Raw genomic sequence first — 72,089 nt, 5'->3', positions numbered from 1 at the left:
TAATTAGAATCTTTCGTCTTAATGAATCTCAGAGTGTGTGGGAAATTGTTTCGAAAATGGGAAAATTCCCACAACTGCTTTACACTTGCCAAGGAATTTGGGTCTTATGGGAATGTGAAGTGGTGGTGTAAAACAGTCTTTAATCGTGCAAAGGTGTGTCTTGCCTTTGGTTTGGATGAAGTGAGATACAAATTGGCATCAACTGCTTCAACACACACAGTGTAACGACCATTCTTCAAGCTCGAAGGTGACTTGTGTTAGTCATTTGTGCAAATTAATTGCTCAATTCGCAACACTATTCATGAAACGCGCCCGTCAGGCTTGGATGTTAGCTTGTCAGCCTGGTTTTGGAAACGATGGTTGAAATCTATTTGTATTTGCACTTTAATTAGTGTACAGTGTGTGTGTGTGTGTGTGTGTGTGTGTGTGTGTGTGTGTGTGTGTGTGTGTGTATGTGTGTGTGTGGATTTTGAAAACATGTGATTGGGACAAGTGTTGATGCGGATAAGAGCGCTTGTCATTTGTTCGGTATGGCTTAAGTTTCTTGCCTGGAAAGTGACTAGAGTTGTGCGTGGTCGAAATGTTTCATTTGATAGAAATGCTCAAGACACAGGCGAGGGTTGTGTGTTAAGGAATCAATTTAGAGGTCATTGAAAAATTTTCTCAGGTGGATGGGAGGGATTTGACGTCAGCGTGTTTTATTCTATTTTTTTCTCAGTATGCTTGTTAGTCCTCCTAACGGTTAGAATCTTCCAAAATTGAGAAACTTGAAAAGCGCAACACGATGCACCGACGAAACCCTTCCTAAAACCAGATAATCTTCGATGAAACAGCAATTATACTAAAAGGGCTCACAAGACATCACCTTTCCTTTCCAGCAGAGACATGCAAGAAACACAAGAAAAGGAGCAACTTGTGAGAGTCAGTGGGAGTGAAAGAGCCAGAGAAAGAGAAAACAACCAAAACCCGACTTTCGTGGGTTTAAACACAGTCCGACGAATTGACTACATTAATATTCCACGTGCAGATGGTTTCATCCTTCACCCGGGAGATACCGAAAATCACTTTCCCTTGTTCATCAATAGCCACCGGGATGGGATGGCCTCAAACGCGTTACGTTGATGGGTGGGTCGATTGTGAGCCATTTGTTAGTTGCTTCACCAACACTCCGTTACTTCTGAATGCAAGGATGGCAAAGGGAAGTCTCAAGGGATTCAAGGGAAAAGTTGTTTTGGATTTGAGCACGCAAAAACAACGTGTTTCCAGCGATCCATGGGGACTATCAAACAGTGTTTCCAGTCCATCTGTGAGCTGAATTGAGCTGTGGGAAAGGGATGTGCTAATCAAATACTAAGTGATACGATTGATGCTTCCAAAAATTGATCGTGTGTTTCTGCCTGCTTCTGAGGCGTCATTATCGGAAGAGCAACTGCCTCATTACCAGAGAAAGAAAGAAAAACCAATAATCCAAACCATTAACCAAACTGAGTAACTGTTGATTTGAGCTAGGAATTTGTAGGACGAAGAGTTATGAATTTTACGAATATGGAAAGCATTTGTAAATCAAGCCTTTAGTACTGTTCTAGAAAGAGACTACACTAGCTGTTATCTACGGTTTGTGTACCTGCTATCTTCTTCGTAAGGTATAACTTCAAACGAATAGGCTGGAATGCTTAAATAGTTATCAAAATTTCCACATATATAGCAGTTTGTGGAGAATGTCTGCATACACCGGAAATGGGACTATTTGCATCGTCTCTTAACTATTCACAATTCCGATGGGACTGTGGATACATCTACATCCGCAGTCGTTCAACTTAATTATTTCTTCTGAAATAGAATGGTTGTTTCTGCACCGGTAGGCACACGTTTTGCTCGTGCTCGAGCTGGCAAATATTCTACGACAATGTTCAATGCTCTTGTCCTCTCTCTCTTAATAACTGCCTGTGAGAGAACCGTTTGAGACGGGGAAATGGGATTACCTCATGCAGTGAACTGTCTGGTTTTCAGTTGAAGCATGGATGGCCAGGTAAGATGAGTGGTTATACATTTTGACGTGACGTAACTAATGACGTGACATTCAACCAACCGGAAAATGGTCATCGGTGATGTTATGCCAGATGTAATACTCAAACTGGGCACTCATTGATCAATAATATGGTAGAGGGTCCACGATTCAAGTCAGGTTTAACAAGGGAATTACTTCAAACTAGATGGATAAAAATCATCAATAAGGAAGCAGTAAAGGTTGCTAAATGTGGAGAAACTTTTTAAATTTTGAATCAAAAATATACAAGATAATTGTAAAATTTCTCAACCTGTATTGATTATAGGGCTGCTGGTTGATTAATAAAGGCTGGTCAAAATAATCCATTTGAATTTCTACACAGCAAATTTACAACCATCAAAGATTTATTGATAAACTTTTAAGTTATCTAATCTTTATATTTAATATAATTGGATGCTTTAATATACTATAGAATATACTAATCGGGTAATTGAACTGAATGAAAAACAAATTCCACCTGCAATCGAAAAGAATGGATTTCTTTACAAAACTTTAATATCAAAAGCTCTACAGTAAGCTTCAATAACTATTCATGTTTTGCCATTTTAATGTTCTCCTGCAGTAAGGTATGACATAATTATTAACTGTATTCAGTATGGCCAGTGTAGGACCCGTGGCCAATGGAAAACTTTATTGAATAGATAGCTTAAGAAGACGACTCTCGGCATGAAGTGGAGCTGAGAAACTCAAAAGGGCAATGATGACTCTTTTACATTTCACAGTATAAATGAAACTACCGCATTGAGTAAACTCACAACCCAGTAGGAACGGGCAATGTCACAACAGTCGGAGGAATTAAGTGGCCAGCTCAGTATACCGGAGCGGCAATGAGTGAGGTAATGAGTGGGGCTCTTTTAAATGTTTAACTATAATTGGTACACAGCACCACTTGACAATAGTGCTTCCTGGATGGGACTGGCTTGGCCGACATTTACGATCCACAGAACTTTGGAGCTCCAGATCCGTGGAGAATTTTCTGAGACCCTGTTGACGCCCATTAGTGCGTAATGAGGTTTCTACTTCCGATGGAGGGAAGGTGTGAAGCGAGTGAGTGATTTGGTACGGTGTAAGCTTTTGCTATGATAAGTGTTTTGAGCAACGGTTTCATTTAATAGAGATTTAAAATAGAGAAAAATGTTTATTAAAAATGTATGGTTAAATGATGGTTTAGATTTTTTTTAGTTTGCCTGCCTAGATTGCTATAATTTGTGCTATTGATTCCAGAAAAAAGAGCATAATGGTTCAATACTCTCAATAGAGCATAATGGTTCAATACAATGGTCTTTCTCTCAACAAAAGTATTCGTAAAGACCACACAACATACTTCCAAAATAACTCATCCCTTTCCTTTACCACCGCAAACAAGAAAACATGGTCACGCTTACGATGTTCTGCTTTTCATCTTCAACACAATACAATCCAAATGGGCTTCAGCGTTTCCTGCTTATCCAACACAATGGTCACGCTTGTGCTTCCGGGGTTTGGCGTGGGCTTTCTTTGGCTCCAGCGGAAAAACCAAATCACAATGGCTGGCATATGTTGAAGGCGAAACTTTCCGCAATCTCTTGTACGATTAAGACGGAAACGCACGCCACTATGTTTCTATTAAAGAAGAGAGGGGTAATGTGCCCCTACCATGCACAATTCCGGAAGTTGTGGCCAATTCTGGGCGAATGTTAACTGATTTCGGCGAATCTGATTATTTGCTATTCTTATTTTTATGTCTTTTCTTCCTGGTTCTATTGTGTGTTAGTTTTTAATGCCGGGGAACAGGGAGGTAGTTTGGCAGAGTTTCGAATGTAGCGTGCATTGGAATATATTTATTTCTCGGATAAAATAGTCACTACAACGCCCATTAAAGTAATCTTTTATGATAATATAAAAGCATTGTACTTTTGCTACAGATCACAAGTTGTTTTTTGACAGCAAACAAATGCCGTTGTTCGTTTCGCTTTGTTTTTGTATCTAATTTCCCTATCTTGTGTTTATTTTGCATCGCTGTTGCTAACTTCAGCAGAACGATGAAACAAACACAGTTTTTCCTCTTTTTCTGTTGCTTTTTTGTATTTACATCTTGGCTAGCTCAGCTTGGTAATCGTTTTGTGGCAATAAGCATGAACCGCAAAGAAAAACGTGGCCAAAGAACCAATTCGCAACCCGTGTATACGCGACACGGTACGCGCGGAAATTAATGCTGGAAAATGTGTGTAATGGTGTTGCTGCCGTTGCTGCTGCTGTTGCTTTTGCTCGACAGATGACGGAAGTGGTGCTGCCTCGTTTTGTAATGGTGTGCAGGAAGCGACCGACAATTCGGAAACAGGTTGCCGCAGAGCCGCAGCAGCAGCAAACGGGAAGTTTTGCGTCACCGTTGGATGACGTGTGATGAACGACGACAAAATTGCCCGTGTAAAGCGGAAGCAGTAACATCCCCGAGCACTGTTTCGGAGCTGGAAGTGTTGCGAAGCGAAATTAGATAAACCAACAATCTCCTACCGGCTGTTTGGTGTGTGTGGTGTGGTACTTAGATTAACCCAGAAAAGAGGGCATAGGGTGGTTTTCGAAGCCATAGAGCAAGAGAACATTTACAGTTTGCTTCAGAACATTTGCGGTTTGCTTCAGAAAATTTACGGCAAGATTCCTGTGAGCAAGCGACAGGAAGCATTTGAGGTTTAGCCTGGAGTTGAATAGTTTGATGGAAAAACAGTTGCGCAATCTACATTTCTGTTCAGATTCTCAGCACTTAATGTGCATAGCATCAATGATTCTTCAATTTGGTCGACACGTTTTCTATTGCCACTTGAACTGATCGAAACATTCGCTTTGATAATTCAATGTTTTCGGATAATTGTTCGAACGGAACTGAAACAACGTACTGTATTCTTGTTCGTCGATGTTACGTTCCAAGGTTCCAAGGAGAGAGGCTAAGTGCCGTTTGTAATCGTCAAGGCAAGCGCATTTTCTGAACGATTAAGCGAAATTAACCATTCGCCTAACGATACACAGCTACATTTACGCGGCTGCGTCTCGAGTGTCTTTGATGTGGGTGTGATTGCTTTCGAGAACAAGGAGGCCTTGCATTTTGGAAGGAATAGACCTTTTTTTTTTGTTGCTACGTGTTGGTATAGGAAACGTTCCTCCATAAACACAAAAGTGAAACGTGTTTTAAGGTTTTGAATTTAATAGAAAACAAAGTTGTGCTCTATTGAGCTTTATCTAGATTTGATTGTATTTGTAAAAAGTTTCTCCTAGAATATTAATATTTATGTACAGATCTTACAACATTAATCAATAAAGCTAGTTAATATACCAGAAATGAATACAATAACGAATCACATATGTTTTAATTCTACCAAAGTAACTCCATACCATTTATCGTATTTTTTCATATTTTACTCATCTGATTTTCACAATTTTTTAAAATTAAACATTTATTGAAATTCTCCCTCGTAAATCAATTACTAGACCCACTAACTTTCGACGACGTCTTTCCCTTGAATCTGCTACCATGTATCCTAGATAGTTTTTATTTTTTAAATCCCATGTATCGCATTGCCCATGTTTTTCTTGTTTTTATATTGTTTTAGTTGATACTTTTATTCTCAATGTTTTTAAATAATTTTGTTAACCTAAACTCATTCCTTACATCATTCTTAACAAGGAAAATATAAACCGATATCGGCTAAGCAATATAACCTTAAGAGTCTTTTATTGTTCATAATGAAATAAACTAATTTGAGAAAAGTTTGGTATTTCATTGTGTTTGTTAAAACGAAAGATAAAACTCTCCAAAGTAAGGAGAAAGAACTAAGAAAAGATTAAATATACTTATCATTTCATTCTCAAAATGTGTCTGAATTGAGAATCATTTTGCAAGACTCTATTGCAGTTCATTAATTATAAACCATGTTTGTTATGTCCAAACCCCTTTTTAAAAAATTGATAGTATATCTTCAATTAAGGAAATTGAAAAGTACAAAGATCATACCAATAGAGAGCAAATTTGATGACCACGCGGAAACGTTCAACGTTAACTTTTGTATCTAGACAATAATCGAACCTTACAAAAATCATCTTCTCTGGTTTATTTTTCGCACACGCCATCAATATTTGCAGTGTAATTGATACATTTCTGCTTCACAGCAAAATTGGCATGCCCGTGGGTGAAACAGAAAACAAATTGAATAATCAAGCCACTGATGGTGACCAATCAAATGTATTACATTACTGGCGGTGACCGTTTCCATTCACCCAAACCGGAGGAAGCGGCAAGGTAGGCTGGACATGTGAATATGACACATATCTTTTTCCACGGCACGAGAGATTCATGCGGAAAATCTGTGAATCTCATGGCAATGGGATAACGTTTATGTGCGTGTAAGAGTGTGAAATTGTCACATTGTGCGTTCATCAGTTCATAATTATAGTTTTTTGCATTGTTTATCGCCAGAGTGAAATTTATACCGGAAGAGCAACGATTGTTGTGGATGATTTTGTATCTGAATTTGAAAAAAGTAATCCATATACATCGTCCTGTTTTATTATTATTATTATTATTTATTTAATCTTCAACGGGCCGTATGGCCTAATTAAGATGTAACAGTTCAATTGAGAAAAAAAAAAATACATAGCAAAAATAAGATTTACATCGCAATTCACTGCGGCCACGGCAAAAGCCGGAGACGTTCCTTGAAGCACTGAGTTGAGATATCGAAGTCGAAGCAATCCGAGACAGTGTTGAAGACAGCCGACATGCGGAACATAGGGTCAGACCGACCAGCACTGGAACGGGGTTGAGCGAGCCGTAGAGTTTCTCTAGACCTAAGTGTTCGGGATGGTGCATAGATATCGACTCGATGCAACAAAGGCGATGAGTCGATAGAGCCATTTAGCAATCCAGCGATGAAAGAGCACTGTGCATTGCGTCTTCTAACCGAAAGAGGTTCAAGGCCTAGAAGACGGCACCGCGCAGCATACGGAGGAAGATTATTGCGATCCTGCCAGGGAAGTAGGCGTAGGGCATATCTCGTGAGCTTACGTTGAATCGCCTCAAGTCGAGCAATTGAAGAAGCGGTAGTCGGGCTCCAGACTACGCACGAATATTCCAGAACCGAACGAACGATGCAGTTGTACACAGCTTTAATGCACATGGGGTTACGGAATTCATTAGTTGTCCGGATAACCACGCCAAGTAATTGATTTCCTCTGGCTACAACGTCATCGATATGCTGTTTAAAGTTCAAACTAGAGTCAAGCAGAACGCCCAGGTCTTTGGCATGATTCTGTCGATTAACTGCAGTGCCGTCCATGAAGTAGGTCCCAGTCACTGGGCTCCTGCATCGACTAAAAGACACACAGTAGCATTTCTCGATGCAGATAGTCAGTCCATTACGCTTGCACCACGAACAGAAAATTTCGATGCAGTCTTGCAGGAATGTACAATCGCCTGTGTTGTGAATAGGCGAGAAAATTTTTGCGTCGTCGGCAAACAGACTGATACTGTCGGGAGGTAAAGCCAGGGTAACATCGTTGATAAACAATATGAAGAGAAGCGGGCCAATATTGCTTCCTTGTGGCACACCCGAGCTGCTGACTATTTCTTTGGACATGTGCTTATCAATTTTCACGGTGTATGTGCGATTAGTTAGGTAAGACTTAAGCCACTGTACGAGCGAGCTGGGAACTCCTAGCTTGTCGAGTTTAGCGAGAAGAATTGCGTGCGGAAGAGAGTCGAATGCTGCTTTCAGATCTGTATAAATTGCATCGACTTGAGCTCCGGCATCAATTTGATTAGTGCAATAGGTTACAAATTCAACCAGGTTCGTGGTAGTCGACTTTTTTGGCACGAATCCATGTTGATACGGGCTTAGGTAGCTGCGGCATGCATGTAGCAGATGTTTGTATATCACTAGTTCGAACACCTTGGCAATGGCACACAAAGATGTAATACCCCGGTAGTTGATGGCATCTGTCCTGTCGCCCTTTTTGTAAATAGGAACCATCCAAGATTTCCTCCATGTTTTGGGAAAGTAGCCATTGGCTAGCGATGCATTGAACAATTTTGCAAGGATAGGTGCTACTGTCGTTTGACAGCGTTTCAGCACGGTAGAAGGAATTCCGTCGGGTCCAGGAGCGAAGGAAGGCTTTAGTTGCGCTAGGGCAGATAAAACGATCTCACTGTCGATGAAAGGAGTGCTCATGTTAATTGCGCCAGCCGGAGTGTTGACGAGAGCAGCATCAATGGTATCGGTATCATTCATGGCCGGTGAAAAGCAATCTGCGAAGCGATCCGCGAAGAGATTGCACATTTCATTAGTGTTGGCACTTGTTGCTCCTTTATACGTAATGGATTTCGGTGTATGCGTAGATTTTGTTTTGCTGTGGTAGAAGCGCCAAAACGAGTCAGGCCACCTGCAGAGGTTACGTTGGATTTTACTCAAATATCTGCGATATCGAAACCTGTTATAGCTGCAGTATAAAGAGTGCGTGTCAAAGTAGATCGAGCGAGATCTTTGGCAGCGGCGCGTTTGGTAGTGACGATAAGCAGCTCTTTTTACACGTTTGAGTCGTTTGAGTGTGCGGTCCGCCCAGGGGGGGTTAGGTTTAGGACGCTGAACTGGGACGCATACAACAAAGGCTTGCAGCATGAAGGACGAGAATGAACATACTGCTTCGTCAAGTGAAATAAAATTGGAACAATGAAAGCTATTGTTAAACATTGAAATCATGTCGTTCAGTTTCACATAGTCAGCTTTAGCAAAGTTATAACGATAAAATGCGGTTGTCGTCGAGTTTTGTCGAGTCGTCGAATTGCGTCGGGTCGACGAGTTAATACGTATATTGAAGTCAAACGCCGGGTGATAGGAGTCAAGAGGTACAAGCGGAACAACGCTTGGAAAGACAGGCGAACACAATTTAGCTGCAGCATTGTTAGCGTAGAGCAGGTCAAGCATGCGTCCGTGCGAATTATTGATGTGATTAAGTTGCACTAATCCGTTAAATTTAAATCCATCCATAAAGGTGTTGTTGGCCAGTGAGCGCGCAGTTGGTTCATAGTGCGTGATTGATGAGTATGCTGGCGAGGACGAAGGATCAGCTGTGGACCAGCTTATGCTAGGCTGATTGAAATCGCCAATAACAAACAGCAGGTCCGAAGGCTTCAGTGTGAGAGTGAAGCCGCTGATACAATCATGTAGAGAGCGAAGAGTCGATATCTCGGAGCTAAGCTGCGGTGGAATGTATACTACCATGATGTACAGATGTGCGTTATTGCAGGTGACGCGCACACAAATATACTCGAGAGAACGATCACGGGAAGGTAATTCTATCGACTCGTATGCGTTAGAAACGGCTAGCAAAACACCACCACCGCGAGAGCTAGAGCCGCTGAGAGAGCGATCACAGCGGTAAACAGAGAAGTTGTTGTTGAAGAGAAGAGCAGATGGAATGTTGTCAACAAGCCAAGTTTCCGTAAGGGCGATAAGGTCGAAGTCAGCCTCCGATACAGCTAGGTGAAATTCTTTTGTTTTAGTGCGCAAACCTCTAACGTTTTGATAATAGCAGCTTAAATACTCAGCGGTAGCGTTGTCATTGTGGTGGTTGGATAAAGCGGGTATACGGTAAGTCAATTGAGCTGCGTTGTCAGAGCATGAGGCTTGGCGTGTTTGTTGCGTGCAATGAGCGGGACTGCGTCTAGTTGAGAAAAAAGCGATCGATTGTAGACTGGTGCAGGTGCGGAGATGAAGCGCGGTGGTTTTGGGGCGGTCCAGAAACAAGTGTTGAGTTGGGTGCTTCCAAGGTATCATTCACCGGGGGGTGACACTGTTGTGATGATGTTGTTTCAGGATCAGGTGGAGTAGACGTACGTGCTGCTAAACGGTGAGTCGTTGTTGGTGTGCGTGTGGTGTAGCGGTGATCAGTACTAGTAGCTGGTGTGCGTGTTGTAAAACGGTTTCGGGTGGCTATAGGAGATGAGGTTTGGTGGTCGTGTTGACGGGATGGAAAAAACTCACGTACACCGATACCGACTGGCCAAGTGGATGGTGTGAGTGCCGCATCTCGAAGGATAGCCGGGACTCTCACTTTGAATGAAAGCCAATTCATGCTGTCCACACTAACCCCTCTTCTCAGCAGGCAATACGCTATAACGTCATCGGTGGCTAAGCGACGCTTTACAGAAGCGACCACTTGTTCCACAGTGACGGCTGTTGATAAGCGGGATAGGCGGATCCAGATCCTATCTGTGAATGGCTCACGAGGTGCAGCTTGAAGCGGTGATGATAACGGATCGGTTCCCACCAGTTCATGAGGTTGTGTAGGTGCCGGCTGGACGGCAATCGTGGTATTGGTGTATGCGTTTGGCGATGACGCGGCACAAAGGATGTTACCGCGATTGTTTACAATTCTGTTTACACCAGGAGATGCCGAATCCTCGATTACGCGCCTCCGCTTTCTACCCGTAGCCGGTCGAGGATCAGGATTCCGAATGTGAGGCGTGGATGCAGTTTGAAGGAGGGTAAAACCACTGCGAACTTCGGCGACAATAGGCTCAACGAGCTTGCCGATAGCTGCTACAGCTGAGGTGAGGGCGGCTTGGAAACCGACCTGGGCGCCTATTTCTTTTACCGAACGGCAGCGCGGATTTTTAAGAATGTTAGTGCAGCCGATGCAGCTCCAGTGCAGGTCAACATTGGACAATACTGCGTCAATCAGCTCGGGGGGCAATTTGCAACAGCCGCGGTGGAACGTAGCGTCACAATATGCACAGCTGATGATGCAGCCGGTGGCCTCTAGCGGTTCAGCACACGAGAAGCAAATAGCCGCCATCGCGAAATCACGCGTAATCACAGCACAACACTGCTAAGCCGAGCAGGAAAAAACAGCAGGAAACCACAGTTGCGGTGCAACTAAACAATTCGCCAACACGCAACGATGATGTGAAGCAGTTTAATAGTCCGTAGAATAGGCAACAATGCGATGCGACGCAGAAAACACAAGAAATTTACTGAAAAATCACGGAGCGCGACGAAAGTGCGGCCGAACAGTTAAACGTCAAACGTCAAACGTATTCTATTTTATATTCTTCTTCTCAAAACTTTCCGTGTTTCCGTGTAACTCATCATGTATCAATGATCACCCAAAAGTGTGCCGATATTGTGCTAATTTTCCTTCCAATCACTTTGCACCCGGGGTTGGGGTTGTTATTTGAATAATTAATTGAAAGCCACCTGATGGCCACGCAACTCTCTTCGCTTGATGCAGTCACCGTTCTTGAGCACGAAGCACCTGCGAAGTTGGTTTAATTATTCGACGGCACATCATTTATGCATCGCCAGTCCTCGCCCTTGTTGCGGTATACGATGAAGTGCTTGTAAACTTCTTCAACACCGACCGGTTTTGAATGAAAATCAATTCTCGGGCACGGCGCGGGACATCGTTTGAACGCAAGTTGTTGAGAGGTTGATAGAAGTTATAGCGAGAAGCTTTCAATTTCCCTCTGAAACCGTCAATTGACATTCAAACCCATGATGTTATTGCCTTCTTATGCTTGCAGCCTATTACGAAACCAATAACCATGGAATGAGGTTGTTGGGCGTCCTTACATCGTTCCCATTGACGAGAATGAAATCAAAGTGAATCGCCCTGCATGTTGTTGTGGTTTTACGACTCAAGTCGGTTCAAGTTGTTGAGGTAGTTGTGGGAGAGTGACAAAGAAAAGGAAAACGACCTGTACAACGCAGTGGCGATGATTCCAGACATCCTTTGGCCAACGTTGTGTATCTCCTTATGAAATGTTTGCTTCTAGGGTTCGGTTTGTGGGTGGTTTGCACATTGCAATGCCGTTGACGTGATCGAAAATATTAATAAGGAAAAAAATTACCCTTTAAAATCTAAAAAAAAAATCACATCCGAATAGTTATTGATCGTTGTTCGATCGTTGTCGAACTCTAATGCATATCTGACCGGTGGCATTTGGAATTTGTTACCAACGTCATTCATTTTCACGAACTGAGCGTTGTACATCTCCGTGGGGGATCTACTGCCACCTACGAAACAATGGTTGCAATGGTATAAACAAGCTTAAGGTGCACTCTAGGCACTTGTTGGGGAAGATGAAAGAATGATAGATGAAATGAATAGATAAGCTGCCCTGCTGGGAAAAAAACGTTCCCTATCCTCGGGGTTTAGTCACATGAAAATGATTCCGCTGTAAGCTGTTGGGCGAGGCAAGCACCATCGTTGGAAGGATAAATGTCCGCGAAGACATGAAAGTAGTGTGCGAGCTGTGGCTACAGAGTTTAAACCAGCGGATGCCACTGTTCCCCGCTCACTCCACGGGGTGCATGTAGAGCGTTGCTGAACTGGTTGGTAAAGTTATTGGATAGGCATTATGCGTCAGCGTGTAGGAGGAGAATTTATTTCATGCTTATCATACTCAGTGGCACAACATAATCTGTATGTTTGGTGGGATATTATGTGCCACACTGGTGAGGGCTTTGTTGGACGTTGATGGTATTTTGCGCCAATGGCTTTTGGCCAATATGCATACGAGTTCATGATGCTGTTGGTACTTTTTCATGACACTATCGCTTATTTAATACGACCTCATGCAGGGAGACCATTACGAAGCGAGGGGAGATTGAATGACAGTTAGAAAGATCGCATCAGTAGTGGATTGGAAAAGTTTAACCGTAAGCCTTACTGTCCTCCAAACATTATTTACTCGATACATGACATGTTAGCAGAAGGATAAAAGCTCGTTATCGAACAGGAATGATAATAGGGCGACTGATACGTTGAAGTTTTAATAGTATTGGAAGTTGTTTTGCTTATTATTCTAAGCATGGAAGAGGTTTTGTTATTCATTTTCTAACGAGCTTTGTTATAACTGACTTATTCAATTAAACGACAATGAAAATCCTTGAAATAATGCTTTACTCAAATCGTTTGAATTATATATAATTTTTAGGGGTAAAATCAATTCATGCAAAGAATTAATACACACATATTCAGTTAAATATTTGGTGTAACCACTTGGAATTTCTAAGCAACAAGGCCGAACCGTGTCAAAGACTATCCTAAGGCAGCCTGCAGGCACAATCTGAGCTGTTGTCAAGATATTTCCCATATGGTGAAATAATAGCATACCCAGCGTTATTATCATAGCTTGAGATTTCATTCGCCTTATTTTCGCCTCATTTATCTTGTTTGTTTTAGATTATTTGAGCTAAACAGCTTTTACCTGTCAAAAAAATATCCATTTTCTCAATAAGATTATTTAGTTTAGTTTTCTCAAATTAATTCAAATAAATATTGATCAAGTGTCGCTTATTAAAAAAGATTCTTCTTTTAGTTTTCTGTCGATCATCCTTTCCCACAACGTACGTAACACTCAATTATCAAACTTATTAAAAAAGATTCTTCTTTTAGTTTTCTGTCAATCATCCTTTCCCACAACGTACGTAACACTCAATTAAACTAATCAAAACTCATCAGCTGATAATAGCCTGGGACATGACAGAGAGACAAGAACAGGAAAAAGTTCTACTCACACACAAAGAACAAAACAAAAAATCAAAGCAAAACACCCTAACCTCGAAACGTAAACATGTATTGTCCGTTTTGCTAGTTTTTCAATGAACCGTACGGTTGTGTTGGTGCAACTGTGAAAACTCTCCCCCCAGAAGGCTCAGTGAGTGTCCCGAAAGCTTCTTCGTTCGGTTAGGGGAAGTCACTCAGCTCAGCTTGAACCAACGAAGTCAACCCCATGGGCGAATGAAACGAAACAGCAACTCAGTAGCTTGGTGACTAGCGTTGAAGGTAGTTGACAGGAACCGGCTGTCCGTGCGTGCGTGCTGGCGTGTAGTAGCGGTGGGAGGTGATAAGAAAACGATTTTTCTCGTAGCGTCGAAAACCGTATCGAAGAGAGATACACAATCAGTACTTTCTTCTTCATCAGTTGGCGAAAAGATCATTGCAATCGTTGTTGGTGGATGGTGTAGCCTTCGTCGCTTGAATATTGGATTATTATTCCTTTGCCGGTGCGCTGATGACCATCCCAGGCAGACGTGTTTTAACGGCTCGAAGGTAGGAATGTGCGTGTGTGTTCCAAGAAAAGAGTTGAAGAAAAGAGGCTCTCCAACACTCTCGTTTTGCTTGCAGAGTGTCATTATGTCGTACGGGTTCTTCTTTTGTTGCCGGTGAAGCGGACGGAGTGAACCGACCGTGATGCAATATTAAACAGTCGTTGTGCTTTTTATTTTTAAGTTGCTCTCAACCATCGTGTGAAGAAAGATGTTTAATACATGAAGAAAGGCAAGATGAAATTAAAAGGAAAAGATTTAAAAATGAAGTGCCATTAAAAGCAATCTTACGACAGTGATGCTCTTGGATGGCAAAAGTGTTCGTTCACACCTGTACAAAGGCATTCCGAAAGGTCGCTCGGTAATGTAGATGATGATGATGATGGTGATGATGATGTACGCAACGCAGTGAAATAAAACGCATGCAGATCTGTACGTACGTCGACCCGGGTATGTGTGTTAGTGTGATCATTGAGAGATGCCATTGGAATGTGGAATATGTGAGACCGGTTGAATGGGATTAGAAAGCAATTTTCCGAGCAGTTCCGTTGTACTGCAGTGTTTGGTAAGCGGGGTTGTAGTGGTTGCCTGACGCATACGGTGTTGAGGTGCCTTGTGGATGGAGGCAAGTCCGGTCTGGTGTGATTTCTTTTTCTCGAGTGCTGTACGCTGAAGCTTTCGTAAAACGTGACCCGTACGTGGAGGGAAGCAAATGTGTCTGTGAAGTATAGAGTGTAGAAGAGTGTGTCGTTTTATTTCAGAATAAGTGTCTCGTTTGAGCTTTCTGCTGAACAGATGGGATCCGACGCATACAACTCGCATCTCCGGATACCTAGAGTGTAATGGAAAAAATCCCGTTTCCGATTATTTGGTTCATGCAGTCTGGCAACTGAAATGCGGTTCAGAAATGAAAAAAGATATGAGATTTAAAATAAAACGAAGCGATAAATAAATAAACAAGTGTACCCCGGAATTTTTTTCCAACTCGGCTGGAGACCATCCGTGTGTTGAAAATCGGTTTTCAGCTTATCGATGGATGATGCAGAATACTAAGTGTGTGTTTGTGTGACAGTATGCGTACACCGGATAATGTTTGCATGAGCCGCCGTCGTGCTTGAGCATGGCCAGGGAGGCGTAAAATTGTACCAACACTCTCTTCCCCATGCCTCGATTGTATGCTCAAACCATTTCCTTTCCTTTCGTTTTACAGTGTTTTTCACTACGTGGTGGTTTGGGGGAGATTGTGCTTTTTTGTATCTTGTTGGTGTTAAACCTTGGAGCTTTGGATGTATCAGTGTGTGGTGGCGTCTCACCGACAGTGTATGTTACGGTAATTGACAATTTCTGTTGCGGTCAGCAGGAGCAGAGCCTGTGAATTGCGATCGCAAAAACCACGCAACGGAACAAGCGTGAACAGCATGCGGTTTTGGTAAAATAACGTCAATTGTGTTGCGTTTTATTGGATGCATTTTTGAAAATGAATTTTTAATAAAGCGGCCAACACAAACACTGCCAGATTTGGATTAAAAAAAGGAAGTATATACTACAGGTACATAAATGGAGTATAGTATGAATGTATGGTTTATGGATCGTATGTTTATTCTTTTAAACGTTTATCATTTAAAAAATAAGCCAACAAGCTTCTCCGAGTATTTTTATAAATGATTTTTTTATTTTTAAAAACATTTGAGCTGTTTTTCCAATACAAAATAATCCAATACAGCTTTTGTTGCACTATCTGTGCATATAAAAGCAACCTTTTCAAATGAATAATTGTGTCAACAAGTTGAACAGATTGAAAAGGAAACAGGACTTTTGCATCGCTTGGTATGCTGAGTTTATTTTAATTGATAGCATCAATAATACAGAATACGAATGAGTGTGGCTTCCATTTTCCGGAGCAGCCGTTTCGTCCTGTTTATAATAATAATTTTCATGTGTGAAAAAAAAAATCAGACGTAAAAAAAGCCTCGCACCAGCAAAAGTGGTATTGTTGCTTCAACCAACCAGCTTAACATTTTTTCTTGTTTCCTGCTTTCCATAACAACACGCACAAGCTGCAGGACCTGTCCTAGCGGCAGTTTATGCACGAAATTATTTTTTCCCTGCCACCGTTTCAGGCGAAGCGTTAAAACCGCATTTCACCTCCGGTTTTCCGGTGATCTGTTGGGAGTCTGCTTTTCCGGCTCACGGCTTTGCAGGTTAACCTCGAACGGGTGGCGCACGGTTTCATAAATATTTATCAAAATGCTCGTACCTTTACGCGGTACTGCTGTGGCGCACGGTACAGTGTGAAACCATAAAACAGCATAAAAATTGTAAAATCGTCAAGCATCTCGTGGGACTGCAGCAGGGAACGGTAAAGTTATGAGCAGCTTAATGTTTGGTTATTTTTTTGGATGAGAAAGTGGCAAAGTTTTAACACAAGGGTACGTGTAGGGATTAGTTGATGAGTTTTAGACACTCAATGGATTTTTTTTAGTAAGCAAAGATGCATATATAGATTCATTAAAAATTTATATACCAAATTTGGTTTATGTTTATTTGATAGTGCTTGAGAAGTTTGGTTTTTCGTTACGGAGAGTTTTGGATATTTAACTGCAAATAAGCTTCTCTAAACAGGATGAGATACGTTCAAATATTCACCAAATTGATTTCTAACGTATAAGTGTTCGATTATTGTATTCTGTGAAATGAACTTTGATTATGAGTGACTTGTTGAATAAGCTTTTTTTCCCATTCTAAAATGATCCTTTGAAGGATCATTCACAAACCAAGCATTCGAAGGATTGACTGGCACAAAATATGTTATGTTTATAATACTTTTTATCCAGTTTTCCTTAGATGATAAATGTAAGTATGTTTTAACGAATGTTTGAGGAAATTGATGCGTTGTTTGCTACTTAATTTGCTGGATAAGAACAGATTCAACAACCGGGGACGAATGTGGACTAAGCAGATGTGTCAGATATCATTTTCTTCTTGATGGTGAGATGAGCTGGGTCTGATGTTCGTCTGCTTGTGTTAGCTATGCGTGTGGGTGTATTGACAATAAACGAGATAAAGAAAAAAATCCTTTATAAGTGAGATTGTTCGCTCGGGGAGCGAATGTCAGTAACATGTCGGGGGAATTGTTTGCGACTTTGATTTTTAAAGCAACCAGGCGTCTCCATTAAATGAGCTTTTTACACAAACGACTGGGCGGCTCCATTAGTAGTGCAGCATTTTCTCTCGTATACCGGTTTGGGACAAAAAAAGGTAGGACCAATATGAAGCTTTTTGTACAATTTTCATATTGGTATCTCAATAATATTCTACACATTCTACAATTTATAAAACTACTCCATGCCAGTCTGAAAAGAGAAAAGGTGAGGTCCACCTTCACAAACACTGTTTCTATTGAAACCCCGTTTCGTTCGTATTCGTGGAAAATGCTTACAAGCAAACACCATTTTCACACCACCAAGAGCATTTGGGCGTATCAATATGGGTCACCATGGTTCGGTTTCCTGAATCGAGTCAGTATTATTATTTCCCCGTATCGATGTTATTCGGAACTAGAGCCCGAAACCATTCGAATTCTCAATTCTCTCGCCCCGAGACAGTCTGGTAGAGGAAAAGGAAAGCGATAATACCATGAAATAACAAAATTAAATTTGCTGAAAACCATCGCATTCCAAGCACCAAGGACCAGTGGATGAAAGCTTTTAGACTGATTTTTTATCATCTCGCTCTTTCTCTCCCCTTTCGTTCATTTGCATTGATGCTGGACAACTTTTAGCGTTATACTGTCCGGACATGGCTTCATCCTCTGGGTTCCATTTCTGGCAGAATAAAGAAGCAGCAAAACTCAACAAACCATGAATAATGTGTCGGCAGCTGGAAAAGCAATCGGTGGTTAAGTGTACTACGGCATCCGTATCCTGTTATCGGACACCGGGGCACATCTTTTTCGGCACGCTCTCACGGTCGTGTTGATATTAAAAGCGCGTCCAAAAATTGAGTTATGCGGAAAAGCGTCAAATTTCGTGCTTTGACCAAATTGCAAAAGATCGCAAAGAGAATGAAATACTGAAACGAAAATAAAAAGGCTGCAAATAAATGCTGTAAGCCTGCTGATGGATGAAACGTGTGCTCGTGCCTTCCCGATACGTTTCCGGGACCGGACGCATAAACTGTGGTCGTTACGTTTTGACGAGTCTATTCGTCGTACTAACGGTGCACATAGCTGGTGACATATTTTCGACCTCTCTGTTGATGAATGACATTCCGAACAGGCTCGAAACGATACCGGGCAACACGTTGTGCGAATGAGATTAGCGGTTGGCTTAACGGTTTCGACGGTGTTGATCAAATTTGTGCAGTTTTTTTGGGTTGGGTTCGTTTCTTTCCATTTTTAGAGCTACAAAAATGTGTCACTAACGAACGGCGAGCGGATTTGCAGCTGTTTCGAGCATGCTAGGTATGCAGATACGAGGAATTGAAAAAAAGCCGACACCACCTAAAGGCATACTTAAAGCGAGTCGAAGGAAATCTGTGAATGAGAGGCTTTTCATCCAAAACGTAGAGCGCTAGTGTTGAGTGAAAACTCGACCTCAAACGCTTGTGTCGGTGTGCATGTAGGCTTACGGTTAACAGAGAAGTAGCGGAGAGAAAAAATACACCGAACGAACGCTCTGTAAAAATCGATAAAAAGGATTTCCCCGTTTTGGGTCCACTTTTTGGAAGCTTGTTTGACCAACGTGTCGACAAGGGTTTGCCGCATGCGACGAGGTCTGGTTGTAGCTAGAGAGTGTACCATCACATCCTGCATGAGAATGTTAAGATCTGGGAGGGTTTTTGCCGTTGTTGCAACTCAAGGCAGGGAAACTGATTTTGAGGAGTCTGTGTTCCTGAATGCGCACATTTGCCACCAATGGGGATGCATGATTTTGACTGTTTTGTTTGCCATTGTTTTGTGTATCAAATTCAATTATTCGTATTGGTGTTTTGAATGATGTTGGTAAAGACATTTTTCAATACCAAATATGGAAGGGACGTTGAAAATTGTGGGTATTTGGTTTCGTCAAAACGTTTTATGGTGATTAATAACCCTTTTAAACATTAACACTTTGACCGCCTGACGTCACAGTTTTTGTGTGAGCAGGTAGCGCATGGCAAGAGAGTGATGAAAGCGACAGTTTCTCATGCCATTGTTATCACGTTTTTGTTTCATTGCGATAAGCGGCGTAGCACATGTCGGTCTCGTTCTATCTTTCCTGTCTCATTCGTTCTCAAGAGAATCACTGAGCGTCAGATGCAAAGCTACACGGTGAGCAAAACCGTCATGCGAATTTATATGACACGGCGCTTAAAGTGTAAAGTAAGCTTTTGAATCTCAAAATCATAGCCAAATAATTGAAAATGGGGGAAAGTGAGTATTCATAGTTATCAGTCTCAACCATTAAAGAACGACGAAGAATCACCCCATCATCGGTAAAAAGATGGTTTGCCTTTATTGGCCAGTTAATTATTTATTAGAGCTGTTCATTAATCAGATTTCTTAACTGATTGTTGTGCAGATTTATGGCTTCTTCAAAGCGTTGAACCGATCCATAATGCAGGTGTCTGGGACACAGTGGAAAAAGTTGAGAAGAATGGGGTTGTTATGTCCCCAGCTAACGCTTTATCCGATCGGTGCAAAGTGTTCATTAATTTGAGGCGATGAGAGATTAAGATAAGTAAGAAGGATTAGCACCTGCTACCGCAGCTGGGATTGATTTCATGAGCCGTTGATGGTTATGCAAAGAGGCAACGGTAATTAACGAGTTGAAAGGGCTGTTTAAATTATTCACTTTCAACCTGTGCTGTTTAACTTGGATTTAAGCTTCTTCTTTGGTGACTGATTTACTCTATTTGCCTTGTTCAATAAATAAATGTTCAAATGAAAAAAAATCTTTCTCAAGTTTAACCGACAGAATCATATTTTCCTCTACCAACAGATTATCAGCTTACAAAACCACTGTCTCCATCAAACTGTAGTAAACTACCGCCTATTTACAAAGCGGTTTAAAAGCAAGTGGACAAATGGCTGGTTGGTCGGCAAAAAACCCGTTGAACTTGTTTGTTTGTTTAGTTGGCCTAAGTGGTCGTAATTGCAAAAACAAATTTTCAAAGCTCAACGAAAAGCGAACCATGCAACAAATTCATCGCACGGGAAAGGTTCGGTGAATAAAAGCACAGTCGAAAACGCAAAAGAATTCTGCAGCGTTTTTATTTTTCGCTCCGATGGCAATTGAGCGGTGGGCAGTTTTTTCAGTGGACGAGTTCGTTTTGTGTTTTTGGTAACTATGCCTTTCTCTGTGTTTGTGCCCCAAACCTCCAAAACTGCATGATTTTAGTAGGGCCAGAAGTTTAACTTGAGCGATCAACTTTTAGTGTCGGGAGTTTATGTTTGTTTGTTTTTAAAAAGATGTTGAGTAAAGCATATTGCAGTAAAATTAATTAGGCAATCAGAAACAAGTGAACAATTAACTACCCCTGTGGGAAGTCAGTGCGCAATTAGAGCATTTAACGTGTTTTAAAACGAGTAGGACTGCACATGCAGCAATCATTTTAAAGTTGTCGCTCGATATTGTCCGCTTGTTGTTTTTGGGCTTTGCTGGCTCACAAACACATGCAGCGCAAAATTGGTTAGGTACGACCCAGACAAAACGACAATGAATGGGGTTTTGGTAGTGGTAGTATGCATTATGCTCTTTAAACTGGAACAACATGCAGCTCAACGCAAAGCAGGAGAGTGGAGTGTAGAAACAATTGGAACCACTTTCTGCGTGGAGGCAGCAAGTTTTGTTGGCACTGAAAATGCGTTATGCAGTTGTAAAACAAAAGACCGAAACGAGGAATAACTGCGTCCATAATAAAGCTCATTTCATATTGAATGGCGAGAATAAAACATGGTTGTGTAATTTAGATTGATTTGTAGCGCAAGATGTTGTAAGTGGAATTTTTGGAACGATTTTCAAACCATTAACATTATTAATGCTTGCAAGTAATCAAAAGCGGAGCTACAATTTTTCTTGTACAAAAAATCTGTTCGGCCTTAATACTATGAAATTCATTGTTAATCATTTTGGGAAAAACAATATTTATTTTTTAAGATATTAATTTTAAAATTATCAAATCGCTTGGGAAATGTGCATGCTCTGGAATAATGTTTGTCCTTTTTTGGGGTTGAAGCGTTTTTCTTCTCGTGAATGTGTCTCTTGACTTGGTATTAGCAAGAGCATAAATCACTTGACCAGTGGAAAATCTATCCAATTATTCCTTTAAGCTTCAATCTACTCTAGACTCTATCTTTAATATAAGTGCAATGACCTTCAAAAAAGAAAAACTTTTTGAGCTGCTTTTTTTAATCGATTTAAAAGAAGAAAAAAAAGAATAATTAAAAGTAAAACTACTATACGTAAAGCACTTGGGTAAGAAGAATTTTTTCATTACCCATTCTCCATTGTCTGCTGCGTACAAATGAGTACCATTTCTGATGAAATTTCTTCTTGCCCGTAAAAGCGAGACAACAGCAAGAGAGATGGATAAGATAAGAAGAATGGCAAAAAACAAAAAAGTATTGTTTTCGTTGTCTAGCATACTGTTGCATGCCTTTCAGCGCCCACGCTTGCAACCATTAGCATTTCAATTTCAGTGTTGTCTGCTGATGGGAAAACCATTCTCAACACAACAAGAAGTAGAAATGCAATTTCAGAATTCGGCTTTAGATTGAAGTTTGGTGTACGACAAAGGCCGCTACGATAGAAATGGAAGCCGAGCTTTGAGAGCAAAAGAATGAAATATGAAACACTTGACGAATGTTTTGTAAGTTTGTAAATAATTCTCTCTTACACGAAGAGATACATAGCAGAATACGGATCAGATAGAATGGACACTGGGAGTTAGCTGCCGTGGTGGGAAAAAGTATCGGGAAAGTTAATTTACTCATCGTGGGCGTTCATAATAATGGATTTGAAACAAAACCAAGGCTTCCCAGTAGCAGTGATTGCGGAATCAAAGCACGCAGTAATGAATGGAAAAGTTTTCTTGGTACTTGTTTGTTGCCAAGAAAGACTGTCAGCAACAAATAATGGATAATGGATTATGAGCAGTAGCAGGAAATGGATATCATCGAAAATGGTAATCTAAGCTATTTTGTGGTAAAGCCAATTATTAATGAGAGTTTAATACCAATAATGATAAAAGTTATTCATGTTTCTAATCTGAAATACTTATTCAATTATCTCTACAAAAACAATTCTTTCTTAAAAAGAAAGGTGATGAAAATAATTTATCATCAAAGTAATTCTCAGCTTGATTTATACTTGACTGTTATCTGTAGCTGTTTTTTATTCCTATCTGTTGACAATCAAAAAACGCTTACAACCCACTGCCCACCTATTGGCTCGATGCAATCCCACAGAGAAGGTCAATCTTTTGCACGATTCGTTTCATAATCCCATTCCAACAACCACAACGCGTAAGTTCCGCGAACAAAGCTCAAGGCAACCAGAAGAACGAAAATTTACTTTTGCTCTCAGATAATTCAAACACCAAACACGCAGGCATGCCATCTTCTTGAGCCATCTTCTTTCGGGCTCTGGTGAACTCGTTCTCATGAAATGTGTTGCTACAATCCACTCCCATGCTCCCAGTGGTTCGTAAAATGCAAAGTTTTATAATATAATGCGTCGGTGCGTGAGGGTACGAAGTTCCCAGTGCTGTTGTACTGAAGCTTTTGGTAGAAACTTTGCAGGCTTTTGTTGTTGCTGCTCCAATTTGATGAGAACTAGAACGGCATAAAGCCCGCGGGTTGATGTACAATTTGCCAAACAATAAACTATCATGTCCGGCCTGGTGGTACAGTCGTCAACTCGTACGACGTAAAAACATGCCCGTCATGGGTTCAAGTCCCGAATAGACCGTGCCCCCATACGTAGGACTGACTATCCTGCTATGGTAACAATAAGTCACTGAAAGCCAAGCTCACTTCACTAGTGGGTACAGGCAGGCCTTGACCGACAGCGGTTGTTGTGCCAAAGAAGAAGAAGAAGAAGAAACTATCATGTCATGTTGCTTCACTGATTCACTCTTGTTCTGCGGTTGTTGCGGTGAACACAAGTCACTATTGTTTACGATCAGATTTGTCGAGGAAAGGCAAGAGTATGGCATGGCATTTTGAAATTGTTGACATTAAAAAATATTAATTGAAAGCCTAAACAAAATATAATTAATCAACAAATTACCGAAGCTTCCTTTTTTCATAGAACGTATATGTAACATCCTTAGTGTGGTGGAAGAATACACTACTGGTTTGCAGGTTCTACCACAAAAACCGCACAAAAATGGACCCAGCTTTAAAGTCTCTTTTAATGAACCTCCACGAAGAAGGGAAGGATTTCCGTGCGGAAAGGTAACTTTCCATTGGGGTAACAATAGCAAAAAGGAGGTACTGTTAAATACTTGCAAGCGCATTGTCTCGGGGGACGTGTCCCTACTGTTGCCGGTTCAAAGACAAGGAAACGATTAAAAGTTTTCCCAAGAAATTATTCCAACCCTGCACGCTTGACTCAGTTTCATTCTTTGTTCCAGTGTCGGGTTCTCTCGTCTCTTCTCTCGCCGCTCTGGACCATCGGGAAGGGGGATTCCACCCAATGGAAACGGAAGAACAAAAGCACCTCGTTCCTGAGAAGTTTTCAATTGACGTTGGGTGGTGCTGCGGAATGGAATGTTTTATCTGAGATAAATTAAAGCTAATGTATGCCAGTCTGCTCAGATTACTGCGTATTTCCTCCTTTCATATGCATTTTCGTTGTCAGGCTCAAAGCTTTCTAGAATGCTTTTGTCATATTTTTGTTTTCGGATCGAAAGTTTCCCATCTATTTGACTAACTTTCAGATCACTTCAACCCTACATCAGTCTCTGTGGCAGATTTTGATGAGTAGGTGTTGGTTTTCGGTGTCTGCTACCCATCTCCTGGTGAATTTAACTCAAAAAAGGATGGTCCTGATGAATGTAAAAGCACGACGTAGCCATAAAACTAAAGCCAGCATATGTGGGAAAGAAAATAGAAAGTTTCAACATGTTGTGGCTCTTTTGTTAGGCTCGTTCGGTGTTGCCTTCGACCACAACCAGCCATTGCTTTGGTTACATCAATAGAGTGCTGACAGCAATGGCAAAAAGCTGTTCAGCCAATAAACACACACACACGCACGAACTCAAAACAGGGAAAGCAAAACAAAACAATCTCATCGAAAACCTCATCCAACGACACCCCCAGGAAACATAATGTTTGAATGTTGGTGGTGGCATGTGAATGTGTGTGTGGGTAAGAGAAAAATTTGCATGCCACACACTTTGGTGTACATAAACCATGAACACAAGCAGTTTACGTGCGGGGGTCATTCGAGTTTGTTTTGTCTCGCGCGAGAAAAGAAGGTGTCAAATTTACGATACCGATCTGCCCCAACAAGTCCCCACGTGCGTCTTACGACTCTGGGGCAAAGCAGTGGTCTTTTCCTTCCTTACAGTTTAGTTTTGGCAAACGGCTGGCACGAGCAATGCGCTGGGATCATAAAGCATCCGGCAGCTTTCGCACAGTGCGTACATTTCGCATTTAGCTCGGGGACAGGATTAGCCCGAAGGTAGTAACAAAATTCTACGCACGAGCCCGAACAATGAACCACGGGCCGGTGTGAGTCGCTAGAGAGCACTTGGTTTCCGTTTTGTGTCGACGGGCAAGTATTGCGGCAAGGACACGCAAATGCCATTGAAACGGTAGAATAAAACCAACAGGCGTGTGGAATGTCTCATAAAATGGTGTTATGATACGCGTTGTTGCTTTCGTTTTCTACTTTTCTCCAGGTGAGAGCCATCTTTCCCATGGTGGTTTTGCAGTTTACCGACCGCTCCTTGGGGGGAAATGTGATGGGTTTTGTTCAATGGAGGATGTGCAATAGAAAACAGCCATACGATGCGTTCCTTGAATGTGGCTTATTGTTTGTACGGAAACGGTTTTATGAGCAACGGAAAGGAAATTGCATGACAGTTTTTTGAAGCGAAAAGATGAAGCCTTGTAGAAAATCGGAGAAAAGCCTTTGTTATGACTATGATACCAGTTTCGTTTCAAAAGATGTGCAATGCTTGGAGAATATTTGAATCCATGATAAAAATACTTTTAGTACTGCAGTATAGACAAAAAAAGCTGTTTTCAACATTCAAAACGAAAAAATAATGATTTAGAATCTACGCTGAGCTTAAGAGTGTTAAGCCAACGTTTAAGCCCTATCGACACATCAATGACTTTATAAACTAACCCTGTTCATTAAGAAATGCTGTACGATCTGCTACTTCTTCCATTTTTTAAACATTCTCATAGAATTGTAAATTTTTCGCTTGACTTTAACTACCTGGATTGCAAGAACAGAATAAGTTCTACGGAATGAAAAAGCCTTAATGATCATTCAGGTCATACATTTCAATGGAAAACAAGTAAAAGACCAGCGATGTAGCACCAATTTCCTGCTAAATCCTGTTAACCTCAAATAAGAGTAAGCTTCTCAGAAGGACCTTTTATCCGAGTGGAAGAGCAAGCGAGATTTTCATAGCACTTTCTACTGTCAAAAGTGTTGGATTCCAGTGATCCAGATTTTGTAAATCGTATTGCATCAAACCGGCTCCATGTGTAACTTTGGTAAGGGTGTCCACTGGAACAAAGGTTGTTAGTTGTCTCCTTGGCGATATAGAATATCCATAGCTTTCCGGGAAAAAACACCAGAAAGCCCAATATTTGTATCAATAAATTGCAATGGAGACTATCCTTTTCTTGTGTGAGTAGCTTATGCCCTGTACCATACACTGAACCACGTGCATAATTCATGTACCAACAGGTTCAAACAAGAGTTTGAATGTTTTACAAGACGTGTACCGGTCATCTCCAACCAAGTAACAGTTCGGATTCGGTTTGTATTGGGTCTACATTACCCGACATTATTTTTTCTGTACAACCATTCGGGTCACCCGTATCGATATAAATCAGCTCACACGATGGTTCCTGGAAAAAGGCGGCAGCCCGTATCGATCTCGGGACACATTTTTTTATGCCTTCAGGATTTGTTCCGGTGCAACAGAACACGGTGAGCTTTAAACACGATCACAACGGTCAAGAAGAGCGATTACTTGACCACTGGCCACTAGCGTAATGAATGCAAACTAAAGCTCGCCCCAGCGAAGAAGAACTAGGACGCCATTAAATCACGTCTCACCACGGAGGAAAGGCTTCCGAAGTCGAAACACGCCGCCAACTTTACCAACTTCCAGCAACTGTTTCATTCATTGCCTTCATTCTTATCCGGATGCAGTTTAGTTGTTGCTGGCTGGTTTTTGTTTCATTGTCGTAGTGTTTTTATTGCACTTCATTGCAACGTTCGACTGGTAAAACGTACGAGGTGGTAATGGTTGACCTGAGCTGCAATAATTCTCCCTGTGGGTGTGCCTCGTGTGCTGTTGCTGCCACCCGAGGCTGATAAATAGCCGTACATTATTCATTCGATATCTCGTGGAAAGAAGACGTTCCAGGACGACGGTGGGTGCAAGGTTCAGTGGTCTTGTTTCGACTCCAGTTTACCACGTGTAGCATGTTCCGGCTTTGTGACTGCGTTTTTTCTGCAACTCTCATTCACTTTTCATGAGGAGGGAAAAAACACGTCAGAGGAAGGTGTTGAGAACTCGATACTTCTGGCTTGCATATCGTCGTCTGATGTAGGGCGCGAATAGGAGGACCCTCGATGCTTCCACATTTATTTCCGCTGTCATGGTTGCTAGGATCGTTGGCATCCGATTACTCATTGCAGCCGGTGTGTAAGAGAATATTGTTGATCCAATTGCAACTCGCTGTTGTATAAATATATTGCTTGCATGTTCGCTCAGCGCAGTTGGAGCTAAAAGAGTGCTCAATTACTCTTCGTTTTATGATGTGTGAGGATGCTTTGGAGTATGCGAGAGAGCGCGGAACATGATTTATCAAGCAGACGTGTTGCGATAGTGAAAATGTGAAACTTTTTGTTCGAGTTATAAGTCACCCATAGATAAACATTACCAAGTTCTACCAATTTTCGATCCGCATATCGGTGTTTTTTTGTATGATCAGATACGGATGCAATTCCACGCAGGTTTGCTTTGAGCAGAAGATAAATATACTGCATCTAGCACATTTGTATTTGATGTACGGTAGTGATGGTTGAACAAGCAACTGAAACTTGAGACTAAACCATCATTTTCCCTTCCGCCTAGTGGTGCTTGAATGCGATGCGGCATACGCCAAATATTTTCCTCTGTGCTGAAGAAATATAATGAGCATGTTTCGCCTGCCAAATGACGTCAACGAATGCCACTACCTCATCATCTCTTTCTTTCCCTTTGATCTCTTTCTCTCTGTCACTAAAAGTATCTCTAGTGCGCTCCACATGGAGTAGAGCCTGCATAAACATTCTGGTAGCAAGGCAAAGCTCGCGTAATCGTATCCCTCGGTAGATGAAAGCAGCAAAACTCTGCACCCTCAAACATATAAAAAGCAAAACAAAAATAAAAACAAAAGAAAACTAAACGACTTGAAATGAAAATTAAACAGGACAGCTTAGACAAGCCGGCTCCAGTCGTTTGACATTCACCTTGATCCCAGAACCCGCCAGGGAGACTGCCTCACCAGGGACCGGAGCCATTAGAGATGAGCTAATGTGTACTTTGCTCCAGTGTGCTTTCAAGCGTTTGCTTTTGTGTTACATTTAGATTTGTTTCTTATGGTTAAAAGTGTTTCAAAGCAAAAAAATATCGCTGGATACTTTTCTATGATAATGTATGGAAAAAATTACTCGATCTTAATGTTAAAAATACGAAAGAAAATGTAATAAAAATGTTATAATACGCGCTCACCTTCGCTATAAACGATCTCCACCACACGATTACACTCGGAAGTAGACGATAAAAGAGAACAAAACAATTAATTATAGCCCAAATGTGCCCGTCGGCGACCATTAGCGGCACTCTTAAGACATCTTCCACGTATTGTTCCGCACGCACCGTTTTTCTGAGCATTTCTTCTGGATAAACACGATATCTAACAATGCGGGTAACGATTATAAGTATTCCGTTTATTGCTCCTCAAACAATTAACATTTCGCTTGCTTACCGTAGCGTAGGATGTATCCTAAAGGGCAAGTCGGTTTTTATTTTGAATTCATACTTTTGTTAGAATATTTTACACATTTGTGATAACATTAGGAGAACCTTTTCTAGCATTTTGGGAATTTTAAAGTGTAAAAGTATCATATTCCTGAGCTGTTTCCATGCCGGCTTTCTACCTTTGCTCGACTTTCAAAAATGCTAAACCGTGAATATTATTCAAATGACCAACTCGTTCCATTCTTTCCCAACCATTTCTATTATCACCCTCTGTGGTGCTTTTCTGCAAGTCGCAAATAAAAGGGGGAAAATGTAATAAAAGAATTGAAAATTGAAATTTATTCCAGTTGCTGACCGTTACTGGCTCGATGTGCTCCTTTTGTCCCGGTTGCGTGATGTAACAGCGCGATCGCTTGCATTAGGAGTGCCCAAAGCTCATACACACATACACACTATTACATAAGGATTACGTTTAAAGAAAAATTAAACTGAAAAAAATATGATCTAAACTGATTGTGTTTGGAGCAAGAGGAGCAGCACTGAGGGACAAGCTTTTCAATTCTACCCGCAAAAAGATGTGGCAAGAAGAAGTACACCAACAATAGCACAGGGGTTCAAGGCGAAGAAATATACTCACACCGAGCCACAACGCAAAACGGTCCGGATGTAATGGTGGAAAACTAGGATGAACAAAGAAGGGAGTGCCGCGTACAAGGAGATTATTAATGACCGGTGAGCAGCAGATGCACCCGGGTGCGGTAACGTTTTCCACTTCCGGCTAACAGCAAAGAGCGGGTCTTTCTACAACTGACGCTCGACGCAACCCTGCTTAGCCCACTTCAACCGTATGCACACCGAATTCGGCACCCGGGTACTATCGGTGCATTTGCATATCCGTGTACAATATGGGTGCATCCGAGTAACAATATGCACAGCACACTGTTTACGCCACCCTTCCTAACTCTATGTCTACTGCCAGTGCACATACAGGCGAAAACAACCTGCTTGACAGAAGCACTGGTGGATACTACAATTCTACCGCATCGTACCGTCAGCCTGTCCTGGCAGGAGGTACATCAACGTCATGCTGTAAGGGGGCGTAAGCTGATGCGTTTGTTGGTGCATTTCCGGTTGCACTGAATCATGAGCATGGTTTCCGAAAATATGTACCAGAATGTAAGGTCCAGCGATGGATAATGTTGTAAACTCGTTGCATCATATTGATAAAATGGAGGCCCTGCAACACGCGTCGATCAACATCGATCAATGACAAATCCTAAGTGCAATCACTGCATCAATTCGAGAGCATGAACGTGAATTTAAACAACGAAGGATTGCAATTGTTGGGAAAATGTACTCATATAGAACCACCAAATCTCGAAATTGCAGCGAATAAACATCGTGTGATTGGATTTGCTATTTCAAACATGCTTCTTTATATCCAGCGATTATAAAAGGCCGTGTAGTAGGGCTAACGGAATATGATTTTCGATTGATTGTAGTGTAGATGAAAATATTGAATCTGATCTAGTCTATGGACATTCAATTATTTGATTTTGTTTGCATTTTTCATACCTCATGACACATATGTGCCATATGTCATGTTGAAGTCTTTGCCTATTCCTATAAAATATCTCACTAGTTTATGCTTAAATACGACACTTGATAATAACGTCTAAAGGCCTTCAACGTTCAGTTATAAATTCGCTGACAGCCGTTCTAGATTTGCACCTTGTACAGGCGCTTTAAAGAAAAACATCATTGGTATTGAAATAGCAAACCGTTCCAAAAATAGGAAAGTGCTGCTCACAAAATGGCGCAACCCCATTCACTGGAGGCCATATTTTAGCGAAAAGCAATCTGTGCACCTCCGGGATGTTTTACTGCGCTTCTTCGTTCCTCCAACTGCTCCAGATTGCGCAGGGTACAGATTAACAAGGCCCACTGGAATGGACCGAAAATGGCTATGAGTATCAAGAGCGGCAGAAGACAACATGCTGCTTGTGGATATTAATCGTGTTCGGAAGGTAGAAATATCATCGGCATTGATAATATTTCACCGTGTTCACCGATCTCGTGACTGCGTTGGTTCGTTAAGCTGTGCTGAGAAGCAATTCGAATTGGAAAGAGGACCTTTTCCCGTTTGCCTGTTTCCTGGTGCATCTCGTAAATCTCACCTTGCTTGCGACTATCAACACTTGAAATACGACTGTGGTTCGCTGCAGAGAGAGGCCAAGTGAAACGAAGGGGAACTAGTTGACTCTGGAAGTGGAGCACGCAATGCGATTGGATTGCATTTAGTCGAGAGAAAATCGATCTACTGGAAGTAAGCGACCATAGTTGTTCTGCTGGGCTGATGACGTGCCTTATTTCTTTAATATGTTGTGCCAGCTTATTTAGAGAAACTTTTCTGAAGCCGAGAGTGTTGCATGCGAGATAATGATTTCACAATGTTTGTTGAAGAGGTTGGCTGACCTTGTATTATTACAACCAAATCTAGAAATATATTCGATATTGACGTGTCTGGTTTCTGTGAATAGTGAAGGTCTCAAATGTCTCTATCGAGGAGGAACATACGAATGAAATTGATACAGAGCTGTTTGATGATCCGAGCAAAGTTATTCAATTCATGTTTGGATATTCGGTTTGGATGTTGTGATCCAAAAATGGCGCTATGGGAGCTTGAGACGGAGTTTTATTCGGAGACACAGGCAGTAGACGTCGCGGCTTGAACGGAACCTTGAAGCATATACCAGCCATAAATGACGCTAATCATGACACACAGACACAGACATAGAAGCAGCTTCTCGATCCATCGTCGTCGTCTTTATCGTCCTACACCCCAAGCTGCTTGAGAAAGATGAATGACCACAGATTAGTGACGGAGCTGGTCGGGTAACAGCGACATGCCGCAATGTCACAATGTCAGCCAATTTAAGCACGGTTGGGGACGACACGAAAGAAAATGAATTCGAAAAGGAAAATATTCTTGGAATAAGGACGCACAGAAATAGAAAGCACAAATTTGAACAGGCAACCAAAGGAAAAGCGGGAATATTTGGTGACTTCGGATTTGTTTTTTAATAGAGGCAACACTGGGTGCAAAGTGGCGACGTGTTGAACTTGCACTGAGTTTTTGGAACTGCTTTTTGATGTGAACTAAATATATTTTCTATCTGAGTGGTTTTTAATTTCGCTGCCCATTTTTGACACTTAGCAAGAAAAGCCTGGGATAAATAACATCTGTCCATCAGTTTGGTGTGGTTTTATATGAGTGAAATTATATTGGACTGTTTGAAGGATGGAATAGACTGATCTGCATTCTTCTAGATTATTGATTTGTATTATCCTCTCACTTCATTGCTTTTGTGTTTGATTTAAACAACAGTCACTAAATGTCCATGTTTAAAAGCCGATAAAACGTTTCTTACTCTGCAAAAGTATTGTTTGTTTAGTTATAGTAAAATGTCATTTCACTTTCTATCAGTTGTGTATAACAGCGCCCAACGACAGCAATGCTTTTAAGGTTTGAACTGATGCCAATGATGTTACTCTTACAAACAATGTCAGCTGCAATCAACTGTGCTCATGTTGTTGATGTTAGCTTGACCATCTTGAAAAAAGATATATGGCATTGGAATTCAACCATAGCGCAACCAATGCATCGAGAGACACAGAGAGTATCATTTAGATTTCGCATGAAAACCTTCGGTCGTTTACTGTTTAGATGGGGTTTGCACCGAATGGACATTATTTCAACAATTAGTCTGTACTATTTTTGCTATCGTTAAACAATATTGCCACTGCTGGAAATGATGCTTATTGGAGCATTTGATAGCTTGTGGTGTGTAGTTTCGCTTACATTGAATCCAATCAGGATTAGAATATCCCGGAAGTCAAAAATGGTTTCAATGTTGCTGTGAGCTATCAATTTGAATTGCATTTGAATTGAAGTCGCAGATGTGAAATGGCTTATCGCAAACCAAATGTAGCAACACAGATGTGAGGATGTATTGGAATATTGTGTTCAAACACGAACAATGTGTTCTATCTTTGTGACATTTTATTGTGTCTCTCGCATTAAGTACTTATTTTCTCCTACAATGTTACAACTAAGATATTAAAAGTGGGATCTGATGAAAAAGCTAGGATCGCAGCAAAAGAGCAATGTTAAAGCTGCAGTTTCAGGTATTCTAAAGAACTTCATGCAAACAACAAAATATAGTATAAAAAACATCAGAAAGGGTGTTAAAATGTGCTTTCATTAATATGAGGATTGTAGATGTTCAAGTAAAATGCGAAATAAATGCAATCGATCTGTTTCGATTCAATTTATTCAATGCATCGAAGATCCCACACATGTTTGCCCTCGCATGGTGTAAAATGACCTTTCGGAAATTATTGCCACAATCACTTAAGGAATTCGAAAGGATAGATTTGTTTTTCAATCTGTAAACATCATCATATTAATATTACATTCCTAGAATCCTACATTGAAATCCTTTTGCTTAATTAATTTGCAATCTTCATCTGCAAAAGTACGCCCGACAAACGTACTTCTAAATTGAGCATTATATTATATCCAGCAATTCTGACATCTTCACATTCTTCCAAATAGCGTCTTTGTGAGCAAAACTGTTCCCAAAGTTACTTCAAAAGTTCCAAAAATGTTTAATGAGTGTTATACGAAATCCTGAAATGCACTCACTCTTATGTAGTTGTTTGGTTTGCTTATAGAAACTTTGAGCATTTGAGCTTCATTCGTCTCTTTACTAACGCTTATGCTAGACAACATCACGCTTAATTTTCGAGCAGTGTTGAAGCACACTTAGGAACGTTGATGTCTCTCGATGCTACCGTTTCCTGCTACTTTTCATAGTGGTCTGCATGTTCACGAGCGTGTGCTAAGTGAATGGTAAATTATGCAACGTGTGTCGGGTGAAGCTCATTGAAGCTGATTTGTAGCCGAATCGCTTCTTCCCAACTTCTAGTTCGAAACTTACTCAACCACAGGACTGGAGTGTATGTAGTTTTGTACTCATGCTCTCGTAGATGATGAACGCGTTTTGTGCGTGAATCTTGCATGAGGAGCACGTGTGTTCTCGGGATTTTTTTTTCATAATAGCACCTACGATGCTTTTTGCATGATATAGGCCAAATGGTTGAGTAAAGTATCGAATTTGATTTGAGAAAAAGGGTCGAAGTGGGTGAACAATTTTCTCAGGAAAGAGGCCAAAAGTTGCTACTTCCTAGAAACACCGTACCTTGTTTATGTGAAGGTACTGTTCAATGATATCATGAACCAATAAGAAGAATGTTCGGCTGGCTCTTTCTTGTGCACACCAAAATCTGTTCTCAAACCATACACGAGCACAAACTCATGCTTTACCTTCTGACAGATAGCTCACACATTACGTTACCAGGTTGAGGGACTTATTGGTTGGTCCAGTGTGTGGAACTGTATGCAGTTTTATGACCGCATAAAGTAAATTAATTGTTTACTGGAAAGAGATAATTCATTTCTGAGCCTCTTTTTCTCATATCGCCCTGGACGACCTAGGATGGTGAAAGTCCAAACCAGACGTTAGCCCGTGTTCGAGGACTGAAAACCGAATGTTAGGCTAGTGAAAAGGCGGACCAGGAAACATGAAGTCTGTAGCAATAAGCTTTGAATAACTGAGCTACCGTAGAACGGACGGCCTTCTCGGTAATGGAGCAAGTTTTATGGGAAGTTTCATATTCATTTAGATAAATATAAGTATGCAGAATCTGATATATTGCTTGGTTGTATCAAACGTAGCATATTCGGCAATAAATGAAGTTCAAACGTAGACCGCAGGTTAAGCATGCAATAAAATCAGCGAAAGAAGAATCTCCATCGGAGAAAAGTTTGTTTTGAAAATTTTACAGCAATTCACTTTTTTACTATTATCATTTTGATTATCTTTTACAGGCTTTATAAGGGAATTTCCATTTGAAATGTTAAACAAATATAAATTTAGAGCGTTTTCTGAGCATAATGAACAGTTTAATATATTATTAACTTTAAAACATTCTCTAACACTCCTTAGTAAAGAGTAAAAAACTCATCTATAAGCCAACCTTTACTTGAAGTAGAGTGATCAGATTGTTCAAACAAGCCCAGTACTCCAACAGCAACCCTTTTAACGGTTGGAAAACTTATCAGACAGTGTGATTTGTCCTTGGTGGTTTGTGTTTGAGTGTGTTTGTCTTTCAAAAAGCCAACGATACGAGCCATTTCTAGACGAGAAATGCCATCATTACAATAGCGTCGGCTTGGAACCGCTTTGAGGGTATTATTCTTTGCGATAGATCTTCACCATCACATAAACATAGCAAACAAACTTCCAAGTAATCTCTGCACTCACGGCTGGCGCTGCTGGAACGTTTTTCTTCCTTATATTTGGTTTGCTCGTTCGTTCGTCCTTTCCATTCGTAATCACTCACTTCAAGCTTAACTTTCATGGTGACGGCGTTTCTTGTCGTGCGCCATTACGTTGATCAATATTGTTGGTGATAAAGTAGCGTCGGCCGGCACGTTACTTTATCATTTCCAACGGTACATAAATCATGTTCGAGACTATCGACAGAAAAGGTCGACGAGTACTTACAACGGCAGCGTTTCTCGCGGATGGTCATTCGATCGTTGGAGGCTGTGTGAAGCGAGTAAAGCGATTTGACAGTGACCTTCACCCGTACGCGATACACTATCACCCCGGAACGATTGAAGTCTATCGACGGGTGGTTTATGGTGCCATCCTTCGCTGCTGTCGGAGGTCATTTATCTAAGTGTGCTCGCAATGGGGATGAAATTTATGATCACGCACTGGTTAGTACCACACCGAGTGAAAAGGGTTTTGTGCTGCCGAGCTGGTGGGTAAAATGTGATTTTGCATGATTGAACATCGTCTGTTCTCAGCTCTTTGCGATCCAATCCTCCGGCTTATCGACCATGTCTGTAGGTTCATGTAAGGAGATTGTGAGTGTTGAGCGTCATGATTGGGTCTTTGAGGTGATATGTTCAAGGGAAATACCTCGCTAAACGTACGTTATTTTGAAGAAAGTGTAAGCTATGACGAAAGAACGACGATTGCAAAACTCCTTTGACACCTTTCTGCACTGCGATTCAAATGCTTACCTTATCTTGGAAGGTGTGCCATCATCGGATTACAGTTGAAGCATTTTGTGGTAATTAGATTTTTGGGAAGACACGGTGTTCTTTTTCACGAAAGAAGAGCTAAACACGAGGAGAATGTTTAGTTTTCATCTGTTTCTACAGTACGAAAACGCATTCTTTTTTTAGCATTTTTCAGTCGCAAAATGGCAATATTCTGAGATTATCAGAGCCGTTGCAGCTTTCAATAGTTTGATTTGAATAATAGCACTGATACAGAACTAAAAGATTAAGGTTTTATAGGTTTGAATGAATATGATTCTTTGAAGAAAGAAATTCTAGGATGCCTTATCATGCTGCTATATGCATGACGTTGATAAGATTGAGCAATGGTATAATTGCAGTTATATTGTTAATGAATTCCAAAAACTATTCGTCGGATAAGAGCTAATAATAACATTTTCAATCCCATTGATGTATTAGTTTTTATGTAACAATACACGGAAACATCACTACCAGTCAGAAGTTGTAGGTACAATGGTGTACAGATTATGAAGCTATATATCTATTTTGGAAGCGATACCAATAGTTAGGGAAATGTAGGTAATGTTCCAAAGCTGATATTGGGGGCCTTCACGATTCTTGTTAGTTTTTTGTATGGAGTTTGACAATTGGAGGCTGAAATCATGTAAACAAGCCATACAAAACCACACAAAAAACTAGCCTGCAATTTTCAGTTTAGATTATTCTAGCCTCCAAGTTAGAATAAGATTCGAGTACCTGTTCGAAAACACAGTGTGAAAACACATTCATCCCAAGGTGCATTAAAGAGATCACGTGGTGGAATCTAGAATCAAAGTGTATGTAGTCCATGTGGTCTCATAGCATTTTTTTATAACCAATTTTGAACATCACTTTTTGACAGAACGAGTGAACTTTTTTGCTAAAACGAGCTTTCTTGACGCTTGAGGAATACTCAGAACACTCTTAAAATCTTCATTCAGAAGCAGAAGCGATAAAAATCAGCCTTCTAAATTCGTACACCTTGGGAATAGCCACCCTGTACATTATACCCACTGTGATAGCTGCTCGAAAACTGCTATACAATGCAAACAGCTGACAGGCTGAAATTTCAGCCTACGAACTTCAAACGGAAAGGGCCCCATTCTTTTCTCAGAATAAGATGTTGCTTTATCCCTTATCCCGTGACAAAATTCCTGGTGCACAAACGTGGTCCACAAAACTCTACTATAACAACTCAAGCTCTTCATTCCAGGCAGATTTATTATCATTACATTATTAACATTCAAGTGAAATCCTCAAGTATGATTAGGAAGTCCAAGACTTCCTGGAAGGTACAAGCATTCGAACTGGAATCATACCAAATAGGCAAGTCAAGCGTATTGAATTGAATGGGCTTTCAAATCATGATTCAGTATTACATTTTCATATCTAAAGCTGATGTCGATGAGTTTCACATCAATAGCAAAAAGGGAAGAATCTGTCACTTACCTTAAATCGGTAGAGAAATAGGTTCGTCCCCAGAGTGAATTCCTAGAAAAATTGAACAAGGAAATGCTTTCAATTCTGACGATTTCGATTTTCCAGGTAATGTGAATACAATCAGCTGTTAACTGAATAATACTTTATTTACTGCAATAAGGCAAAATTTCCCCTAGAACATATTGTATCGTAAAACCTTTGTTTCATTAGTATTGCTTGTTTCAGTATCAACTTCATGCGACGAATGTTTAGCAGGTGTTGGGAAACGAAAATTTGTGACTTCTTGTTACAAAGTTACAAATAGATACGCTACAAAGACAAAGTTATAAATAGATGACTCTTTTCAAAGCATTTATTGTTGGTAGATGACATACATATACTCCCGTAACTTGACAATATGCTTAAAATATTCATGACAATCGAACCGAATACAGTCCTTGTTAATGTTAGTGATACGGCAGAACTAATTAACATTCCACCTGATGCATTCCATTGCTGGTTCTGCACTAGTAGTTTCGAATCATCTCCGTCGCTTTCCTCTGCATTTCTCCCCAACGTCAGCAGCTTACTTGCGTGACAACCTGGCTGGAAATTGCTCGAAACCGGTATGATGATGATGATGATGACGGTTTTTGACTCTGTAGTAGATAATATTTACAAATAGATAATGGCACGCATCCCTTTGTACATGCATGGCTGCTACATACATACGATCAACTATGTTGCCCGAATATTGTATGCCAGTTATGTTTGCGCTTGCTTTAATTCAATTAACAACCGCCTTCAAAACATTTCACTCACCAAAAAAGTGCTGCTGTTCTCTAGATCCTTTGATCGGTGCGTGCTGTGCATAAGCGATGGCTAGGCTTTCGGCCCGGAGGCAATCCATACCGGTGCGGCAGAAATTCTTGACGAGAGCATACTGTGTTGTGCATCTGGCTACGATAATCATCCTTCCATTTGATCCTGTATCAGCAGCACACAGGCGAACAAAGACAATGAAGCACAAGCTTTTTTCTGTTGCTCCTCTCTACTCGTTCAAGCACAACTTTGCTTATGGGATGGCAACAAACAACGAATACGAACGAACCAGCAAAAATAGTGCACGGTAAAGTGCTGAACGTAGAAGAATAACAAGTGAACCGGTGGTAGCACCCCTTTTTTCTTCGCTTCGATATTTAATAGCAGATCAAAGGATTCTTTCATCTATCAGCTTCTATAAATCCAGCCAAACGCAAGAATAACATCAAACAGCAGCAAATGGGGTAGTAAAAACGATGTTCAAACAAGATCATGGGAATAGTTACTCTCCCAAATAAAATTTAGCAAAAAACTAACAAAACCAAAGTCAGCAAACTCTCTTACGTTATACCCGAGACTTGCTATGTTTGGCAGAAAACCTGCTATGACCCGCAGCAAGAAGAAAGAACGAGTGAATAAAAGTAGTAAGCTCATACTGAAGGCTTTATTCAATTTGCAGCCACTTTGTCAACGTGTCCTAATGCTCAAATCAATTATTCAAGGTAAATAATGCGGCGGAGTAAAAGCATTTTTTGTAGAATTTTTCAAAACGTATGTCTTTGGTATGAGACTAAATTGATAATTTTGGAGCATTTTATTTACCAGCGAAATAAGTCAAACGCAGAAAATAAAAGCATTCCGAACTACATAGACAGGATTCTGGTTATACATTACTAGTTACATTTTTGTTTTGGCTTTCATACTTGATGTCTGCTGACGTTCAAAAGGTTAAGTAATATTTTTAAATTAACAGAGCAAAACAAAAATTTAATAAGTAATGTTTTAATTTGATGTACCAAAGTCCAAAGTTCCAATTCTACTTGGAACTCTAATCACAAACTTTATAAACCATGCAAGGTAAACAAAAACGATTAATGACCTCTCTGAATAGCGCCCAGGATTGCCTAAATGGTCTTTCTGGAAAAGAGAACGATGACCTAAGTGCTCTCATGCTCAAATATGGCTGCATGACTGCAATTGGTGGTTAACAGAATGTTCAACGAAATAATCTTTCACATTTGCTAAAGGGAGATGCACGTACCGTGGCCTGGTAAAATGAGCCAAAAAACCTCAACGAAGCGAGTGCAGCTGCGATGGGAAAGTTTGTGATTCCAAACGGTGGCCCTTAATGTGAATTCAAACGAGAGTGTGAGTGAAGGATGTAGGTTAACCTGTAACCACTAATGAGTTTCCGCAGAGAATGTAAAATTCGATGAAATACGACAGGTTGCATCGGATCGCAAACCGCCAAAGCCTTCAAAGTTAGTGGATTTATTCCAAACGACCTCTGGCAAGCACCAAATGACCTGCAGCTCCCTAACTGGTAGAAGATTGAAAAATCAAAACAAAAATCCACCATGATAGCTTACTTTCACACCAACACAGTGTACCTAGCGCCGCGATAGCTAACGCAGCGGGTAAATGTGAATATTTGGATATAGCCTATCACGGTATTGCTTCCGGAAACGGTGCAACGGTAGGCCGCTGTGAGGTTGAGTTCACAAGGTACGCTCGCCATAAATGATCACCTAGTTAGGTTTGGTTTTTTTGCCAGATCTCACCCCGGTGCGCTGTTCAACCGGTACGACCCTGTGTGTGCATGATGGATGATATTCAATTTCCCCGCGCGAAACATGGAGACGCCTGGTGGCTGTTTCACTCTTGACAGTTGCTGAGGGCGACTGCTGCACACTGCTGCACGAGGTGCGTGTGACATTAGCCAGTTGCACAATCAGCGAAATGTGTATACTGCAAGGAAGAGAGGATGCTTGGTGTTGTATTCACTGTGCCTGCCGTTGGACATTCTGATGCAATAAATCATTCAAATGTTGCGCCTCAGGCCTCGATGGAAAGGTTTTTGCCGAGGTGATGGAGACATGTGCTGTCATTCAGTGTCGTTTTCAACCAATTTTCATACGTTTCCTTATGGGAAAACTATGGTTAAGGGAAAAAAGATGGAAAGAAAACTCACAACAGCTCAGGCCTTAGTTGTTTGTTCTGTTTTATTATTAAACGTATCCAATTTGTACAATCGTAGCTTGCTGGTGTTGTGCATTGGTTATACTGAGTTGCTTTGGTATTATTCATTCATCTGTCAATTTAGCAAAACATATCAATTAAGCAAAAAGCAGTTTAAAACTAACACCGTTTCAAGATAAAAAAATAATTAAACTATCTTAATAATAACTAAATTGTCCATTTTTCTTTTTCAGTAATGGCCGCGCTGCGCTCTCAGTATGGAATAAATATATTTTTTCTTTTCATCGTACACTTAAACCACGGTAAGTAAAACAAACAGTAACAATAAATGAACCTCATACTTTATTCAATTGAAATTCAAAGTCTTTGTTTAAGAGGGATATTATACGTTAGATTTCAGTTCATAACTTCGTAGATATATAAATAACAAACATTAAAAAAAATTTTGGATGCATTAAAAACAAGGAACAAAGAATATTGAATATGAAGAATTTGTTTGTGTTTCTGTCAATGGCTTTAGCACTCTAAGCTATTCTGATAATTGTGTGTGGTGCAATACATTCTCTTCTAAACTTCGTTCAGAATTATTGATTATTTATTTATACTTGTGGTACACTGTTTAGGTGCCAACTGTACCGCTTTTGTTCAGGCAATATTACAATTTGACCTTTTAACTCCTCTGTGATGGGAAGAGTTATTCAATGTACCTTACATGTTAGCTCAATGAGTTGCATAATGTTCAGTTTTTTTATTATTTTTGTTTAAGTAAAATATTCGTTCAACAAAAACTTCATACCCAGTTGATGAATCATAAATGTAAAGGTTTACTAAAGTACAATAATGAATCATCATTATACTGATTATCCTCGCCACACATTCATTCGCACACAATGAGGCTTACATAAGTATTTCTAAAAGCTCAATACACATTCGTCAACACATAAAACATACCAAAGCAACGAAACACCTCTCTTTAGTAGATTCTGTTTTCTATTTTGTGCTCTCCAGCCGTTTTGTTTCACAATCCCATCCTTAGAGAGCACGTGAACGGCACAGTTGATCTTTCCCAACCCGAATGTACTGCATTTTGATTTATTAGCTCTGATTGCCCTTCAGTACACCAGCCGGCTCCCGGCACTGTTTCGGAACCACACTGGGCTGATGGTGCATTCGCTTTCTCTCGAGCTATTGAAATGAAGCAAACATTAACAAAAAAAAAGTACACGGCAAACATACACATACATAGGCCCGCCCAAAGGGTCGTTTGGAGCGTATCAGTGGCATATCTTTGTACTATTTCAATCGAAACAACGTAGAAATAGCATTGTGTTTGCTCGTGTACACGCTTTATAACGCGAGAAGCATCATCAAGACGAAGGAAAGTGGCAAAAAAACGCGATATGGATATGATCCATTGCATAAGCAAAGCATTGAAACGAGGCATGAAGCAATACTGTAATCTGCTCGCTACCATCAGGCCAGGTCAACCGAGTCGGGGAAGGTACCAAAAACCCGACATCTCCTGTATACTGCTGAAAAAATTGAGCCTTTTTTATGCTCTTTCTTTTTAATGAAAGTAAGGTAAGCGGAGCTATTGTGAGCGTTTGTATGTGAGTACGTTTGCAATGTTAGGTATTTGGCTTAGTGTCCCGCCCTTAGGGACATTTATTCATCAGTTGAAGTGCTGCAAGAAGCGTTGATTTTTCATCATTTCCACGGTCATTGCTTAGTGTGCCGGTGTGAGCCGTTGTTTAGGAAGATTGGAATACATTTTATTTGCGTTGTGGAATTATTCATTTCCCAAGTTTGCAAGTATAATTACCCAAAGTGACCGGGAGAAAGATCTCAAAATGCATGGATCGTTGGAAGGTAATCTACAGATAACAAGAAGTATAATTATTCAAATTGGGTTTGATTTCTTTCTCGCAGGAACCTTGTTTGATTTGTACCACTGTGAGTCAATGTGAGGAACTATCGTATGGCTTTTGAATGCTTTATTGTTAGTTATCATTTTGGGAAACGCCATTGTAGCATTTGCTCTTCCTGTTGGCTTCTTATGAGTTCATATTCAGATTGTTAAAACCCGAAGGTTTGAAAGCTTGTTAAAAGACATATGAAATAGACTTTGTCATCTTCAAAATAAATGTGAACCTATAAAAAATATGGAAAAATCAAAACTCAACGAAAATTTTTACTAAACAAACAAACTAAAACTGTATCTTCTTCCAGACATACCTCTTCGCAGCAATCATTCCAAACAATGGAGGAACAAATGAACAAAATTCCACGAAACCCCTTTCTCATACAAAGCACATACTTGCCTTCGAAAGGGTTTTGGGAAATGAATCCCTTAAACACACAAGCAGAAGCTCCATGCCGAGAGCTAGAATGGTAAATGGCTATCGTATTGAAGGGCCGAGCTTTTTTGTGCTGTTTCTACTGGCATGCACAGAACTGACAGGAAGTGATAACGCCCGATAGTTGGAATCAGATTTTGATGTTCTGGGAGGAGCATCTAGCACAAGAACGGCTCGGTTGGCTTTTCGTCATGTCTGTTTCCTTGATTCTCGTTGAGATTTGGCCGGGAGAAAAATTGTAGAACAGTGTCGTTTGTTTCAGCAGTGCAGGGTTTCTCGGTACGGTATCGATTATTTGATGAAAGCTTAGTATGTCAAGCGGGACGTAAGCGAATACTCTTGTTCCATGGATAAAAAGTAACGATAAAATATAGTGAACAACGAGTCACAAAAACTGGTTTGGTTGTTTATCAAAGTTTACAACGTGTTAGAACAATGTGATTATTTTGAAGAAATGAAGAAACATACCCTTTCATGAAAATTCACCAATACTAGATTTCAGGTTTTCCCTCCAAGCATGTGGCTTCGATGTATCTTTTACAAATTCCGAAGCATATTTTCCTTTTATTCTCGTTCTGGTATCAGAGAGCAAAAAGGTATTTGCACAAAAAACGCCCAAAAACTCCCTTGCCCTTGCTTCACTATCCTCGATCGTTCACATTTCGTGTGTTTGCTGCTGTCAGAATATCGCACCGACCAGCAAAATCCCATCATGCCAGTGCCGGCGGCCACCAGAACAGGCTTGCGTTTCCCATCCGGCCTGCCTGGTGTCAAAATTGAATTTGATCGCAAACATACACACATAACAGCAGCACCACGGTAAGGCTTTTACTGCCAGCCGTTAGCGTGGACGAGTGTTGAGTGATTTTTGTGTGTGTGTTGAAGCTCCGTTTTTCTGCCCACTCTGCTCGTGCACAAGAAAGCGGGACAAGATTTCTGAACGCTCACTGTAATCTGCGTTTCGCACAAACTGAAATCATTTTTCCATTTAACTAAATGTGTCCAAGTTTTGCAGGAAGTGATATGAACGCAAAAAAACAGTATAAAAACAAATTGAAAACCCGTCAAAACATCGTCAAATGTCTTGAAGCGCTCGAGAGGAACGGTGGTTTTACGCTGAGCTCGAGGATTACTTTATCTCTTTTGTTCCCCATCCACCAGAGCAGGCGGCGAAAGCAAAAGGAGACAAAAAAACACGCAAAGCGAAAGCTTAAAATTACCCAAATGACTGCATGAAGCGATCAGGCGGAAATTCTCACACACGCAAGCAAAAACAACAAAGACGTTACCATTCCGTACGAAACGCGTCGGAGTGATTTATTAATAGCCATTTAGGCTTAACGACAGCTCGGGCTGGTTGGTCCCGTTTGTGCCGGAATGGATTTGCATTTTTCGGCAACAGCAGTTTGTGTCCAGAGGGAGTGGAGGGAGGGAAGGACAGAGTAATTCGCACCAGTCGATTGACTCGTTTCGCTTTCCAACGACACACATAATATCCGCGAACGCTCATCATATCAAACGTCGAACACACGCAGCAAGCCGAAATGATGTAAATTAAATAATAATGATTGATTTCGCTTACGTTTAAGCCTACAGTTGATGCCTGCAGCAGGAAGCAAAGCTCAGACACACGAACATTCACTTACTTCATGGTAGCACGTTTGGGAGAACATTCTGTGAAGAGTTGGGCGGTTCTGTTTTGTTCTCTGCATCGTTTCGGTTTTGTATCGTTTTTGTAAAGTGGTTACGGTTGAGTTAAAATTGATATTTCGCAAACACGCTCTCAAGGACACATGCGTGTGGTGTTTGATATTGTTTGATATGTTTAATATTGTATCCGTATGCAATGATGGAAGCGATGAAAAGCTGTAATCAGTTTCAGTGCTTCATTGTTTCCCGATTGAAAGTAACGGAAAGGGAGCGTGCATGTGTGTAATTTAATGAGTAAGGTAGTTTATTCTTGCAGTTTCAGCAATAGCATTGAAATGCGTTGAAATTATGGACAGATGTTTGTAAATGGTTGTATCCCATCCTTTCCAATGAAACTATAAAGAGTAACTGGGGCTTCTTGCTAGCGGATAAATCCCATTGTTGTAGAGCCTATAAATTGTGAATTAATGAGATAAAACACATTACACGCGCATTTAATGCATGCGAACGAGATGCTGCATAAGCGAGAATGCCGATGGAAATAAGGAACAGCAAAAAAAGAAGCTTACTCCTTATTATCCCTTTTTCTTCGGTGCGGTACAGGATCGTGAAACCATTTGTCTTGTTTTTAACGAACATTGTGCAGAAATATCCGGTGTATTTGAGAACAAAAAATAAAGCCCTTCGCCGGGGCAACAATGGCACAAGGAATATTCATGAACTCGGCACCAGTCAGAAAATCTAAGAAATTGTGACCCTTTTGAGCAGTATCCTGCCGTAGAGCCGCTCTAGGAAGGTTGGTGCGTAAATATTTCGCCTCGCAGTGACCTTTCCGGGGTCGAATGCGGGCTGCACCGTGGGTTTTTGGTTTGGTGGTCCCACGCTCGAAATATTGTGGTAAGATTAGGCGAGTGTAGGAAGTCAAAGTAACGGAAAAAAGAAAGAAACCTCCAAGCAGAAAGGATCACCGGAGATGGAATACCAACACGCTAGCTGGAACTGGAATCCCTTTGGCCGGAAAACCAGCATAAACGGCCTTTACGGGTTCGAAGGAGGTTATTTAAGGTCGAGACAGTACTTTATGGAGTCCCAATTGTAATCCTTTTATCTGTTATCTGCTTTGTTCGTGTTCAAGTGCGGCAAGGCGGGTCTGTTTATGATAAAGCTCAACAGTTCCAGTAGAGGTTGAGGGCAGCTTTTAATGGCTCGTAAGCATGCACGGTAGATGCAAGATGCTTCGCGTAGAAGAGCTCAAAAGCTTCCTTTTTCCTACAGCAATATCAGTATTTGCGACCCCTTTTTTATTTTTTGGAACTAGAATATAAATCTACGGTTTTGTTGGGGCCTCATGTTGGAGTCGATTGGTGGAACAATGATTTGGTGTGCATGTCAGCACAATGGCATAACTGTACAACATCTGGTTCACATTTCTAATCTGTAAACACGGCAAAATGATAACCAAGAATATAAAGAAGCTTTCAAAGTTAATTAACAAACTTAAATGATGTGTTTCATTTTGCTAAACCTTATCAGTAATTTTGGCAGAGTTATATGCATGAACATCAACCGAACATCAACTATGTCGACACATCGACCGAAACTCTTGTTTAATCGTGTAACCGTTCATTAGTTTTAATAAACATCTCCCAAAAAATGCAACAATTCTGCATCTGAGTCTGAATACCGTTTAAATGACTGTTACTTACTGTGTGTAGCCCACTGCCGCATGTCGCATTTCGCAACAATCGATCCACCCCAATCCTCGACTTGTTCTGTTTTCCCTTTAACCATAATCAGCACACAAACCGCATAAATAAATCCATCCAACGATCGATTGCTGAGTGTCACAGCTGCATGATACTCCGTCACTCCCGTTCTCCTGACGTGGCTTGCGGTGAGAGTGTTTTCCGTTAATTAACTGTGTGCGTTCCCTTGACAGATTCCAATCACGTTGCTCAGTTGCCATCCTGTGAAGCTTCCAGTCTCTATGTGTACCAGCTGCGTATCCACTGGGGAGGTGTGCCAGATTTAAGATCAACAATCCCCACTACCATGCCCTCTGCACACTTCAGCTGCATGGAGTGGCCATAGCCGGATTGACTGTTTTTCATTTGGGACCGATTCCACAATACCAGATGGGAATCGGCTATTTCCGGAACTGATAATCGATAGGAAATATGTCTGTGTGCCTGTGTGCGCGTTTGTATCCAGCCACAGGACACAATCACGCTGCCAAATCACAGGCAAAAAGGGCTTAATTATACGCTTATAATCGTTACCAATCAATTTAGAAAGTTTGGCGTTCCGATGGCGTTCCGACCGAGCCGTGGGCATCCCAGGTGGAGATAATACCATTAGTGGAGTTGCAGGTGCCCTGCAGGAAAGATTCAATTTGGAGTTCATTTAGCATTCACACAATTAACAACCGAATTCCGATGATTGTAGCAGTCCATCGGAATTGAATTAAAGTAATGGGCTGGGATTATGAAACGGGTGAGAAGAGTTTGTTACAAAGTAAAAACAAAACGCAGATAGGCCTTTGCTAATCAGTTCAATTGAGATGAATTTTAATGTTTTACTTGATAATGAAGATGTTTACTTTTCAAGCAGCTCTTCAGCTCTTTCCTCCTGAAGGCTTAAACAGTGTGGCGTATCACACTGACTGTCCTGAGTTATGACTTCGAAGTCTCTTTTTCTACAACAACAGCAAATCAACACAAATTGCAATTAAAACTTTACGCATAAACAGCTTCACTTAATCATCGGAATCTGCTTTGCAGTGTCTCTAAGCATAATTCCGTTTGATGTTTGGATTAAACCAATCGGACCAATGCCATCACTTGCCCACGAGCTATAATTGTACATCAAACGTCTACAAAAGCCCATCTACATGACTGCTAGTAGCGTTTCGTTAAACATTCACACTAATCTGCCCTCCTCTACGAACGGCATCCAGCTGCACTTCTACGCATTCACATCACAATCAGCAACCTCAATGAAAGCTTATGTGGTGACAGTTGATTTATATATCTTCTTCTTCTTCTTCTTTGGCTCAACAACCGATGCCGGTCAAGGCCTGCCAACACACTTGTGGGGTTGGCTTTCAGTGACTTATTGATTTTCCCCCCATAGCAGGATAGTCAGTCCTACGTATGGCGGCACGGTCTATTTGGGGCTTGAACCCATGACGGGCATGTTGTTGAGTCGTACGAGTTGACGACTGTACCATGAGACCGGCTATATATCTTCACCCATGTGATAACATCTCACACCTGCCTAGCAGAGCTGTCACTTTTGATTGGCTTTGCTGGTGTTTGCTTTTTTGCTGTATTTGTGTGCCCAAGGAAGCTTATCGAGCTAGAAGCGATAGAGCCGCATTAAACCGCAACGGCTTCGAGTGTGAGAGCAAGATTGATAACAACGATGAATTAATTTACGCTCCTGAGCGATGAACACAAATCTTCACAGTGCATGTGATGCAGCTCAAACCAAGGAAAAGGAAAGGCTTTTCCTTTGACTGTCAGGGTCAATTTAAGTGACTTTCTTGCATGTGGAAAGCATAGAACACTGATATTATCCCTCAAGGGCAGGACAGTCAGCGACCTTGTGAAGAGATAAATATTTCAGCGTAGATTATGTATATTAATGCTTGTTTTCTTGAGGTAAATTCAACATGCAGGAAGTCCATGAAGTACGTATGGGCACGATGCGTTGTCTCTATGAAGGTGATGCATGTTGGTGGAAGTGATTGTTTAAGATAATGGTCATACGAGCAATAATTGATATCGTTGTGATATTTAGCCTTTAGAACCTAAAATAAATTTCATAAGGGAGAGCGCACGCTTTTGGTATTTGTCAATAAGAATGATTAATAGAAAGTGAAAACCCAATAATAAATCACATAAATGTTGAATGATTTTAACCTTTTTGTTTTTAATTGGAAAACATATTAACTGAACTCCTGCTTAGCTGAAAATTATTTAACCTGTTAATGAATGAAGCTTGTTATGAATGAAGCTAGTGAGCTTTTTACACTTGAAGCGCTCTGCAAAGCTGTAAAATGTCTTCCTTCATAAGAAAATGTGTAAAAACTTCATTGATGAAAGCAACAAAGTAAACAAATTTCAATTATATTCATCCCAACGTGGCCATCGTGAAGGAAACAGTGTTTCTCATTTATCATCCCGACCTTCTGACGTTTCGATTTCCTGTGTTCGACAGCTTCCAACTGCCACCTCTAATTTGTATCTTTTCTCTACTTTCTCCCATTGCCATCGGATCTGTGGTCATCAATTGAAAACTCTCATCCCACAACACCAACCCGGAAGGCATTACAAAGTCACTGCAGACCTTTTCGGAGGAACAGTTCCTGCTGGAGCTGAGTGACGATCGCAGCAGTTCACCGGTAACGCGTCCTCCGATACGCAACCGGACACCGCCGTACCTTGGCAATCTGCACCTTGGCTTTCACCAGCACCAGCAGCACCACCATCAGCACGCGGAGACGAGCGAGAACGAAATTTACGACTCGGACGAAAGTAATCTGCTCCGGACGCCGCTCGACCGTGGGCCACACTTTGATTTGTCCGCCTCGAAGAACATTACAGCGCTGGTCGGGAAGACGGCCTATCTCAACTGCCGGGTGAAGAACATCGGCAACAAAACGGTAAATTTCAATTTCAATTGTGCTGTGTATTGCTTCCGTGCTCGTTTTTTTTCCTACACACAACAACGCGTTGTGTATTGACAGTGTCCGTTTTTGCTTTCGGGATCGAGTTGCTTCCGTACCGATAAATTCTAACCATGTGTTTTTATTTGTTTGTCTTTTTCCTGTGTGTATGTGCTTCACCTGGTCATATATCACAACACAACGTGCAACGTCCCCCTGTGCGGATCGTTCGTCCTCGGCAGGTGTCCTGGGTGCGGCATCGTGACATTCATCTGTTAACCGTAGGTAGATTCACCTATACGTCAGACCAACGTTTCCAGGCTGTACATAATCCCCAGACAGACGACTGGTCGCTACAAGTAAGCCCCCTTATTCCTCTGTTGCCCCATTGCGTCACTCGATGTGTGTTTTTGTTTTTATTTAGTGCAACCTCTATCACTCTGTCCCTCCTTCTCGATGAGCCTTTTGAGAGCTTGGGGAAAAGCACAAACGATGAGTCAGCAAACTATATGAAGTAAGAAAAAATGAACCCACTCTGCCTCTATTGACACTCTATATGGCCTATTCGGGTCATCGATCATTTGCTGGTGGGCATTGGCAGTAGATCCATGTGCACACGCACGAACACGCAAGCTCTCAGGAGATTCCGTCCGTGGAGTGTTGAACTCTCTTTTTTGTCCACTTTATTTCCCCACTTCTTTTGCGTCTGTCTGTTTCCCACAAGCAGCTAATACCCGTTGGTACGTTGTTCTTTCAGATTAGATACCCCCAGAAGCGGGACACAGGCGTGTATGAGTGCCAGATCTCCACTACGCCACCGGTCGGGCACTCAATGTTCCTCGCTGTCGTAGGTAAGTGTCCAGCCGCACTAAATGCTCGGAGCTGATACTGGTTTAATACACGTTTAGGATACGTATTGCTCATTCACTCTCTCTCTGAAATGCCTTTGAGTGTTTTTTCGGTTTTTTGGGGTTTAGGTTTATTTTCATTTTAACAGACACTTGTTTTCTTCTTTCCACGTATCCCTATGTCTCCATCTCCATCTGCAGAGCCAATCACCACGATCGTTGGTGTGCCGGATCTGTACATCAACACGGGCTCAACTGTAAATTTAACCTGCATAGTGCGGAACTCGCCCGAGCCTCCTTCAACCATCTTTTGGACCCACAACAATCACGTAAGTGAAGAACGGATGTGTTAGTGTTTCTGGGGTTTCGGAAGATTTCTTTTATGGTGCGTTGGATTATGGCTTGAATTAATGTGAGAACATGTCCGAAAGCTTAGGGTTCAAACGTTATCCATTTTGATGTCACGTTAGGGAAAGGGGGTTGTATTTGGAAATATTTTAAGAGACCCAATACATTTTGTGCCCTGAATGAAATTTTGTTAGGCAAGGTGAATAATAAATCAGGGTATGGAAAATCTTTTTCTTAATAAATGGACGGAGGAGTCAATGGTATTCAAATTTAAATCATGAACAACAATAACAAATAACAAAAAGGTTTTAGAAAATGAAAGAAAAAAACATGCTGACAAGTAAAACAAGATACGCAAGATGACGAATATTGTTATATCTCTAGAGATATAACTATTTTCCTAGATTTCCAGATTTGACGTTCTTTTTATTTTATTCAACTCTTGTTTATGACTTAAACTTAAACCTTACATTCAAATAATTTTATTAAATTGTTCAAAAACCATAAATATATTTAAGCATATTTTAATATTGATTCGTTTAAATTAATATGAGAGGCATTTACGAATATATTGACTAACATAAAAATTGAGGCAAAATTCAAGTCCTCAATACCTCGCCAAAGCCAAATGAAAAAGCGTGAGATCCTACTTTGGAACAAATAACTCAAATAGAATATAATCTTGCTTGCTTGTCCCATTTTTTCTTCCATTTTCTATTTCCGATTTCAAATGAAAATTGTCTGTTGGTGACGTTCCCGTTAAAATTGCGCTTCAAAGCAAATAGCTCACCGCTTTCGCTGCTTCGTTCTTAAAAATCGATAAAAAAAGAAGTATCGAATGAAGAGTGTCAATGTCAATTGATTGTGAGCGTTTTTCTTTGTTCAAGAGCATATTCTATTTATTCCATTTCGAGTGATTTTTCCTCATTTCTCACGTCACATTTTTCGTTTGTTCGCAGGAGATCAACTACGATTCACCCCGGGGCGGTGTGTCGGTCATAACGGAGAAGGGTGAAACGACGACATCGTACCTCCTAATACAGCGCGCCCGTACCACCGACAGCGGGAAGTACGTCTGCTCCCCATCGAACGCCGATCCTTCCACGATCAACGTGCACATCCTGAATGGTACCGTCCTCACTTTACCGTGTCAATAATATTTCGTGAAATAATAGTATGCTTTTTCTCTTTCCTCCTTGCTCCCCCCCCTCTCTCTCTGTCTGTCTCTCTCTCTCTCTCTCTCTCTCTCTCTCTCTCTCTCTCTCTCTCTCTCTCTCTCTCTCTCTCGTTTTTTGTCCTTAAAGGGGAACATCCGGCGGCCATGCAACACGGTGGCCAGCTACGGATAGGGGATCCACTGTATGTGTTCGTGCTCTGGCTGATTAGCTATCTGCTGGGGCGGCGATGAAAGTATGCATTTGTCGATGCCACAGCCACATGGAGAAGGTGGAAAGGAACAGGGAACACACCACAAAAGCACCACTCACACATATGCATGCCCAGCACGTACCCAGCTGCACATCAAAGTGCAGCACGCAAATTAGAGCTAATTAGATTAAATGTGCCAGCCGACCAAAGGGTGTGTGGTGTTGGGTGTTTTTCCCGCGTAAAGGAGGGAAGGAGTGTGCACACGGTGTGCGTGCGGTGATGTAGGATAAATTAATTTGCGGTACTCAAATGGCCAAACAATTGTGGGGAAAATATTGTCCGTGCTGTCACTGATTGGAGCTAAATGATGGTATGTGTCGATGTTAGCCGTTGGAGGCGTGATGATCGATGGAGGTGGAGTCGCAGGGCAGTTTAATTAGTTCCAAAGTGGATGACTTCCGATTGGAACCACGTGTGGCGTTTTGTTTTTGTTCTCTTTCATGCACACAAGCCATCTGATTATTGTGTAAAAAAAACCTACCTACAAGCATCAATATTTGCGTAAACATTTTCATCCTCATGTTGGGTGGCGTCATTTTGCGTCAAATCAAATACGGAAATAGATCAAATAGATGTCATACAAAATCAGCCATATCGTTTTGTTTGATTCGTATCTTCCTGGTGATTGTTTTTTTTTTTTCTTCGACAAACAGTGGCTGTGTTTGATTTTATATGTGTAGCCGTTGCCCCAGCTAGATATGGTTCAATTGCGTGGAATTTTACAAAAAAGGAATGAAACGGTTGTTAAGGAGCAGTAGCCATTGAGGTTAAGCGTAGGTTAAGCGCTAGCGGAATCGCTGACACTGACAGTTCTTTGATCAATTTTGACGATACAGAGATTAGATGTAAGATGCCTAAAATGTCAGCGAAAGCGGAGGGACAAGATAAAAAACTAAACAGGCAACGTGGTTGTTTTAGGTAAATGAATAATAAAATAAAATAAATATGTAAAAAAGATGGAATGAGATGAGATGTTGTATGTTTGATTATTGTTATACGAGCAAAGAAATAAAAAAAAATCGACTGAGGTAAGTAGATGTTTCTAGAGAGTTGATTTGAATTGAACTAACAAAAAGTTATTTTATCACTTATTGGTAGTGTTTTGTGTAATAAAAACAATGAACATATCATTTTAGTGTTATTTTAAAAGGCAAATAAAAAATGACCAAAGAAATTTGCTATTGTTTTGCGCATTACAGACTCAAAAATTTGCATAAAAACCGTTAATAGACCCCTTTCCGTTTTAAGATCGTATCCTGAATTTACAGCCTGTCAGCTGTTTGCATTGAATAGCAGTTTTCGAGCAGCTGTCAAAGTGGGTATAATATACAGGTTGGCTTATCCCAAGGTGTATGTATTTAGAAGGCTGATTTTTATCACCTCTGTTTCTGAATGGAGATTTTAAGAATCTTTTGTGTATTCGTCAATTTACCAGGAAGCCTGTTTGAACAAAAATTTTCTTCCGTCCAAAAAGTGACGTTGAAATTTGGTAAAAAACATCTCATGATACACCTGGTCTACATACACTTTGATTCCACCACCTGATCTCTTCAACTCTTCTTCTTCTTCTTTGGCGCAACAACCGCTGTCGGTCAAGGCCTGCCTGTACCCTCTTGTGAGGTGAGCTTGGCTTTCAGTGACTTTTTATTACCATAGCAGGATAGTCAGTCCTACGTATGGGGGCACGGTCGGGACTTGAGCTATACGGGACTTGAATCCATTACGGGCATTACGAGTTGACGACTGTACCACCAGACCGGCCCATCTCTTCAACTCACCTTGCGATAAATGAAAACAACACCTTGTTTTGCCATTTTTTTGAGCAGGTACTCCAATCTTATTCTAGCTTTGAGGCTGAAATAATCTTGGCTTAAAATTGCAGGCTAGTTTTGTGTGTGGTTTTGTAGGGAGTGTTTACATGATTTCAGCCTCCAACAATCAAACTCCATGTAAAAAAGTGTACTATAATCGTGACGGGCTCAAATCCTACAATATCACAAACCATAACAATTAACCCATCGAACGGAACTATCGACTGTCCCAAGCTGCTTTCAAGGATTTACATCTATGTTCCTGCCAGAATACTACGTCGCCGACCAATGCTGGCAGTCGCTGAAACCCAAACAACCTTTGGCTCTCGCAACCCACTTCTTTTTATGTCTACTAAATTCAGCTGACGATCTATATGAGCCTGGATTGACGATTGCAGAACTGACTTCACGTTTAAGTGTTAGAAATACGTCCAACAATAACAGTATATCAATATTCTGTTCGTTATCTAATGTGTATTGTAAACAAAATTTGACGCGACAGGGCTTTTCATTCCATTGATTAAGATACACTAAACTACACCCAATTTTGCGATTTCTTTAGTCACACTTATATGCTAAAAAATAATCAGTATAATTTCATGAATTTATTATTTTTATTATTGGTAAACGGTTCGCTTTGATAGATTTTATTTGTATCCGAGTAACCAGAGTTCTAATGGAGTCAACTCCAACATATTAACTAAAGGTATTACCGTTTGCTAAGACTCTTAGTGTTGGCTATCAGATTCCTTTGGCTGTAAATTTCACTCGATGTGCTCTTGCGGTAGGACAAGTGTTACGCAGCTAAAAGTGATTAATTGTGTATGAAATAACTTTGTAACATTGAAATTGTACTGTATTTGAATGGATTAAAAAACCTCTAAAACTTCATCAGTATAAGGCGATTGGGGCCTTGTTCACGACAATATTTATAGCGGATTGGATAACATAAAAAGTATCCCACAGAAGAACATGTTCCTGTTTCACTGGAATCCTCACTGAACTGAATATATTCTACATTAGTCCATTTAAAAATGTATATTACCCAACTGCTGAAAATAATAAATCGTGCGCAATAAATCACCCTTCAAATCGTACCTATTTTTACGGCATAGCAAAGCACCAACTCCCCTTCCCAATCGGTGTACCAACGACGTGTCGAAAACACTTCACGATCGTGTGTAATTTCAACCTTTCTTGTTTCGCTGTCACGCTTTCCACCATTCCCCTTCTTTCGCCGCCCGAAACTCCTTTTCCACGCTCGAAGACGAACAAACTACCCTTGCCACAATACAAGCACTTAGCCGTTGTAATGGTTCGGAAGTAATTTCGATGTTTTCCGGTTGGCTGAAATTAACCTTCCCCCGCGCTGTGTGCCCTTTCCAGCGGTACCATGCTCACTCGCATGCGGTCTGCGGTTAGGATGCTTAGCATCATATGTTATGCTTTCATTTCTGCACCTTTTACTCACCACCATCGCCGCTTCAAGGGTACGGCGGTTCGCTGCTCCGTGTCCGGGTGAGCAGGGTGCAGGGTAGGTATTGTGGTATAGTGGTACGCGCGGAACGAATGGGAAGCGTGTCAAAGAAAAATATATTTATATGAGAAAGCGCTACAGTACTTGGGTGCGGAAAGGGGATCACGGCGGAAAGGATTTTCCCAAGGATATGTACTTTCGGAGTGTTCCGTTCCGGTTCGAGGTTCGGCAAAATGTGGCATCGCCCCGATCGCAAACGATATCGGGTCACCAAGGTGACAAAAGGCGGCAGGACGGCGCAACGGGGTGGATGGATGGATGTGTTTGTGGCTTCAAAAGTACAGGAAGTACGGTGGGTCTGATTATGTGCGTCCTTTTGTGGTACAGACGCTGTCACCTTCCTTCGGTGGTGGATCGTGGCTTACATGGCTTAATTAAGATTGTCACTGTACTGGATGGTACGGCAGCGTGCTGCTAGTACGGGAAGGATTTGGAAGAGTGAAAATGAAACTGGAAAGCTGTCGTTTCCAATCCTCCGAGGGTGCGCGCAGCGGTGAATCTCACCTTCGTTTGTAGAAGCAAACTCCATACATTACAACACTTTTGTTATTTTGCCCGGTTTGGTGTAAAATTGGAAGTCTGTTGTGCTGAAAGTTCGCTATTTATGTTCGCAGAGTGAAAATGAAAATAGAGCGTTATTTTTGTGCAGACGTCGACAGCTGTGCCGACGAAGCGAAATCGCTCGAATCGAAATTGAATGTAAACTCTGCTGCACCCTCAAGCGTTCCCGTTCGATTCGAAACCTGGTTGCCATTTCGTTATTGATGCATTGCGACTGCAAAACGACCAAAAATAAAACCAACTCCAACTGAATGAACCAAAACATGGGCAACTAATTTTCCCCATCATTACCTCGTACAAATTTAAACGCTTTCGAAGAAAAACGAGTCTCCTCGTCTGAAGTGTTGCCACCTGCGCGCCCCCAGATTGATTGGCCAACGGGTGTGTTGTTGTGTTGCTATTGCTGCTGCTGCTGCTGCTGCTGGTGTGAGATTGAAATCTGCGCTTTGTATGCATGGAATTCTTTACAAAAGATGCGGATCAGCATTTTCGTTCCGTTTCGTTTGAAAGTGAAAATGTGAAAGTACACTGCATATACACACCAAAAGGGCAGTATCGTTTTGTTAGCATGATTTGTAATTTCATGATCCGTTTGGTTCAAAGTTATTCCAGTGAGGAGGCCAATTTGCTTCGATAGCGTGCTGAGCTGGGAGCAATTTATGCTGACATCGGATCACAGATGAAAAGTTGCTTGATGAAATTTGACATGCAAATTGGAAACTGTCAACATACAGATGGTGCTATCGAAGCAAATAAACAGATTGCAGTTTCGTAGACTTTTTCCAAATTTTAAAATTTTACTACAACAATAGAAGCGGACTTGCACTATTCATATATGATGCGAATTTCTTCATAAGGAATATTACTTATGATACAATATTTGATCGATAAACCAAGATTTGATCATTGTGATACTACGATTTTTATTATTTAAATTTCAAAAATCTCCATTTTAAAGTGTTATAATTTAAAGTAAATACAATACCAAATAGCTTTAGCGAGCTTTTACCCTCGTCCTGTGCTACATAGCTTGCTATAATTATGCTATAAATTGTGATAGCGCTTCCTCCGGTGTACAAACTTGAGCTTACGATGAACTTTTACAAGCTCCATTTTGTATTGTGCAAATTTGTATGAAAGTAAGCTTAGCGCACTATAAAGTATTTTATGGCAAATTACTTGAAGCATTTCTTTTCAACATGAAAATAAAAATCATATAGGAAAAACTTTATGTTTGTTTGTACATTTTTCTTGTACTAGTAAAATATTGTGTTTTTTATTAAAGAGTACAAACAGAAACAAACAGTCGAAAGTTTGATATGTTTAATGAAATTAAAACTCTTTTTTTTCATTTCGTTATTTATTTAGCTTCACTTATAGCATTGAACTGCGATTTTACTAGATACAAACATCTCAGCATCAAACCAGAATCATCCTCATCAAAGCAGTTTGAAGAATACAACGTGTATTTCCGGTTAAGGTAAACCATCGTTTAGTTTCGCTCATCATCAGCACGCGCCAAGCATTAGTGTTTCACGCGAATTGGTAACAGGCGCTTAGAAAGCTCGTTTTTCTTTTTCTATCCCTCATCACTGCGCCTTCCCCGCCAGTCAAGAAACCCGTTCTAAACAGCCAACCGTAACTTTAGAACCATCGTCTTTGGCAAAACATACAATCGTCACAACTGGCACAACGAGCACGATCGGGTCGAGAAAAAAAAAGCCTGCCAACCCACCCAACGATCTGGCGAGCAAACCAGCAAACACACACAACAACACAGATACACCCATTCGTTCCGATTTTACCACACGCTCATGGCTGCAGATTATCGGCTGTGAAGTGTTATCGGGATCATTTCGACGCCAGCGATGGAATAGAAATGACCGTGCAGCAGCAAACGGCAACGTCCCAGGAAACGACACGTTTACTATGCACCTCCCTCTCTTCCCTGCCCCGAACAAATGGGAACGTTTCGTGCCTGGGTAGAGAGCTTCACCGTGTCGTACGGTCGTTTGCGCTGCCGGTCATTCCGTGAGCCGTTTGGCATGTTTGCGCTGGCAAAGGCTAAAGAAACAAAACACCAACACAGCCACACAAACAGAGACACAGGGGGAAATGAGATCCGCTCACGTCAGCGTAAGAATATGAGCCATTGTTTCCATTGTGCCGTGGTGCAGTGCTGCGGCACGATGCTTAGTAGTGCTTACGACTCGATTCCCCAGTTACGATTATTTTGCTCGCCAAAACCGTCCGCACCGGAATGGGATCGTTCCCGGGGATAAAACGGGGATTGTCTCGTATCCCGCTATTACTTACAAAGTGTGTTTGTGTGAGTATGTGTGATTATTATCGAAAAGGGGGAAATAATCGAAAGCGGCCAACGGCTTCGACCAGCTGAGCACACGGGCGGAGCGGAGTTTTGTTGGCGTGTTGTGTTCGATGCAGATATGCATATGATTTGAATTTTCTGATTTCTTGCAGCGTGCTATCTGCTGGTGTATGGTTATGGTTTCGTATCGCTGTGCTGAAGCATCTCGTTTGCCTAATGGAAATCGTGTAATGTTGATAGTTTTGGTACAAAGCACCAGGCGTCTCCATGACGTTATTTTCCTTTTAAATTTAGAATTGTTTGGCAGCTCGATTCCTTGCCAATTCCTGCTAAAAGCATCGTTATCGTGAACAAAAGTTAAGGAAAATCCAGTTCTTGACACGACATTGAAATATTAAAATTCATTACATTAATTTTTCAGACAACATGTAAAACTCATTCAGAAGACATATTTAGCAAGCTGTATTATGAAACGATTTTATTGCGTCCATCAAATGGTCAAAAACAGTCGAAAGGTTTATCTTTTGGTTCGATTGATTTCGATTTTTCCTTCTTCGTTGTGTAGTTCTGGAAAAACTTTGATTGAACCTGGTTCTATATTTACAAGCACTATCAACGGCAAGCATACAATCCGTTTCATTAGCTTTTCCCCACTTCAGCACATAAGCTGTTGTTTACCGACCGATCCATTTCAATCAATTAATTAAAGAGGCTTAGAATCAAATTTTCCAAATTATTCAATCGCCGTAATTGATACCATTGGTCTGCATCCCACCACCATCTGCCTCCCAAGCCCGTAACGTAAATTGACCAGCACACACATCCATCACCGGTGTCACAACGCAGCAATGCCCAACCTGGGAATACCCCATTGAAAAAAGACATCATTGGCCAAAAACATATTTATTTTATGCTTCGGTTAAACATAAACTTGACTGTTTTATTGCTGGCTCCCGGTGTCTGGCACAAACAAACACACACAGCAATACATTTTTATGAAGCCATTACCCGCTCAATCGCTTGGTGCACAAATACAGTGCCGGATTGGCAAACGTTGCGTCAGGTAAATTGTCATTATCGTTCCGCTTCTGTGTGTTTACAGAGCGTACAGGGATGGTGCCTGACCTTCCCCGTGGTCAGTGCTTTTGTGCTTTTGTGCTCTGTTTATCTCACCGGCTGAAGTCGATTTGGCCCATCGCGCGGTCACTTTTCACGTTTGCTTTTTTGCTTCTGTTTCAGCCTGATCTGTTCGACCCCTCCGGCAGACAACAAACCGATCCCGGCACCTATGGAGGGGTAAACATTGTGTGGACAAACAGTGCCCACCGAAACCAGTGGACATGTGTGGGGTGAAACTCGGATTGATTTAGGACATGGGGTACCCGGTTTCGGGGTGTGTCTCTTTTCTTTCGCGCTTCCCGCACCGCCTGTAATGAGTTGATTATCAATTTGTGGTAATTAATTCGATGCGAATAAACACTTTAATATCCTGTTTTGATCGCGTTTGCTATTTTTTATATTATTCTTTTGCTTGCATGTGTGTTTTTACATTGGAATGTAATTGTTTTCGGTGCTCTGGTAGAGGGGGGGAAATAAAATTATACACATTCGCTAATTAAATATTTGCCTTGATGGAGAGTCGTGGGCAGCTCAAATTGGAACGGGCGTGCAATTGTTACAGTTTGCAGTGTTTCATCTATAATGGTTCATATTGATATAAGCGGTTGTCATGTTTGCAGAGCGTCACAAAGTAGATGAAAGGTAGAGTAGCTTGCGTAATGCTGATATAATATTAATTTTTATTTTATGATTTTCTCCATTAAAGATGCTTTATTTGACAACACTTCATTTGCTGGTTTTGGGAGTCTGTAAACCTCCCGAGGAAATATTTATCGCATTTAAATAATAAACTAGTTAATAATAACTAAACCGTGTTACTTTCTCAAGTCAAACGAGCAAAGCTGTGCATCTGGTGCTAGAAACTCAATCCAGCCACTTGCAACTTGCCTGTTGATTAACCCATAACTCCTTTCGTTCATAGCTCACTCAATTGCCATTGTATGCTTATGTGTGATGTGTGTGTGTGTCTGTATTGTTTACACCAGCTTCCCTCATTTTCCCATATGCAAACGACTTTCATTTTGTGACTTCACTTTATGGCCACTGATTTTGGCTGACTGCTCCAGCGCTGCTAGGCTACAACCGTAACCGTCCCTCAAATCAGCGCGGATTTAAATTGGTAGCACGTGAAAATTGAACGTTGAAGTTTTAGGACAAGTTTTTAGGACCAATTGGGCGAGAGGAAGGGTTAGAGATGGGAAGCAAGGAGAAAGGGCAATAAAATTTTATCGCACATCGAGTAATGATCCGGGCGCCCGCGAATCGGCTGGCCGCATATATCCGCCCGCAGGAATCCGCACGAATTGGGACTGCTGCTGCTGGAAGGGAAATTTTAAAAGGAAAAAGGTTATAAATGAACACACACACCCACACACACACACACACAATCACCGATGAATAGTCACTTTTTAACCACCGCACACATCCTGTACGGAATGCAACTGGTTGTGCTGGGGGTCCTTTCCTAAGCCATTATTCCCGCCTGGTGAAATGGTATGAAATTTGTGGCTTTTCAAGAGGAACCGCTGTCGGAATGGGTTTCTGGTGGGCCATTACCCGCGTTTTATAGAGCAATGAGCATCGGGGTGGAAGCCGAAATTGGATCATAACGGTAGCATCAATCCTTCCGCCGGGCAGAGTGCAATTCGCCGCTGATTTGGTTGGTAAGAGAGCATGGGGAAAGTTGTAAAATTGTGGGTAGATTTATTTGTTGAGTAGAAAAATTTGAATCTTGTCATGAGAATGTGGAAACAAATTGGCACCGAGTCGACTTGATTTGAATAAGACATTTACAGTTTCTGTTAAATTAAAAACATGAAACAATTTGCCTTTCTGCTCGTTTCATGTTTCGTGGCTAAGCTAAGAAAGGAAACGTTTCCTCGCACAACTTAACACTTACGTGTTTTTTTTTCAACGTATTCGAGCTAATGTTAACACCGCCTTGTTAACACAGACAGAAAAAAGGTTCAATTGTTTCGTTAAACACGTTCTTTTTTAGAAGCAGCCTGCTCCTCGCTAAATTGCAGCACGTGGAAACTCTTTTTGCAATACCATCGAGAGGCACCACCACGATACCCGATATGTGCCTTTCACAAGTGAACCAAGTAATGGAAACCGTTTTCCATAACACGATCCTCGTTTTCTAACGATATGGGTAAAACAACAACAAAAAACGAAAATGGGAAGAAAAAGCAACGCAACAAGCCAACGGGTAAAGTTTGCTATCGAATTAGAAATCGAATTGAGCAAAGTGAAATTGAATTGCATTTGTATTAAACTTTTAAAGCATGCTCCAGCTACCACGCGCCTGGCACTGGGCACTGGATGGTGTTGCTAAAAGGAGTGAGTTGCAAGAAGCTGGTTCGCCTGGGAAACACAGTCTACAGTGGGGAAGCATTCGTGGATCAAACCGGGAGTTTGATATTTTCGACTTTGAGTGACTCAAATGTAAATTACATTTGAGTGATCTAATGCAAAAGTAAAACAGCATTTTACCACTTGCGAAACAGTAATCCTTGCTCCAGTTTAAAACGGCTGGCTTGCGGCAACAATTCCAAAGCTTACGCTACGCCCCGCTAGAGGTCTCACTGGACGGTGAGGAGAACTTTACTACTTCATCGAACATAGTACCAAAGTTAACATAATGCCCCGATTAAAAATAGCTGTTTATTTTTAGAGCCGGTCTCATGGTACAGTCGTCAACTCGTACGACTTAACAACATGCCCATCATGGGTTCAAGCCCCAAATAGACCGTGCCGCCATACGTAGGACTGACTATTCTACTATGGGGGGAAATCAATAAGTCACTGAAAGCCAACCCCCCACAAGTGGGTTGGCAGGCCTTGACCGGCATCGATTGTTGAGCCAAAGAAGAAGCAGAAGAGTTTATTTATCTAAATACTTCAATTTACTCGCTCCACGCAGCTAAAAAAATATCCTTACGTTTAAAACTGTACACATTCGGTAAAAAGCTGCTGAACCGATTTTAGCGCACTGCAGGCAATGTTTCATCAATTTTAGGATTATGTTTCCCTCCGTTCCCCGAATGGCACTGGAACGCTTTTCGAGCTCATTTGCAAAGCTATTAGGCGCGGTTTATTATTTACCAAAACTTTGCACACCGTTGCTGGTTATGCGATCAGTTTGCAGCTGTTGATTGGCAAAACAGTGTGCAGGCATACACTCAACTCACAAGCATCTGATGCGAATGTTCAAAGAATCGGTCATATGGTGTAGCATTACAAAACGAACCGTTTTCTTGGAATTGAAGAATTTATTGTACCGTGCTTGAGACCGATAATTATCCCTAGTGATAATTACATGGTTTAAGCAAACAATCATTTTGGCCTGTAAGCTATTTTGGTACAACAATACGGTGCATGATTTTAAAAATACTTTTATTTAAAAATAGACCATTAAAAGTGTTTAAATAATTGATAATCCTTGTGCCTGATTGTTTTCCAATGCTGTCAAATACAATGTACTGTGTTACTTCGACATTGCAACGCACTTTTTGTCTGACAGCTTATAGTATTTCAAAATACAATCAGTAACCGTAAAAAAACTCACCATAAGCCTATTTGTTTAAGCGTTCGCTGTGTAAAAATAAACCAAACGCATTCAGTTTCTGGCTAAGGCACACAAAAAATACCAAAAATGCATTGAACCACCCACCAGTTTGGCAGACACTCATACCCGCACTCACAAACGACGTGAGCCGCGAGTTTAATCGTCTACGCCTGCTTTCAAAGCAAACATTGTTGCGTGTGTGTGTTGGCCACTGCGTCCCCGTTTTGCATTTTGTTGCCGTTCTAGCTGCATAATGCAACTCCATCGAAGCAAGCCGAGCTTAAAAAGCTTGCGGAGCGTTGGTGACTGTGTCGCTTACGGTTGTAGCAAAACATCACGCGCCCATCCCCCATCTCCCTGGGTTTGCGTTCGCAACCTTTCACCGCTTCAATCACTTTTCCCACTGCGCCAAGGGTCGGCATTTGTTGACTGGTTTTGTGTTTGCACGGTTCTTCTCCTTCTTCATAAAACATTACATTTTTCCCCATGCCCTGCGGGGACTGAACAGGGGAAGAGGAGGGAGAAGGTAGGGAGGGGGGGTATATTTTGAGCTGAATTGTGATACATTCTGCATCACCCTCGCCGCGTCCTTCAACAAATCGGTTGCATTGTCGCCGCTGACAAGCTTACTATGAAACGTGCACGCGCTACAAAGCAAACGCTCGGGCTCGGGAAGCCTCGATGGAGGTGGCATTTTTATAGCATTTTTCGCCTCATACCGCAACCCATTTGCCCGTCATTCTATTTTCGGCGCGTTCTGCTCACAGCCGGGTCTAGCGATGACGTTTACTTTCGTATATTTATTTATTTATTTATATCAGGCTCAACTCAATTTCGCTCCACTGGTTACGTTTTACGGCTCGGCTGGTCACTGGGACTATCTCCCGTTTTTTGTTTGCTGACAGCTCTCCCACTATCTCTTTGATAGGGTAGATCGCTCTGGAGAGCTTGGTGGTGCTATCGACAATGGTCGCCCCATCACCCACCACCAGCTCCCGGTACACAGGGAACGATTTTCATTTTAGCATGCCATGGGAAAGCTTTTCGAGTGCAGCCCTTTTGCTTCGCTTCGTGGTTTTTGTTCGTTTGAGGCAGCCAGAACGATTTTCCTACTATCTAGCGGGTGTCGTCCCTCGTTTTGCTTGTGTTTGGTACTCCCTCCAGCCTTCTGCCGACCTCCCACCGCCAGTTCATTTCTCAGCCGATGTGATCATTCGATATTCTGATGTGGACACATTTTTATCACTCTTTTATTTTATTGCCCCAGCATGACGTCCGGGGCCACTGCCACTGTGGGCAGAATGAATAACTTTCACCCGCCCGTTCTTCTTCTGCTTCTTCTCAGCCGACCAAAACCAGCTCCCCCTTCTGCCAACCAGGGCGACCTTGTTTCGCGAAAGCGGTCCCACCCACCAAACGGTGCGGGCTGGTCGCTGGGCCAAGCCGATGATAGCCCGCGTTTGACAAATAATCTTGCCCCATGTGGGGTAAAGCAACTGAACTGAAGGTCCCTCGTTGGCAGCTATTGTGTGGCTGTGTGTATGGCACGTTGATTGAGAGAAGTAGGGAACAAAAAAAAAAGAAAGGAGAAAAGATGACACACTTGATTGTTCTATAGCATTAGGGGAGCGTAGAACGCTCGCCGATTTTCCATTTCCATTTCCACACTTGCGACCCAAAAAAGCGGAACGCACAAGCGGAGAAGATTTGATCTTTGAAAGCTGTGTGGAGATTTTTTTTTCTTGACATGATAGCAGAGGGATTTTTGTATCTGCATGATTTCAATAAGCGATGAAGAATCGTCAGCTGTGCCGAAAGCTGTTGTTTCATATTGAAGCTGTAAAAAGAAATGTGATGATCCGCAATGTCGTCCGTCACGTTTCGCGCACAATATGGTAAATGTCTTTATTGTGCGATCGATCAATCAGCAACGGTGGAGTTATGATGATGCAGCCAAGAAACGGATGTTAATTGCTTAATCTTCCAACTCTTGGTCGTCAATTATGATGTATGAAGTTAACGATATTTTCTAAATTAAATAAACCATACAAAACTTCCAAAAATAATCTAATACGGCTACAAGCTTTCTCCTATCGAGTCACATCATCGTGACGTCTTACAAAAGGGAGTGAAGTGGCACGGCCACGAATGATAAGAAAAAGCGACCGTTTTCACGACCACTTGCTCTCTTATTTCTGTCTGCTTTTGCCACCGTACTCTGAAAACCGTCCCTGTTTCCCCTCCGCAAGAAGTCGTAAACAGAGCACCATAAAATCTTAATTTAGCACAATTTTTCTTTGGCGCAAATGCCTCCGACTGTCTGCCTGACCGAAAAGCCGACGATACGCACGCCCAGCCTCGCTGACCCGCGGTGGGTCCCTTGTTTTAATGAGATAAGTTATCAAACTAATTTCCCCCTTCTTCTTCACCTTGCACACATGGTGCTGCCTTTCGTGCTGCGGTTGGCTTGAACATTTTGGGAGGCTTTGTTTTTTGTTACAAAGTTGTGTCCGTTTTTTTTTTACCACTTAAGTGTGAGTAAGGCTTATACAATCACGACGAAAGCACTCAAGGATGTAGTAAGGGTTGGAAGCGATTGCAAGCCACAGTGGACAATAATCCAAGCAGTTCAAATATTTAAGCACAATACACCACACCTTAACAAACGGTTGAATACACAAAACGGTGTTTGGGTAGGAGTTTCTGTGTTTCGAAATAGGATTACAGGCCGGGTTAAATGCTAAGCTGTCTGCATGCACCTTCCTCCCCGACAAGCAATAAATAGTTCTCCGAATAATGCGCTACCCCTGCCGTAGTGTCCGTAAGCCTAAAATGCAACACGAAAGCATTGCAATTGCAACACGAAACCCAACGGAAGGCGTGTGGATACGGTGCACTGGAAGGTTTCCCATTTCCAACCACAATCTTATTAGCTGCATAGTTTAAAGTAGTTAACCCCAAGGGGAGCTCATGCGTTGGAATGGCTACGCACCGGCGTGCACGAGACATTCAGTTCTGATTGCTGTGAGACAAAGGCCAAGAGTGGGGGGGAAAAAAGAAACATTAAGTATCTCTAATCTGCTTACCTACTCAGACACTTCAATCAATCGCACAATTGCTCGTACCGAGAAGTGATCATTGGTGATTGTGCGAACTCCCTGCTCTCGGACCGGTTCTGATTAGAAGTTATCATGCATAAACGACAATCTGATGACGCTTAATGTGGCGAGTCCATAAGTCGTTGGGTTGGGCCTGGTCGTCAGTGCACGTCGGAAGCTAATTGAATCGAATAACTAGCAATTAGGGCTGTCAGGTGGAAACGGTTCGTCACGGAGCACACAGAGAAAGAGCAAATGAAAGAGAGCGAGCAATTGTACTACTCTTTCTTTTTTGTTTTTCGTTGTGCTATTCCCATTATCAACTCCACTGGGATAGTTCAACTTCGAGATGGATGGAACATGAGCAGTCAAAATACCTACTCCGGTCGTGTCCCATGGGGGGGAGGTTCTGGGAACTTTGGTGCTGAGAGAGGAATCTGCTCGATTAATGAATTCCCTTAAGTTCATCAGTCTCGAACTGATGGTTTTGACAAATAATCAGCACAGTACAAAAATGTCACTTGGAATGAAAGCACAAAGCACTAGCTCTAACCTCAACCTAACCCTCCCCTCCTTTCCAAATGGCCGGAGGACAGCCGGTAGAGTGCGGCAGAGACAGCAACCGGATGGAATGTGCTTGTGGGATGCCATAAATTTAATTACTGTACAGATCATAAGCTACCGTGCCGGAGCGCCAGAGCGGGAAGCAGTAGTGTGTGGGGCGATGGGTGTAAGAGTTATGATTGTGAAAATAACTTTCAACCATTCTGTCTGTCCTTGCCCGCTCCATGCCCCCCCCCCCTTTTTGGACGGGCTTTAAATAGCGTAAAACAACGGAACTGACTGCACGACTCACAATATATTGAGTCGTGGGCAACGCAGAAGGACTACACTGGACTGCACGCTGGACTACACGCAGAAAGAAAAAGCTCTCCTCTCCACGGGCAGGCCTGGGAAAACTTTGACTATACTCGGTGCTCGGTCCACGTGGTGGTTGATACGACGGGCTGAATGAGGCTGATGGGGTGCACGAGCGGAACCATCCTGTGCCGGCCCTGTGTTTGACATGTTTTCCGCTCGACCAGACTCGGTCCACTCCGTGCTTTTGTTCTTTCGCTCCGCTGAGCCGGTGGGGCTGGGGAGGGATAGTTTTGGCCCGAACTCGACTGCGTCAGCTAGATTTTTGTAAGCATGTGTCTGTGCGTGTGTGTGTGTGGGTTGATTCTTGGTATCGGCGATGGTGTCCACTTTCTTCTGCACGTTTCAGCTGTTCTTTTATCTGCTAACGCACCGTGACAGGCCACCGGTTCGGTTGAATCAGTGATGTGTGTGTGTGTGTGTGTGTGTGTGTGTGTGTGTGTGTGTGTGTGTGTGTGTGTGTGTGTGTGTGTGTGTGTGTGTGTGTGTGTGTGTGTGTGTGTGTGTGTGTGTGTGTGTGTGTGTGTGTGTGTGTGTGTGTGTGTGTGTGTGTGTGTGTGTGTGTGTGTGTGTGTGTGTGTGTGTGTGTGTGTGTGTGTGTGTGTGTGTGTGTGTGTGTGTGTGTGTGTGTGTGTGTGTGTGTGTGTGTGTGTGTGTGTTTGTGTCGTGCACAACGACGAGCTGCATTGGTTGAGCTGTGGATGGGTGCTTTTTTGTTCACTGCTACTGTTGCGGATTGTTACAGCATCAAATGTGGGACATAGCTGACATTTTTGATAAAAATGTTAAAAGCTTAAGCGAAGAACAAGGAGCGCTTATCGGAAGCAAGTTTAGAGTTTTTGTTATTGTTGTTGGAGTTTAGCAAACAAAATAGAGCATTTTCATACAAATTAAGCAATTCAATAATTCTTTCGCCAATTACTTGTCAAACTGTTCGACTCTGTGGCAATTTTGGTTTGAAAGCAGCAGTTTGGCTCTACTCAAAAACGTTAAAAACGACAGTTCAGATGCAAATGTATCGAACTCATTTGCTCGGTGAACCACTGTTTGACCCGAATAGCTTAACATGGGCCGCAATTTATTTCTAAAATATCGATGTAAATGGTGTTTCATTTCAAATATGGACTAGATTATCGATAGTTTCAAAGCTTCGCGGGCCGCATACAGGACAGGCTTTAAAACAAATTATAATAAGAAATTAGATAGTTTTGGCCATATGTTTCATTTATTATACTGCTAGCGATATGATTAAAGTTTCATTACGTCATAAACGGTTCAATGTCTGGTGATACGGGTTCAACGATGCGGCTGATTAACGATATATCGAACGATATTTGATATACAAAAACACAACAAAATTGATGTAATAAAATTAAAACACGTTTTTAATCAATTATAATAATGAAAGGAAAAAAAACGATAGCTACCTTAACACGTGCGGTTTATTTAATTACTCAATTTCACCATTATAATCAGCGTTTGAATAAAAATTAATCTTACATTTTAAGGTAAGTTTGATTTTGAGTGCATAAAAACGATTTTAATCTTTTATTATTCCCAAAAAGCATAAGCTTTTGACAAATTCGAGTGTAGTACTCGTGAATAGCTATAAGATTTCCTTTTACTCAATTTTTTTTTAAATTTTATGAAAAACTTTGAGTATTTTAATTATTCAGGAGGCCAAAGCTGATGGCCTTTTGCGTATAAAAAATCGACAAAAATATAAATTAAAAAAGGATCCAATAACTAGCCATTCTAACCAAATGTTCTGATTGGAACACACCAATATATGGGAACATATATGGAATACACCAAAATATGGGAGGAAACCAAACATGTTCGGCAAAACACCTAAAAACCTTGGAAAATCCTGTAAAAACATTTAAACTCATTTTTGAAGATTTATAAATTAGTACTCTAAACAGCGTTCAACTGCTCATGAAAAAAACAATAAACAAATAGTTGAATTAAAAATGTATTTGGCTCAAAGTGAAGCAATTTACCAGTGTATTGTTTATTTTGATTAATTGCTGTTTTATAGATAATTCATATAAAATGTCCTAATTTGGAACAATTACATGCTTTAAAAAAACATCGCACAAATAAAAAGAATGACTTTAACATGCATTTAAGATTTAAGAGTTGGTTCAATTCGGTTTGACTGGTGTAACTTGGAAACAATTTGACTTGACTTGACGAGATCATAACAATTTGTCTAACTTTTAGCAAGAACATTGAAGGTGTAGTCATATAATTACAATTATTATCCCCTACAAAGCTTCAACTTAAATGGATCATCAAAAAAAACCTTACACTAACCTCACTGCAACGCCGGCATTCAGCTATCGTCCACGTTTCATTGAACGTTGCAATTTCCCACTGAAATGCATTCCCTGCCACTGAGTACGGTTCGAAGAATGTCGGATCGGATTTATACCTTAACCCGATCCAGCTTTGCAAAACCTCTAACCACGCTCGAAGCATTACCCAGCATACGCTTAGCCATCCGGCCTCGACTCCCAGCTACCCACTCCCACCCCCAGGCTCGACACAAATCCGCACCCGCAAGGCGAAGCGGCCGGCCGCTGGGATGGAATGGAAAGCGAAATAAAGTTTACATTTATAACTGTTGTATTATCCGAGCGTCGCGTGTGTCATTCGATTCGAATTTATACGTGCGATTACAGGCTCGAGTCGCCCCGGGGTGGGATTTCGTCCGAACATGGGTTTCGAGCCTTCGATGCTTCACGCTTGGTACGGCGCTTCGGTGTGTCTGTCTGTGTGTGTGTGTGTGCGGGCTTTCGGGTGTTGGCTTTTAAAATTCCCAATCCAACCAATGCTCACAAATCGCCTCCTGCGCGCTATGCGAACGCACCATTCCGTTCGAGGACGATTGGGTATGGGCGACTGGTGGAAAGAAACAAACGCTAAACGGAAGCGGTTTTAAGCGCTGGTACGGCCGTGGTGCGGCCGATTTCCGTACGGTTACGGTTTTGGTACGGTTACGCGACGAAAAGCGAACGACAACCGTTGAACGACGACGGTGACGACGACGACGGCCCCGGGCTTGGTACATGCGACGGTTGAAGATGATCGGGAAAGTGCCGGGTTTTGCAAAGGGGGAAACCCCGAAGGCCAGAGGTCGCTGCTGGATCTGCACCGATAGTGTGGATTATGGTTGACACTCGTAAAGTTGCCATTTTCGGAAAACTAGGCACTAGCGGGGTGAGCGTGCCTACGCTTCATTCGAATCCCTTGGGGCAGGCCGTTCATTCGGTTGGTCGTATGGATTACAGGCGATTGCAGACAGTGAGAACCCGGTCGGCTTGTAAAACCCTGGTCCCTGGGCTGTGGCACATTCGCCCTAACCTGAGGTTATCGGATGGATTGCTAATGGGATCATCCAGTGCAGCTTGGTTCGGGTTGTGGGAACCTGTTTCCAGACCCCGCAAGGGCAGGGGCCTCGCCCGACCGCAACTACAAAACGTGCTCGCGTTTCGCTATCGACGTAACACGATCTTACGCGGCAGCGGGCTGGGCAAGATTGAACAACAGATTGTAAACTTTTAATGAGATATAGAAAGGATTAAAACTTGTGCAAGTGCGCGCAGCGAGCCGGATCTCTTTCTCGTTCTTGCTTCGCCCGGCTGTCGGAAGGAAGTGGCTGCAGCAGCGCAATGAAGGGTATTTAATGAGCAACACTTTTCTTGTTGTGCAAGATCTTTCTGACCAACTTGTAGCGTCTTCACGGATGAAAACCGTCCAACAGGCCGTTTCGAGGATTGGTTACGGAGCGTTTTGGAGTGCTCGATTTGGGTAAAGGGTTTATGAAACAGCACTTATTGCTCGTCTCGAGCCATCTTTTCTGTCTTTGAGTCTGTTAGTGGTCGCCATTTGAAGCTTTAAAATTGTGTTTCTTGTTTCTAAATGGATCAGTGGGCAAGGCGAAATGCTGTTGCAGAAGTTTCGTGGCAACTATCATCGTCTTGTATGAGAAGAGGTTTTTTCTTTCTAATAGTATTTATTTTAATTTCCTTTTTGACGAGAAAAACGAAGTTTTCTTTGTTCAAAATTTAGGAAATACTAATGAGTTCAACAAAACAAGTGCTTTCAATCTAGAATTTAAAGCCTTAGCTCAATAAAAATGAGTTTTGTTGTTGCAATGAGTAATTCACTAACCTATTTCAGAGCTTCATAGTAAGTCAAGTATTTGTGCCATTTTAAGTTTTAGTTGCACAATATTTTGGATGTATTATTTACAATTTGTTTTACAGTTCAGCAGAAAAATTTAAAGAAAACATTTGAAATATTTGGAAAATAAGGATGTGTATATGTCTAGTATCAGGTAAATGAAGCTTGGCAAATGTTGAGTTAGGTATAACATAATTGAAAGGTAATTCAATATACATATAACGCCATTTAAAATTGGGCGTCTTCTGAAGCTAATTGAAATACGCCACCTCTGTTTCAAACATTTCATATTCAATCAGCAAGAGATTTAAGTCAAAATGCAAACACATCGTGATGAAAAGCTTGAACTTTTATAAAGCAAAGTATAAGCAAGCTTATAATGGAAAGAATCTTCGTAAACTGTTCGAGGTAAAATGTAACCCCATTTGATCACGACCTGACGGTTCATTTCGGAGAGAGAGAGAGAAAGAACAAAAAAAAACAATAATCTAAGCCCAACTAGATAAGCTTTGGGTCTTTTAAATTTTCTTAAAAACAATACCACAAACTGATTCCGATAGGAAAGCTTTGAGAAATGAAAAAAAAAAAACAGAATGAGTTGTCGTAAACTTCTAAGAAACATGTAGAGGAAGTGGAAGCAAAAAAGGCGTGCTTTGTTCTCTAGGCGATAAAAAAGGGTGTGATATTCCACCTTCCCCACTTTTGCGCGGCCGGGAAATGATGCTTTCGCTCAAACCACAAGCCTTCCGCTGCTTTTCCAATCACCATTTTCCCGTCCGCCTCGCACTGGCTTGTGCGCATCAACGAGAAAGGCGTGAGCGATAGCAAGACAAGATTGAAGTTGCTTCATTATGTCATTGTTGTGTTGGAAAGGTGGCTAAGTGTGCGTGTGTCTGTGTGTCTACGTGTGAGTGTGTGTATCTATTTGTTGGAAGCAGTCCCAGAGCTGCATCTCGGATGAAATGAAGCCGTTTGTGTTCGTGAAACGGGGAAAGTAAATTCTCTTTATGAGAGGTCAATGATTGGAAAAAAAAGTGTAAGCTTCGGTTCGGTGAAGCAGGCAGCGGTTAAGAATTGGTCCACGTTTTCCACCCCATCCCTTCCGGATGCTAGCATAATGTGGCTTATCGTCTGTGGAAAAGCTTTACCGATCGACCAAATGTATGTGTGGAGGAACAATCAGGAAAACGGAACAGGCAGTAGCCAAAACGGGGGGATGAAAACATGGCCGCTTGCTTGTTTTTGAAGACTTGTAAGACAATTCTGCTTCGGTGGTTTTGCTTTTCGCTCTTTCGCTCGGCAGCCTGGTGCCTGGTGCGTTGACCATTCCTATCACGTCCCGGTTACCGGCTGGCGTAAGGTGGTAAGGTGGAAGCGCTTTCAAACACAGCCAGTCCAGTGACCAGTGCCGAGGCTGTACGAATTGGCTGCCCCTTTGTCTGGCCACTGCGGAACAAACCTTAGACAATGTTATTTGATGCCGCTTTCTTTATGCGGTGGCGTAGTTCCATCCCACAGGCGACAAATTGCTGATTGGTTTCGAGATCGGTCTCGATTGTAGTCGGCTTGAAGGCAGCACGGCCCACATCGTAATTCTATTTGGTCAAACAGTAATGTCGTTGATGTGGGTAGGATGAACTCACTTCTCGGGGTGGAAATAAAA

The 72,089-nt window shown here is 41.5% G+C and overlaps 1 protein-coding gene across 4 annotated transcripts; it reads left to right on the top strand.

Moving 5' to 3' along the window:
* Nucleotides 1–13,855: 13,855 nt before the first annotated feature.
* On the top strand, nucleotides 13,856–52,245 carry LOC121596172 (zwei Ig domain protein zig-8-like). Of its 4 annotated transcripts, XM_041920879.1 has the most exons (10): nucleotides 13,871–13,943; nucleotides 14,025–14,152; nucleotides 15,359–15,697; nucleotides 40,225–40,293; nucleotides 48,327–48,664; nucleotides 48,910–49,026; nucleotides 49,425–49,518; nucleotides 49,717–49,844; nucleotides 50,823–50,991; nucleotides 51,168–52,245. In XM_041920879.1, exons 4-10 carry the CDS (start codon nucleotides 40,227–40,229, stop codon nucleotides 51,269–51,271), a joined length of 1,017 nt encoding a protein of 338 aa, XP_041776813.1. In that variant the 5' UTR covers nucleotides 13,871–13,943; nucleotides 14,025–14,152; nucleotides 15,359–15,697; nucleotides 40,225–40,226; the 3' UTR covers nucleotides 51,272–52,245. The 4 variants fall into 4 exon arrangements, with proteins under 4 accessions (XP_041776814.1, XP_041776810.1, XP_041776811.1 ...); XM_041920880.1 differs by lacking the exon at nucleotides 14,025–14,152 and having other exon boundaries at nucleotides 13,856–13,943; XM_041920876.1 differs by having other exon boundaries at nucleotides 13,857–14,160.
* Nucleotides 52,246–72,089: the final 19,844 nt, after the last annotated feature.

Source organism: Anopheles merus, chromosome 3R, assembly GCF_017562075.2.
Source record: "Anopheles merus strain MAF chromosome 3R, AmerM5.1, whole genome shotgun sequence".
Taxonomy (NCBI): Eukaryota; Metazoa; Arthropoda; class Insecta; order Diptera; family Culicidae; genus Anopheles; species Anopheles merus.
Note: the sequence above shows the minus strand (reverse complement) of the source record. Positions and strands in the feature narration are given on the sequence as shown.

Bases quoted from the DNA above. Each gene is read 5' to 3' on its own strand.
- LOC121596172 (XM_041920880.1), top strand. From the start codon at position 40,227: ATGGCCGCGCTGCGCTCTCAGTATGGAATAAATATATTTTTTCTTTTC. The intron at 48,665-48,909 runs GTAAATTTCAAT...CGTCCTCGGCAG, and splicing joins AGAACATCGGCAACAAAACG to GTGTCCTGGGTGCGGCATCG. The intron at 49,027-49,424 runs GTAAGCCCCCTT...TTGTTCTTTCAG, and splicing joins CAGACGACTGGTCGCTACAA to ATTAGATACCCCCAGAAGCG.